We start from the raw sequence: 72,089 nt of genomic DNA, 5'->3' as shown, positions 1-72,089 counted from the left end.
AAGACGCACATTAATGGCAAATCCTATGCGCCGAAGATGTCATAATTGACAGAATTTTTGTCGATTGAACGTCCCTAGGTAGAAACGGCTAGTTAATGATTAAGGGCCGTCGTAAATTTATATAAAAAGGTGGAAGAATCCCCACTCTTCATTACGCCTGTAATCTCCCAAACTCGAACTTCCTTCTCTCTAAAAACTTCAAAACCTTCAAAAATGGCTTCCGGCAAAAACAAATCCCCTAAAACTCAAACCACAGACAAATCCACTGACCACGATGGTCCTTCAACGGAAATCGAAAGGACAATGATCAAGGTACACTCAAAGGTCAATAATCTGGAGGTTTTAAAGTGCCAATGGTTTTCTCCAAGTTTCATCTCATCTGAGAAACCATTCTGTGAATGGATCAAGAAGAACAAATGGAAAGGTCTCTTCTCTCTTTCAGGAACATCTTACCCCAGGTTAGTACGGGAATTCTACTCGAATCTACGTGTTGATGCAGACGACTCTGATTATTTGGAGACCACTGTGAAAGGTCAGAAAATCGTCATAACCCCTGCTTATCTAGCCACACTGCTAGAATTACCAGATGAAGGAATTCAATTTAGAACGACAAAATAAAAAATACCAAAAGCCACATCTGATAAGCTAAAGGGGTTCTGTAAACCCAAAGATCATAAGGGGGAAATACCCAGCACCTGCATGGGTAAAGAACAAAAGATGGTCCACTTCATGCTGACCAACTTTATCTTCCCCAAACTCAGCTCAGCTTCATCCGCATCAAATTTCGAACAGTGCTTCATCTGGCACATGTTGACCTACACTCCATTCAATCTTCCCGTCTTTCTAGTTGGTGCGTTTCAACGAAGTGGTAAGAAACTCCGCTTGGGATCTCTAATCACAAAGATTCTTGAAGACAAGCAGATTCAAATGAAAAGTGAAACAAGTAGCTTGGGGAGTGAAATTACTGTAGTTCTGCTCGATGGACTGTTGTACAATCAACCTTTGAAGGGATATGAAGGAGCTGGAGATGTTGAGGAAGATGAAGAAGATGAGCAACAAGAAATTGAGCCTGAAGCTGAGCCTGCAAAAGAGGTTGAAGCTCATGCTGAGTCACCAGAGACAGCTCAGCCTGAGAAGAGAAAGAAGAGGAAGGCTGTAGAAACCTGCTCCATGGACATTCATGATGTCCCAAAGAAAGTAAGGCTTTCATCAAGATAGAAAGCTAAAGCTGACAAGGCTAAGGAGCATGCTGAGAAAAGAAAGAGGCAAGAAGAGCCTGAGGATGAGAACGAAGAAACTCCAGAAACCCCTTTAAAGAAAAAGAAAAAGGGTAACTCTTTAAAGATAGTAGAAGCTGTCCCACTAGCCTCTACTCAACCTAAAGGTCATGGAACTGGCCAAGAAAAGGAAGCTGAGCAACATGTTGAGCACCAACAAGTTAATACTGAGGAGGAAGAATACCCCAATGATGATGCTGAGCAGAAAAAGAAAGAAAGTAATGTTGTTGAGGGACCTGTTGAGCAACCTGTAGAAGAGGAGACAATTGCTACTGAGTCCAGTGAAGGTCTTCGAACTGACCATTCACCGCCAAAAACTGAGACCCGGCGAAGATTAAAGAAGAAAGTGCAAAAGCAAATTGATCTCATAGACGACTTTCCCATTGACGAGCCTGAAACTGACCTCTCTACAATCCAGTTCCAGTACTTCTCAAATGAAACTGAGTCTCCACTAGAAGATCTAGTGGAAAAGCAAGCCTCTGTTACTCAGGATGAGGAACAAGCCAAAAACCCTGCAAATCCAACTCAAGCTACTCAAGGTGACACACTTCCTGTTTCCACTTCACCTCTTCAAGCTGAGAAGAGTAACTTATCGAATCAAGTTCCACCCTCAACACAACATGTTGATGATTCAGCTCATCCAATCAATCAAAGTCCAGGTACCAATCAAGGTACTCAATCTGGCAGAGAACCAACTCCTCCACCACCATCAAATTCTGAACCAGCCTCTGAGTCCAATGCTGCTAAGTTTGCATACTTGAATGCTACTGAGTCTGGCCGACGGGTCATTGCTTCTGCTCAGTCCTTGCTTTAAGATTTCCATCCTACTCAAGCTGATGGTCCCCAATCTACTCCAGTTGAGTCCTCTCACCTGACAGGTATTACTCAGCTTCTGAATGAACTTCGAGGACTAAAAGATCTGGTTACTGTTATCACTGCAGTTCAGACTCAGCAACCAAACCAAGAGCAAATAGCAAAACTGACTGAATTAGTACTTACAATGGCCACTCATATGAATTCGCTTGAAGGAAAAATTCACCAACTGTCAGAGATCAATCCAGGGTATGTCACTTCCACTGAGCTTCAAAGCTACTTTGTTAAGCTAGCAGCGGAACTGACCATCTCGAGAGCCCCTGCCAATCCTGAATCTGTTACATCTACTGAATTGCAAGACTGTTTTTCAAAATTGAATACTGAGCTGACAAAATTAAGTCCACCCGGCCATACTGAGTTTGTCACCTCTACCGAACTCCAACAGTGCTTCACCAAGCTTCATACTGAGCTGACAAGTACACGTGACTTAGTATCCTCCTCTTCCCAGTGTACTATTGACCAATTAAGTGAGGCAGTCAGACTACTGAACCTTGATAGAGCCCAGATGGATGTTGATCTAGTCTCCAACATAGAACTCGTGAGCTTTTCACAAGCTATCATGAAGGCAATGCGTATTAACAATGCCCAGCGCATGTTTTATGATTCTGCTCTTCTAAAGCTGTTCCATCAATCTTATGCTCAGATCACAAGCTCAATCACCTGCCTAAGCAAAGCCCATGAATGCCTTCTCAGCATGATCAGCAGCTCCCTTCGGGTTCCTAGGCACGTCCAGGACGATAGCATCCCCGTCATTGACAGTTTGGGTGAAAGCACCAAAAGGCTTCATCGCTACTCTAACTATCTCTCCTCTGCCGCCAGAAATAAGACCTTCCTTTACCAACCCGATGATGGCAAAACGGGGGAGACAAGTAGAGGAGGAACTCAGCCTGCAGGAAATGCCTCTAGAAGCAATGAGAAAGGCAAAGGAATTGCCCTAGCTGAATCCTCAGCTCAGAAAAAGAAGAAGTAGAACTCGTTTAGTCATGTCTAGAAATTATCCTGTCTTGAAATGTTGTTTGAGTAAATCCTTTTTGTTGTTTGTCTCTGTTGTTTAACTCAATATTACAAGTATTAGTTTTCTTTCTGATCTGACTAATCTAGTTTGAACAGAACAAATTAAAAAGGTTAAACACACTAACACCAAAAATAAACTGAGAGACAACATCCTTCCAAAACTGAGTCAGTACACTCAAATGTCTTAAGTCTAAATTAGATCTTGGAAGGCTTAGAATAAAGTTAAAACAAAATGTATGCAACCCTTACGGGGGAGTAGTTTCAACATGAAAAATAATTCGATCATGGGGTAACTTATAACTGAGTTCCGTAATTATGTATTTTGACAACATCAAAATGGGGGAGTTTGTTGAAACACCTTTCCATAAGATTTTGATTTGACAAAATCATCCATGATTAAGAGACAATTAAATTTAGATGCTTTTGATTTAATTGTACTAATATGTTTGTTAAATATTGAGTGCACAAAAATATAAAGTAAAGACAGGACAAAAGTTAGCACAAGCAAAGCTGAGTAGAACGGAACTCAGCATGACAGAATGGAAGCTGAGTGGAGTAAAAATCAGAAGCAAAATGAAGCTGACTAACGATTGAAGAATTCTTCAGAAGTGATTAAACAGAATGGAGCTGACCTTGGAGGTACTCAGCATGAACCATGAACATTCGAAGAGAGCAAACGAAGCTGAGTAACAGTCAGGACAGCATGAAGGATCCGTTCACTAAAAGACGAAGTCTGCCAATCTTCTGCACCAATAATTGGAACCTCGAAGACACCTAAAAGACCAATTCCAAGAGTCATGGGACGATGGATTATTGAAAAAGACAACTGACGCAAATAGACAAACCAGACGCTAGAAGACAAACCTGACACCTGAAGAAAAACAGAGAAAAGGAATGGCGGTGCAGTCTGAAGCTATCCAGAAATTGTTCCCCAAAAGAGCCATTTTGACATTAACGGTTAAGACATTTCAAACGATCAAATCTACAGATTTCCTTCTATAAAAGGACAATCGAAAAACTGAAAAAAAAAGCAAGCATCGAAAGAAAAATACAAGAGAGAAAGTTTCAAAAGCACTCAAATACAAAAAGAATCTTACACCGACTTTTCTATTCTATGTGTAAATGCTAGATTGATTTGCAATCATCTAAAGTGTTCTTTAGTTCAAAAAGAACAAGTCTGTGATCAATAGGAATATTGAGAGTGAAAAGTTGAGTGCTTGGTTGTAAGCATTTCAGTGGTAGAGAAATCTAGGTGCTGGGTTGTAGCACTTAGTAGGAGTTGAGTAGACGAATAGAGGAAGGTACTCTTGCATATTCAACTGCCTTGTAATTGGTTTGTGCTCTACCTTTAAAGAGCTCAGTATTGGATTCAAAAAGCCCAGAGGACTCTAGGGACTGGACGTAGGCAGAGAGGCCGAACCAGGATAAGTGATACTGAGTAATTTCTAAACTCTCTCTTATAACTGCATGTGTTGTTTGATTTATTTACTCAGCATATAAATTGCCTAAGCTGACCCTGAGTAAGTAAGTGGTGCTGGGTTAGAAGCTGACCTCCAAGAGTGTCAATTCCTAACTCCCAAGGAAACAACTTTAGTCAACATCTGACTAAAGCTGTCCTGTGATATATCTCACCAAGCTGACCAAAGGCCGAGTTAATAAACTCTCAAAATAAACATCCAGTCAGCTCAATTTAAAAACGCAAAAAGTTATATTAGTTCTTAACCCCCCCCCCCCTTAGAACTAATTACCAGGGACCAACAGTTAACACTGAGTTGGTTGAAGAACAAGCTTAGCCAACAGCAACGGAACATGCTGACCTAGGGGTAAATTCACCTTCTGACTCTCTTGATTCTATTCAAGCTGACCCCTCTCCTCCAAAGGTTAATAAATTAAGGAGACTCAAGAAAAAGGCTCATAGATCTCCAGTTATTGACCTTTTAGGTGATTCTCCTCTCCGGGATCCCATCACCGATCTCTCGGACATGCAGTTCCAATTCTTCTCCAATCCTACCGAGCCTTCTCCAAAGGAACTTCAGAAAAAGCAAGCCTCTGTTACTCATCCTGAGGAACAAGCCAAGACTCCAAAAAATCCAATCCCTGTGTCGAGCAAGAGCTCGAAGTCCAAGCTACTCAAAGAGAAAAGCATGCAAAGGAAAATCCTGCTCAAACTGAGTTGACTCCTCCTGCACCAACTCAAACCAACATTGAGCAGGTCAATATCTCTGCTGATCCACCTCCTTCCACTCCAATATCGCAGAATGTTGAGAAGTCAGTTCCTGCAGCTGACCTAAATAAAAGCCCAGCTGTTAACCAAGCTGGCCCCTCTGGTTCCACTTGAATTCTGACAACTGAGCACATTCCTGAAGCAACATATGTCTATCTTCATGCTACTGAGTCCGGGCGTCGCATTATTGACTCCGCTCAAACTATTCTTCAGGACTTGAACACTTCTCATGCCGATGATGCTGGGTCTGCAAATATTGAGTCACCACAAATCTCGTCTGTCACTCGGCTCCTAAATGAGATCAAGGGTCTCAAAGATCTAATAAGTGTCATGACAACGGTCCAAACACAGCAACCCAAGCAAGAATCCATCGTCAAGCTGGCCGAACTGCAGTTAATGATGGTGAATCACATGGATTCCCTTCAAGGCCAAATTAATGCTCTTTCTGCAGTCAACACGGGCTATGCTACCTCTGCTGAGTTGAATCAACATTTTACCAAGTTGAACTCTGAGCTGACCGGCACTCGCGAGCTAATCTCCTCAACTTCTCAATGTTCGGTCGAACAAATTAGCGAAGTTGTCCGTCTACTCAACTTGAGTAAAGAGGAAATGGAAACTGATCAACTCAAGACAAATGAACTGTTGCAATACTCCCAAGCCACCTACAAACATGTGCGCCACACGAATGCTCAACGTCAGTTTTATGATTCGTCTTTGCTTAAGATGTACCATCAAGCTTATGCTATGCTGACTGACACTATCACATGGGTAGGAAAATCACAAGAATACATATTGAGTATGCTCAGTGCCTCTATCAGAATTCTCGGTGCTACTTTGGACGATGGAGTTCTAGTGTTTGATGGTCTAAGGGAAAGCACGAAAAGGCTCAATGCCTATTCAGTCAGATTAACTTGTGCTGCTCTCAACGACACTTTCGTTCCTCCTCCGGCAGATGCTGGCAAAACGGGGGAGAAAGAACAAGCTGATAGAACTTAGCACACAGCAGAAGCATCTGGTAGTCAGCAGCAACACAAGGGAAAAGGCAAAGTCAATCATGCCCAAGTCAATAGGAAGAAATAGTCTGGCTAGATTTGCTAGGGTTTATTCTTGACTTGTATTTTTATGCGTATTTTGTCTTGCTGACTATCTATAGAAATTATGCATCTCTTATTCCAAATTGATTAATCTTATGCGATGCTTACTTACGTATTGTGCCTTGTGCTAATTTGTCTAAATAGAACAAACAAATAAAAGAAAAAGGAATATACTCAGTACACACTAAGACTTGATACATCTGCTCTGACAATGTTTTCCCATAACTCTGATATCAAACTAACCATGTATCAAAACTGAGTCAAAACATATTCCACATATTGACCTCTTCTGAAAGCTGATCTAGGCTCATCTGAATTAGATCTTGGAAGGTCTAGAACTAAACTAAGTCAGCATAAGCATGCCTTAACTTTGCTCAATTAAATCTTAGAAGGTTTAGAGTTAAGTCAAGTCAATAGATGCAACCCTTACAGGGGAGTAATTTCAGAAGCATAGAAAGAATTTCAATCATGGGGAATCTCAATGCTGAGTTCCATCAATTAAATATTTTGCCAACATCAAAATGGGGGAGTTTGTTGAAACACCATTCCACATGATTTTGATTTGACAAAATTATTTAAGTTAATCCATGATTAAGGGACAATTAAATTTAAGTGCTTTGATTTAATTGTACTAATGTGTTTGTTCAATGATGAGTATAAATATAAATACAAATAGGAATAAAAAGTAAGACAGGACGAAGTCAGCATAAGATCACAGCACAAGCTGAGTAGTGTGAAACTCAACGTGAGAGAAGATAAGTCATCTTCAGAACAGAAGCTTAAAGATCAAGAAGCTGAGTGGAACGAAACTCAGTATCAAAAGTAGAAAAGTCTTCTTGAGAACTATGTCTTGCAGAACGAAGCTGACCATGGAAGCTGAGTAAAAGAGAACTCAGTATATGTATTAGCAAACAATCACAAACAAAGACAAGCTGAGCGATCTTCAGGACAGCATGAATGATCTGTTTGCTAAAAGACAAGTTCCGACAACTGTCTGCACCAATAATAGAAACCTTGGAATTATGCAAAAGCCAATTCCAAGGTGCATGGGTCAACTGTTCTGTTGCTAAAAGACAAATTGGCACAAAAGGACGAAACCTGCAAGAAGAAGACAAACCTGACGCCTACGGAATTTAGATGGCAGGATTGGCCTGCAAAACTGAAGCTGACCAGAACTTGTCTAAAAAAGGAGCCGTTTGGATCAATGGACAAATCCAAAGATTCAAATCATTTCTGCTTCAGACCTCAACTATATAAGGACATGATCATTCTTGAATCATAAGCCGATCACAACAAGAACAAAAGAGCATATATACAAAGCACAAAAAAGCCAAAAAAGATCTTACACCAAATTTCTATTCTTGTGTAAAAGCTAGATTGATTTTCTGTAATCATCTAAAGTGTTCTTCATTCGAAAAGAACAATTTGTATCAATTGTAAAATTGAGAGTGTTGTGCTGAGTACTCGGTGTTGAGTGCTTAGTGGTAGAGAAATCTAGGTGTTTGGTTATAGCACTTAGTAGGAGTTGAGTAGACGAATAGAGGAAGGTACTCTTGCATATTCAACTGCCTTGTAACCGGTTTGTGCTCTACCTTTAAAGAGCTCAGTATTGGATTTAGAAAGCCCGGAGGGATTCTGGGGACTGGACGTAGGCGGAGAGGCCGAACTAGGATAAGTCGTGCTGAGTAATCTCTAACTCTCTCTCAATATATATATCTATATGTGTTGCTTGCTATATTTACTCAGCATATAAATTGTTTAAACTAACATTGAGTAAATAAGAGTGCTGAGTTGGAAGCTGACCACAAAAGTGTCAATTCCCAACTCATACGTAAAATAGCTCTAGTCAACATCTGACTAAAGTTGTCTTACACTATAATCGGTTGTGCTGACCAAAGCTGAGTTAACTAAACTCAAGAAAATATATTAAGTCAGCTTAATTAAAACGAAAAAGTTATATTAGTTCCTAACCCCCCCCCCCCCTTGGAACTAATCACACGGGACTAACAGTATACTCGTACAATTAGTAGCACCGACAGGACCACACCTCATAAAGGACATATCTACCACCCTCAGATCCGAAAGAGCAAGGGGGTGAAAGAATTAGCATCCATTCGGTGAGAACTATTGGTGGAGTCACTGGAAGAACTTGAAGCTGAACCAGTAGGCTTGGAAGCCTGAACTTTCCTGGTGACTCGTCTAAACAGTTCAGACATTAGAGAGGTTTTTGAGCTTTTCTTGAGAATTTTTTTGAAATGGGAAGTTATAAGGGGAGAATGAACCATTCAGTTCCTTTAAAGGGTAATTGCGCTTGGGTACGAAAGCCGATCATCCTCCCACTTAAAACTCATACAGGATGATCGTCCTTCGACAAAGACGACCACCGTTCAATAAGGATGATCAGCCTTCGCAAGCAGGAGAAACGATTCAAAAGCGGTTTTCCAATCCCAAAAGTCATTAATTCGTATATTTAATCCCCAAAACGTTTCTAAAATGTCATTAAGGGCATTAGAGATGAATGTGTGATTTAAATGACATTTATGTTGTATGTATTTTCATTTAATGCTTTTGTAAAAAGTCGATTTCACCCCGAAAGGGGAAGTTTTGTTTTGTTTTGATCCTCATGTTGATCAAGGGGAAAAATCTAACATCAAGGATGTTTACTCGAAACAAGTAATCCAATATTTGATTTTCAATCGGAGGTGTAAAATTTTCTTTCAAATTGATCGATTGAAGAATCAATATGCATTCCGAAAGGCACTATAAGTCCTCATTTGCAAAGAAAGGATAATTTCCTACATTTTTTCTTGATTGAAAGGGGAAAAAAATTGTTCCAAAATTATACAATCAAGGAATGAACGCATAATCCAAGATACATCTAGGTGTTGTTTCAAAGAGGAGCAATCACAAGAATAAGAAATGGTGGATTTCTTCTGAGTTCGACAGCTAACCATAGTGTTAACTCGTCATCTGGGTAGCATGAAGATGGACTCATTGTGCATGTGATAAGAAAGGAATTATCAAAGTGGACCAATACAATCATAGCACATCCTTTTTGCAGCATTATTGATGGTACCCCCCGCATCATGTGGAATTATTGATTTTTTTGCTCCAGCCTCAGTGGTGTCTACCAAGTTATCACGTAAGTAGGTAAGATAGCATAGATGATGGAGACCGTGTATATATGAAAGGACGTATGGCAAGCGGTTACTCCACACATACCAAAATTTAAAAACGTGTATTACTTTTTTTATTGGCAAGATAACATAGAGACATTCCTCCCTCATTTGCTCTATAATGAGTGATATTTCGGCCGAAGATGGGGTAAGTATAGTCGCCTTCATCAATGGTGGATGATAAGGAAGGTATGGAGGATGGAAATCCCGCATATACATAAATCGTATTATAGCAATCTTTCTCTTCTCGATCGACGGATAACCACAGTGTTAGCCCGGTGGCAGGATAACATGAAGATGGGCCTCCAACGTATATGACAAAAGATAAGATGTATGGAAAGCGGGTACTCCATATGTACTAAAATAAAAAAAAATGGAAGTTTCTTTTTCCTTGATCAGCAGGTGACCACTATGTCAGCTCACCAACAGGATAGCATGAAGACGGGCCTTCCACACTCAAGTGACAAGGGATAATATTTCGGTCGAAGATGGGGTAAGTGTGGATGACTTTATCAATGGTAGGTGGTAAGAAAGGTACTACAGACGATAATTCCACACATACAAAAACCACAAAATTAGTTCACTTCTTCCGATCGATGGATAACCACAGTTTAGCTCGATGGTTGGATAGCATGAATACGGGCTCCCTGCATGTGTGGCAAGAAGCGAGATAGAAATTAAAGTTGAGTATGCACGGACGACACACCAATGACCGGCCTCATGCCAAATAGGTAAGTCCTTTACCACTCACTGTGTTATTCAATGCTTAACCAATTCTGACCGTCTAGGGCTAAAGGCTTGGGACGTTACAAAATTGGTTAAGTGAGTGGCAGCCGCTGAGCATAGATTTTTTCAACCTCAATGATGTGTCAATTGTTAACCTTGAGTTGCAGCTTGATTCGGGAAAGGCACCCACCTCTAAGCCACAAAAGAAGTTTCAATTATCGAACAGGAACAAAACGACCAAGAAAATAGATTTTGACTAGGTGAAGGCTGATCAGCCTTCGTTAGGGACAATCATCCTTTATAATGAGGCGATCCGATTTCTCAGGAATGTGGTTGTATTGAATATCCAATGCATGGGAAAACAAGGCCACATCATCATAGGGAGGCCGATTGGCCTTATCTAGAAATCCATGAAAGGTCGATCGACCTTGGATCCTAGGAAATCGGGGATATTGTAGGGCTAATGTAGATTGTCACAATCAAATTTCAATGGGTACAATTGGTTGATCCACATTCCAAACTTTTGAGCCTATTCTATCATTGACCTAACCTTTCAAGTTTTTCGATCTATCATTTTCTCTCATGTGCCCTGCATTTTACCTAAACCATCTCTCACAAGTGTATTTGATTTAGCAAGCTCTCTCTTAATTTCTTGTTTCTTTCCTTTTTCTTCAAATGTGGTAGTACTTCAGGTGGTCCTGATTGATAGGGCCAGTTAGCTCGTTTCCACCCATGTCCATGATGTGTGATGCCCCTCTTGATAGTATCCTCTTGATCACATAAGGTCCCACCCAATTTGGCTTGAAATTTCTTCTAACTTCCACGTTGGTCGACTTCGACTGTTTGAGCATTATACCTCCCACTTTTAACGCATGTTTTTGAGGTCGCACCTTCTTATTGTAAGCTCTTGCCATCCTATTCTAATACATCTGCGAGTGGTCAGGATGATAGCGGGTAGGGTACCCGCGGGTAATGTCAATCTCAAACTCTTATCCTTTTATTTTTTAATTACCAATACCCATCTCATTACCATAAGGGGTATACTTTTTGCATCCCATACCTATCCCATTTAATTCGCGGGTACCCTTACCTGTTAAGAATCAATAAATAAAATAAAAAATATTACAAATTTAACAAAGTATAAATTTAATAAATTATCTATCTAAAAATTGAACAAATTGAACCTTAATTAATAAAAATAAAGTATCTTAGTGGTATCACTCAATAGTTGAAAAACAAAAGGTTAGGGGTTCAAATATCACGTCCTACATCTAAAAAACAATGATATTTATTAATATATAAAAAAAGTTATGACGGGCAACGAGTACCCTGGGGGGTTTTGATCTCATACCCTTTTATACAGGGTACGGGTAGTCCCATTAGGGTCGGATACCCGTGGGTACAGTACCCGTTGTCATCCCTAGGTCCAATGCCTTCAGCCTCTTCTCATCGATCAATGCTTTGTACCCACTTGTCTTCATCGGTCTTGGCCTCCATGATTACCCTCAATGACTGCGCTTCGATCTCGACTAGCAAGACGGCTTCTGCTCGTATACTAGTGAAAATGGGGTTTCTTTCGTAGGTATCCCAATGATCGACCTTCATTTGCAGAGAATAAGGTAAAAGAAAAAGCATAGATGTCATCACATGGGCAGAAGTAAAATAGTTCAAAAGAGGGGCGTCAAATGGCCCAATTTAACATAAATTAAAATGGCCCCGAAAGACCACAACTATAAATTATCCTGAAGGACCATAATGTACTACGCCCCATAGAGCTCAAAGTAAAAGAAAAAAAAACAGATAAATGGTAGCCAACAAACGGCTACATGTGGTGAAGCTCTTAGCCTAGTGGTTGAGAGCTTACCTATGCCTTGGGAGGTCATGGGTTCGAATCACATCCGGGTCTGGTGGGGATTTTTCTTTCTTCTTTAATGTAAGCGCATTGCGCAAAAAATTTAAAAAAAAAAACAAAAGGGTCAGGGGGATTCATCATCTTCCTCACATGTGCTCTCCTCGGTGTCCCAGTTCTCTTCATCGTCAGTATTCATACTAATGGTACGCATACTTCTAGAAGCATTGGACTACTGTGAAAGTTGGCGAGTCAGCTCGGCATTCCTTCGTCTCTCTTCCCTCACAACAGCCTGCAAAACAAAATAACAAAAGAAAGAGAGATGATAAGCATAGCATTCATACATGCATACATATCATTCATTCTATATCATACATAAACAAGAGCTCACTGAGAAGTCATGATTATCGAGGCGCCATTGGTGCTTCATAGCATTGATGACTTGGTTCATGTAAGCACCTTGGGAAGCAGGGATCTGCGATAGAAAAAGGCGAATAAACGGAAAAACGTAAAGAACAAAGATCCAAGAAGGTAAAGAGTCAATACTCATGTGAGTGGTCCCAAGAGGAATAAAGTCCACATAGTAGGTCAAGTCCGCCACGAAATACCGAGTGTAAAGTGCCCCCATAGTGTTCATGAGGGAGATTGCCACTAAAAGGTGGTAATAAGTGAGCCTAGGGTACCACCCTCTAGAGCACCAGCCATGCCTAAATAAGGACTCCCAGAACCGCTAGACAAACAATGGCCTCGACCAGATCGACATGTGACTAGTCATGTCTTCCTCTTCCCATAAGGACAAACAATATATATATATATATATATATATATATATATATATATATATATATATATATATATATATATATATAATGCAGGTACCACTCACCGCATCAGTTTTGATAGAAGGTCCGACAGTAGAAGGCTTCTAACTAGAGGCGTGATCCTCAGTCGAAAAGGGAGAAGGCTCCTATGAAAAGTAGGATAAACACCCTCAGTCGACAACACGGGTCCTATAATAGGAACCTTGATCCAATTCCGTACCCTCTCTCCCAAATACCAGACCCGGGAGTAATGACACACCAGTTGTATATTCGGGATTTGGCAGCAATCATCGCTCGGGACCACCCCTCTTCCTTGCCCCACGGGTCGACACCGATCTGATACAAAACAAATAAGAAAAGAGATGACACTGTCACGTAAGCATAAAACTGCACATATATATAGAATAACGAATGTGGGTATGTGCAATTACATCATCCCAGGTCCGCTGGCAAATGCCTCCGTCCAGCTCGTAGTGTGAGGATACGCCAAACTAGACCAGTTGTTGTACCACAACTTCAGACTAGGGAATTCCTTCACCGGATCCAACAAATCGGGAGGAGGAAGGTGACGATGCTCGAACCCCTAGATATGTGAAAATGAGGAACCAATCAATAAAATATCAAAGCAAAAAGGAACAAAAACATACATGACAAAAGAGAGAAGTGGCTGAGATAAGCACACGTACCTTGACGACGATGTTGAGTCCCTTCAACAACTTGTTTTGCTTCCAGACGCATAGGTCCAAGTCGTGCATGAGATGAGCAAGGCCAGTAGACCCTCAATCGTAGGAAGGGACCTTGTCCAAATCTGCTAACACATGAAGCAAAGTCAAGCATGCCTCACTACCCCCATGGCAAAGACCATCGCAGAAAAAGTGATCAGTATCACGGTCCGAGCACACTGCTCCACCTGCTTTGGATTGGAAGGGTCGATCACCTGCTCCGCCAACCACTCCTTCAAAACCTCCAGCTGTCTATGATCAGATGGGAATGGGCACCCAATCTGCTCGATGATCAATTTAGACTTCTATAGTACTGAGTGAGCCCCAAATCCAAAGGCAAAGCATCCCCTTCAAAATATAGGCTTGTGATGGCAGCAAAGTCAACAGTGGTGATCGTCATCTCCCACACACTCGTGGAGCACTTGATGGATACCACCCACACTTTCCATCTGAGTGTGGGGGAGATGGCGCTTACAACTGTCGACTTTGTTGCCATCACGGGCCTATCTTTCGGAGGCGATGCTCTGCCTTAAGATTTGGGGTTCACTCATGGTACTCTGGAGTCTAGATTGATCGCCAAGCTAATCGGGTACCCATTCACATCTGATCGGATACAACTAAAGGCTCTGATGGAGTGGTGGGAGGAGCAGGTGATTGACCCTATCGATCCAAAACAGGTGGAGTAGTGTGCTCGAACCGTAATACGAATCGCTTCTGCGACGGTCTTTTCCATGGGAGGTGATGAGGCATGCTTGACTTTGCTTCAGGTGATTGGCCTTGCTCATCTAATGCACGGCTTGGATATATGCGTCCGAAAGCAAAACAAGCTCTTGAAGGAGCTCAACATCGTTGTCTAGATACATGTGCTTATCTCATCCACCTTTTGTCTTTTGTCTTGTATATTTTTGTTCCTTTCTGCTTTGCTATTATATTGATTGGTTAATCATTTTCACAAATATGGGCCTTCAAGCACCGTCTCCTTCCTCCTCCTGATTTGTTGGATCGGGTGAAGGAGTTCCCGTATCTAAAGTGGTGGTATAATGACTAGTCTAATATGGCATATCCTCGCACTACAGGCTGAAGGGGGGCACTTGCTTTGTAATCTCATCCATAAATCGACGTTGCTCATGATCCAAAGATCTTAAACAGGCATCGATCTTCTAATCTAATACTGGCGTGATATGGAGAGGCTCCAGTATATTGCTACTAGCATCAGCGAGGCCATGATTATGGGTGGCCAAAGTACTTAGAATATCATGATTTGGTTGAAGAACCAGCTGAACTACAAAACTATTTAAATGAGACATTTACACGAAGTAGGTTCCACGCCCATCGCACCAAATGATGTCTCTCAATCTACAAAATGCAACGATCAGGTTAAACTTGAAGCACCTAAATGGAGTGAACAAACGATCAGAGAAGGATCGAAGTCTGATGTCCTTTCTTCGATGCTTAAGTCATTAAATTACTTAGAGAAAGCAAAATAGACTTGAAAGCAAAGTGTTTATGTATGTACTTACGTACCTTGTGGTATCTCAAGAATGACTATTTATAAATAACCGGAATATCCCTATCATTGAATAGTCTTTCCACGTGTAAATGTTTGATTAGCTTATACTATGTGTGTCTTTCCCTTTTATGTATTTTACGATGTTATATAGAGGATTAGGAGCATATCTCTAGATTTGTTATTGGTCCACGTGTACATATAGTTATGCTTTATGCCTAAAGCTCTTTATTGGTACACGTGTCCAGACCTTAATTCTATATGAAATCACTTATAATCATTAATAAGACACCTTACATGAGATAAAGGGAAGAGTCACCAAGGATAACATTAACAATGAGTTGGCAATCTTATCAAGCCGAAGGAACTTTAACAAGTAAAGAGCATCCTTGAACACAAAAACTTCACCAGTAAAAGCATCCCAACAACCTGAATAAGAGGAAGAAAAAGACCCGTAAAAAACCATCTGATTTCTGAAGCACACAACCAACTCCATAAAACTATCAAACACAAAGAAAGTCGCATTGAAATTGCACTTGGTTCAATCCTTAGGGGGAGGAGACCAAACCACTAGCAATGGGGGAAGAGCTGTTACCGAGAAAGAAGAAGGAATAACTAGTAAAACCTGACATGCTTCTGATCTGAGATAGCAGAACAAGTCAATCTAAATATAATATAGGGAGAAAGGGCGAGTTCTCCCAAACCTTCATATTGCGATCTCATTACATCAGCTAGAAGAACGTGTAAGGTCATATTTTCTCGCTCTTGAAAGCATCTTGTTACCCTAACCCAATATCCTCTTACAAGTCTCTTCTTTAAAAGGGAAACCCAAGATAATTGCCGCCAATGATACAAGAAACTCAGAACAGATTCTAACTTGAAGCGGGCAGGCATTTCTACTAAAAGAGGGCAAATTAAGCAAATTTCTAGAAATTAATAGCTTAACCGGATGCAGCTTCATAATGAAAAAAAGCACTCCCTAATCCAGTAGACTTCAGCAGAATTAAACCTTAAGTGAAATATACAAATCGCATTATACAACCACCCATTTTAATACCGTTCGAGATGCTCTAGTTTAAGCAAGAAGTTCTATTAGATCTAGATCTATTAGAATCGTTAATGAAAATGGTGAACTGTGCAGCTATTTTTTACACCAATCATTTCTCAAGTCGAAATGAACTAATCAAATATTGTTTTCTGATTTCTCTATCAGAATGGGCAAAATGAACTAATTTGCCCCGGGTATGATCAAAATAAGAACAAGAAGGGTCAAAGTAGTATAAAAAATCTGATTTCCATTATAAAAAGATCAAATCAAAGTGAAAATTTTGCAAACAGATAATAAGATTCCAATGTGAACCAACAGCCAACTTTCTCACTTCCATGCCGTCAAAGAGGCTTGTTCAAGAATGATAAATCTTCTGGAACAGCTAAACCTGCAAAAACATTAAAACATCAAAAACCACATCAGAGACACAAGACGGAGATATGGAAATCCTAGAAAATGAGTTCTGAAAACCGTCCACCATAATAAATAACAGGGGGAAAACGGCAATCGCGTCGCACCAGATCACCGTCTCTGTCAACCTCCGTGATAGCAAAGAGCAGACATTATATTGGACTGGACATGCCAGCATTGGCTTAAACCAACCGTCCCCTCGATCCATGGTGGGTAAGGAATAAACCAGAAAATGAAAAAAAGAAAAAATTAAAAAGAGGAAGCCATACATGGAAATTCACAATAACTTAAGTATATGTATACATATATATACATAAAGCTAATTTGACAAGTTACAATATACAAAAAGAAATGGGCAGGAGGAAATGGAATAAAGGACATAACTTAATAAGGTTGTTTGCAGGGTCCCCCTATAATTTTGTCAATAATATATTAAGTTCCATCTTGTGCGATGCTACAAGTACAGAAGGGAAACTAAAGGGAGTACAAAAATAGACATTTTAGTTTCGTCCATTTGCATAGACGTTTCCGTAGTTCAAAAGTTCCTCAATACGTGTCTGAAGTTTCAAGCATTAGCAAAGACAAAAATATCACTGAAATCACCAGTAGACAAGGGGAATTTTAGTCATTTTGTCATTATAAGACATTCCGTGATTTAAAAATTTGTAAGTACGGGTATGAAGTTTGTCACGTAGAGAAATTTAGATGATTTTAGTGGAATTAAGTTGATCTTTGCAAATGAAGGAAACCTCCGCGTTTGCAAGATTTTAAAGCACGGAAACATGTTTGCAAATGTTGGAAACCACAAGAACTACCTATACTTTACCCTAAACTAAATGAAAAAGAAGCATATACACAAGTTCCCAAACAAAATTGGCCATAAGCATTCATATATATGACAAAGGAATTGATTGATCCAATGAAAGAAATAATGACAAAAGTTGAAAGCCGAGTTTATGCAACTTACACTTAAATGACCGAATATCTTCCGGGTTGAGCTCCACCGGGAAGTGATAAAGCCTGGTTTGTAATGTCTTCCAAAACACGTTTAAGTTCCGTTTTAGCTTTCTTAACAGATGTTTCACTGGGTCCCTCAATGAACAAAAACAGCTTCCGATCCCCTGGTCCGGGAATTTTGCCTGGCGGGAAGTATTGCCCCCTGGTAGTAATGGCAGCACCAGTCCATTCAGAAATAGGACCTAATGTTTCCTTGTGCGTGACCTTCCACCGAGCATTCTGGGGGAAATCGTTAATCTCTAGTTCTGCTTCATAGTGTTCCGGCATTGCATCGGCTTGAATCTTTGCAAGGTTCTGCTGCAAGTTCATGGCAGCTTTAATTGCCTTAGCTGTGTTATCATTATTGACAAGAGGCACGCCAGGCAAAGGCACAACTACGGTTGGACCCGGAATTGGTAGGCCCATGACACCGTGCAGAGAAGTAGTAGGATTTATTTGAGTAGCTGGGTTCTGTGTAGGCATTGCAGGTGTAGTGTTTTTGGAAGCATTAGCAATAGCAGCCAACTGCTGAGCAAAAGCAGCCTGCCGAGAAATATCACCACCGGCCTTACGAACTCCATCATCTTCATCTTCTGAATCAGACTTATCCTCCTCAAAGCCGTATTCTTTTGCTTGTGCTTTCTTAGCTGCTATCCTCTTTTCATCTTCCTCTTCATTGAATTTAAAACCACTTCCACCATAACCAGTTCCATGGGCTTGCTCAAGCCCCTGATTTACTTTTGCCATAAAACCATCTGCAAGTGCTTTCAGGTCTCCCGGAACAACTTGCTCAGAGAGTTCCAATGCCTTTACAAGATCAGGTGCATATCTTGCATCGTCCTCGGAAATAAATGTGATGGCACAGCCTTTCCGACCTGCTCGACCAGTTCGTCCAACCCGGTGAACATAATCCTCATAGTGGTTCGGAACATCAAAATTGATTACCAATTCTAGTTCCTTCACATCTAAACCTCTGGCAGCAATACTTGTCGCGATCAACAAATTGCAGACATTGCTCTTGAAATCTGAAATGGTAGATTCTCGATCTGTCTGATCCTTTGCCCCATGAAGTGAAAGGCAGGGGTACCCATGCTTAAGCATATCCCTAAACAAAGCATCACATTTATCCTGTGATTGGACAAATATCAAAATCTTTCCTTTCTCATACCATTCGCCAAGTAGTTCCAACAGCCTCAAGAACCTTTGATTTTCTGGTCTGACCTCAACTAACTGAGTTATGTCCTTGTTCACCACACTCCTCCCACCAACCTGGATTTCCACAGGTTTATTCAACACTTTACGAGCCAAAATCTCAACCTGGCGAGGGAAAGTAGCAGAAAAGAGTACAGTTTGCCTATCTGGGCGGATATTTTGAACAATTCTAGTAATCTGAGGCTCAAAGCCCATGTCAAACATTCGATCAGCTTCATCCATAACCAAATAAGTGACTCTACGAAGGTTTGTAATTTTTCCTCCACTCGTGCAAAGTATGTCAATCATTCTACCAGGAGTACAGACAACAATCTCAGTACCCCGCTTTAATTCACTGATCTGTTGAGCAACACCTGAACCTCCATAAACTGGAACACATCTAATTCCCAGTGTCTTGGAAAACTTCCTTATATCACTATGGATCTGTTGAACAAGCTCCCTCGTAGGTGCCATTATAAGCCCAATTGGCCCATCTCCAGCTTCCACTGGTGGTTGGTCCTTGATGTGCCGCAGCATTGGCAGCACAAATGCAAGGGTTTTTCCAGAGCCAGTTTTTGCAACGCCTATACAGTCCCTGCCACTCATAATTATTGGCAAGGCCTGGGCTTGGATTGGCATTGGCTTCTCATAACTGAGCTTCTTTATTGTCTCTAACAATTTACTAGTTAGCCCAGTTTGGTGCCATGTTTTAATTGGTTTCGGGACATCCTTCCCATGCAGTTTCAATTCTAATTCTTTCCTATACACACCAACCTCTTCAGAAGTCATCCTCATGATCTCCTTCACTTCAATATAGAAGTTCTTTCGGAATGGTTTGTAATCGATTTTTGAGTGATCCACAACAGATAATTTTTCAGCTTTAGTCTTCTTCACCCTCTTCATGAACTCATCATCGTCTTCATCATCTACAGTATCATCATCTTTCTCATGGTCCCCATAGTCTGAATCTGAACCTTCACCCGGAATTATTCTCCCCAAGGATTTCTTAGAGCCTTTTTTCGGCTGCTCTCCCTTATGTACTTCCTTTTTCTCCTCCTCCTTCAAGTCCGTATTCATATCATCATCTGTTTCAGTAATTACTGCACTGTTTAACTTCTCAACTTCAGGTAAGACCATTGCATTCATGAAAGCATCCAAGGGATCAATTTCATCTTCCTCGGCGATACCATCACCCCCATTTTCTGAAGCAGCTGTCCCGTTTTTAGAATCTATTACCATTGTCTCTTCAACTTCTTTATCAGGGTTTGCATTTTCCTCCAAGTCCATGTCTGCCCCACCCTCTCCTGAGCCAGATCCTTCTTCATCATCAGATTCTTCTCCTTCTAAGGTCCATGTTTTACCTGTTTTTTGTTCATCGGTATCTGCAGCTTCCCCATGATTTTCTCTCTCAGTTTCTTCCTTTTTCCTCTTCAGTTCTTGCCACTCTTGAACTCTTCTTCTCCTTTTTTCCATTTCCTCCTCCAATCTTTTCTGTTCCTCCTCCAGTTCCTCCTCTCGGGTTATAGTCTCTTTCTTATCCGAGTCATCCTCAACAGGCTTTCTCCTTGGGCTTCCCTCACTTTCATCCTTGTGTTTGTTTGACCTGCTAGTACTCTGTTCTCGTGCTCTACGCCTGTCTCCATCATCTCTCCTTTGTCGCTTCCTCTCATGGTCCTTAGCATCATCTTCACCACCATCATCACTGCTAATTTCTCGACGTTTCTCCTTTTCCCTTATCCTCCTCTCCCTCTCCTTTTCCTTTTCCTTCTCCCTTTCTCTTCTCTCCTTATCTCTTTCTTCTCTGTCGCGCTCCCTTCTCTCCCTCTCCTTCTCCCTCTCCCTCTCTCTTTCCTTCTCACGTTCTTCTTTTTCTCGTTCCTTCCTTTCTCTCTCTCTTTCCCTCTCCCTCTCCTTCTCTCTCGCTCTCGCTCTCTCCCTCTTTTCTTCCCTCTCTCGATCCCTCTCGCTGTCTCTGTCTTTACCCTTATCATCTCTATCTCTCTTCCTATCCTTGACTTTTTCCCTTTCATTATCTCTGTTTCTTTTATCCTTGTCTCTGTCCCTATGCTTTTCTCGGTCCTTCTCCTTCTCCTTATCCTTATCCTTCTCTCGTTCATATTTATCATCAGAATCAACGCTCTTCTCTCTCTCCGAACGCTTGCTCCTCTTCTCTCTGTCCCGTTGCCTCTCTACATTTCTCTCCTTATCACGATCACGGTGACTTCTCTTCACATCCTCATCCTTCCTATCAGAATCCTCCTTCCTAGATTTATGTTTAACATCTCCCATCTCTTACTGCTGCGTCAATCAACAAATAAACAAAGTAGCAACTCAATTTCCCACGGAAAATACAAAAAACCTAGCCGGATGAATTAACGCAGTAATTTTCAGAAACCTAAGCAAGCAGCTATAAGCTGTCGAGTGCACACTGAAACCTGGTACAAATTTAATCAAAACACGCTTCAACGATTCGATATTACAGAACGAAACTAGAAGGCAATTAGATTAAAAGAAAGAAAAACAATCTTATTGGAATGAAATTGAAATCTTACCAGGAATCCTACAATGTATGGCACAAATGAAACGATTCACCCTTGAAGATGGTCCTGAAAAATGAAAAAAAAAGTAGTTTACAAACCCTAACGAACCTTTTAAGATGGAAAAAAATCGATCTAAAAGTTCGATTTATAAAAATTGCTACTACCAAGTAAGTACGTCTGACGTTCAATTTAAGCATTTTATACGGAGTTTAGGCCTTCTCTTTGGCCCATTGGGCTTTTCTCAAACACAATATATGGGCCTGGTCTTGAGGTTAACCCAAAGAGCAAAAAAACATCTAAAATCAATTTTTTATTTTATTTTGGGTCATTTACATGAAAATCATAAATAAAAATAATAGGGGAAAGTTCAAATAAAACCCCTGTGGTTTTACTAATTTTCAGATAAAGGACTGTGGTTTACTTTTTGTCAAAACGAGGACTGAGGTTTCGCACTTTTAATAATGCTATTAAAACTATCTTTAACGACCTGAAAATGAAAATTTTCAAGAATTAAAGTTGTTTAATGTCATATTTTCTATGGAACTACATTTTCGATTTTAGAAAATCATCTTTTTTGGAACTTTCTCTCTCTAAACATTAACTTTCTCTCTCTTTACCAAACATCATCTAAATAATCTTGAAATAAAAAAGTTAAAGAATTAAAGTTACTTAGAATATTAGTAGTTCTTAAAATATGTCATTTTTGAAGTTGTTAAGGGTGATTTTAATAGTATCAATCGAAAAATTCCTTATTTTGCTAAAGTTGAAAACCTCAGTCCTCGTTTTGACAAAAAGTAAACCACAGTCCTTTATCTGAAAATTAGTGAAACCACATGGGTTTTATTTGAACTTTACCCAAAATAATATTATTGTTTTATCAATTTTATTAGTTTAATTCTTAATATATCAAAAGTATTCATATTTATTTTAGAAATGTCATATTAATTTTTTAAAAAGGTTAATTGGTGAAATAGGCAGGGCAAGCTATATTACGTTAACTGTCAAATTTTTTAGGCATGATATAATGAAAATAAATTATTGTCAAAACTGTAGTTAAATTTTTAAATTTGAATTTCTGTGTAAATATCCCTTTTATTTTATATTTATCTAACTCATATTTTTGTGTTTTTTTATCACTCAATTTTTTTACTATCTCCGTTTCATATTACATGTCTTTCTAGAGATTTTTTTTTATTTCATATTACATGTCATTTTATATGATCAGTACACGTTAAGTCATCTTTTTTTTTTGCTATAAAACGTGGGTTTACGAAAATTAATTAGAATAATAGACTTATTATAGAATAAATAAATATTTGAATCAATAAATAAGGGGTAACAGTGTCTCTTTTCTTTGAAAAAATGTCTTTTTCCTAATACCCTTAATTTCTATACAACTCTCTAAAAAGACATGTAATATGAAATGAAAAACATATCAAAAATACCTAACTTTTATTTTTACTTTTATTAAATTCAGTTACCATTTAATATTTTACTTAATTTTAATTATTATTTTTCCAAACTTTTTCAACGTTACCCATTTTATGTTGTTTGCCTTCCTCATGTTGTTTTTTTTTTTTTTTTTTTTACTTTCTTTTTGTAAATTTGATGCTAATTGCGAACAGTTTTTTCTGAATTAGTGGAGTAGGAGAAGTTATTTCAATTCCAAATTCGAACAGTTATTCTTCTTTATCTACCATCTTCCCAGTTTTTCATTGTTGTCTTATTTAATATTCTGAATTTTCATAGCAGGAACGAGAGTTAGCTTGCATGTAACTCCCTCACTAGGATCAAATGGCATCTCACACAACATCAGCTACACACATACTTACAAGTCTCAATCATTTTCATTATAAAACTATATCCTTTAGTTTCCATTTTACTCTTAAGTTAATCTCATTCTATGTCACCTTCAATCATACATAAACATTTTCTCACTAAATATATCTTATCATTTACATAGTATACATAGGAAAAAGAGTTTACAGTTTACAATATATTTTTAAGTCATTATCCTACATAGAGGATTTACAAAACAAAATACAACAAAATACTCCAAAATGCATAGACGAAAATGGATTGTCACTGCCGGTGCGACCTTGAATAAAAAGAAGACCTATCCTGTAAAAATCCATTCGCAAGGGATGGGCTGCCTACTCAATAAACATATTACGCATATGTGTATATAAAAGTAATGTAAAGAACACAGATCAAAATATATCATCATTATCAAGTTAGCATATTCAGTAGAAAGTTAGTCACTTGTTTCACTTATTTTAGTAATTATGGGTCCTGCTATACTTAGATAATATATGTAAAATGGTCATTGGGTCCAATATGTATCCCTGCTCACTAAATTCAAGATACAATCATATGTGTTACGAATGAGTTGAACTCAACTCACATAGTACGCTACAGATATAACTCAACACATGTGCTTCTGGCTCACTAAATTTAGATATCACTCTCAGCCAAGACCATTTCACATATCCATCTAAGTAAGATTATATTATTTTCTTAACCAACCAATACTCAGTTCAAGTGTGAGCATAAGGCTCAATATGCCACATTTCAGCTCATAACATCGCAACTTACTCAGTCATATAATCTATCACAATATGTAACAAACACTTAAAACATCATTCACATCATATTCAAACACATCTCACACTCAACAAGTCACAAGCCACAATACATTCATACACATATATAAGCAATATGATTACCGCCGCTCTCGGCTTTATCTATTCTACACGATCGGGTGTGTTCAATTGCACCTTGTTCTCCTAATGTCACATGACATTTATATTTAGTCTTAATGCAAACTTAATGAAAATGTAAACTAGTGCATGCTACATGATATTTACAAGACACTAACTCCACAATGTTCATGCAATCTAATTCTTTTGTCTTAAATCCTTACATGACGTACTTGTAGACATTCTACCTTAACTTTCTCTATACTAATCCAAATGGCTCGTTTATTAAACATAATAAAATTAGACATATATGGGTATAACATATCCAAAATTCACATTAATAGCACTTATACATAATGTATGGCATGCAAAATGATTATATCCTATTTCTAGCCATGAAACAAACTACCCAGCTTTACATCTACCATAATGCACTCAACTCAACTCATAATCAATACAATGGCTTGCCAAATCCTTTTACATAAATACACTTCAAGTAGTTAAGAACATGTTGTATGAATAAATTTTCCTAAATTATGACCCTAAGGTCCTCAAAATATCATATCAACATGGCTGCCTCACATGACAATCAATTTCAAGACAGTCATGCTCTATCAAGGTTAGCTTCATTTATATATTGAATTAAAGTCTCGTATTTTAAGAGGGTTTTTTTAACATATATATGAAATAAGTTTATTCTTTATGTCATTCCAAATTCAAATAATATCAAGATGAAAAACAGTCACAAGATGACTGAAAACGGTAATCTATATTTCTGTTTAGAGCACTTGATGCATACCTTTGAATTAGACAGCCTAAACCCAATTTAAACAACACCAAAACTCAACAAAATCAATAATAACTCATCCACAACAAATTCTATCATCATAATTAGATATTTCAAAATCCTAAACCCATAGAAAAAGATGTTAAAACATCCTACTAACCTTCAATTGGTGTCTTTTACCTGCTATGCTTCCTAACTTCACTTGTTTGATTTGAAAATGGTAGAAAATGGAAGAGTTTTCTTTGGATAGGTTTAGGGTATTAAATGAGAAGATTTTTTGTATCTCTCTTCGAAAATATAGGCTAAAATGATAAGAATTGAGTATTGTACATCCTTTTAAAGTAAAGAAGTGTAATTTGTCTTAAACATGGGTGACACCTCATGCTTAGTGAGGTGCTTGCTCACAAAACTTCAATTCCAGCCCTAATTAAGTCTATTAATCAATTAATGTCATATTTATTCATTCATTTAGGTCTTAACTCAATTGACTCTCACTAACCAATTGTTACATCTTAAGGACGCACTAATCGCCTACTAATCACATATTAATCACATTATGCATATGAAACTTCTAATGAAATTGAGATGAATCTGAAATGTATGTATATTAATCATGAACATATATGAACATATATAAATATGTGATGTAGTATATGTTAGGATTTTAGGGATGTTACCTTGCGAGTTTCATTTTTTTTAACTGCCAAACAATTTTCATGAATCTATGAAGGTGAAGTAGTAATTTTATTTTTAAATTCGATTATTTCTTCATGCTTTTCTTCGATGTTCTGTTTTTTATTTTATTGTATATGCAAACTAGTTCATGTTAATCGTGAATAATGAAAAGTTGTTTACATTTCAAATTCAAAAAGTTACTCTTCTGTTTCTTTCATTTTCCTAAATTTTCATCATTGTCTCATTTTTCAATGGCATAATCAGTAATTGTAGAATTTGCTGTTTATTTTCATGTTTTCTTAACTGCAAGCCTGTTTTTCTGAATCTACGATGGTGAAGTATTTGTTTCAATTTCAAAATTGATAACTTCCCCATGTTTATGTATGATTTACCAATTTTGATTTTGCTAGCTTATTTTTCATTCTGAATTTTTATGGAAAAATCAGCAGAAAAGTTTAGATGTCTTATTGTTAGATTATTTTCAAGTTGGCAAAAAACATTATTAAGTCCCTGATCTTTCATTTTTTGGTTCATTAAGTCATTGATATTTTATTTGGATACATTAAGCCACTGATCATTTATTTTTGGTCTCATTAAGCCCTTTAGGATCAAATTAGTAAGTTATGAACATCTAATTCTGTTAAAAATACGTTATTAACTTCATCTGTATTTGAAATTATTAAAAAAAATATTTTTTACAGTTTGAATTAAGGTTTTTACAGTTTTCCTACAGTCGCATTACACATCCAAAACTGCTTTCAAACTGTGAAAAAATACAAATTTTGAATGCAAGTATAATGAATAACAGTTTATTAACCGAATTTTACGTTCGAAATTACTTTTTTTGGTCATCAATGGCTTAATGAGACCAAAAATAAATGATCAGGGGCTTAAAGTATCTAAATAAAAGATCAAGGGCTTAATGAACCAAAAAATGAAAAATCAGGGATCTAATGATGTTTTTTTTGCCTTTGATTTCAAGTTTTGTTTTCAAGTCTGTCTTGCATTTGGGTGCAAACTATACTTTAGGTATGTTTTGATTTTTCATATTCAAGATATTAGTTGTATTCAATATTTTTGGCTTTAATAATTTCATGGTATTTGTTTCTTCATTCATAATACTGCAGTGCAATTTAATTATCAATTTCCATTTACATTAATTTTATGAATGTTGAATATGTGACTTAAGCTATATTTCTTTTCAATCAGTAAATTGCTTAACTAATGATAGGTATCTATTCATATTTTGTTTTTAGAACAAAAATGTTATACTAGATAATTCACATGAGTTATGCTTTATGTAACACATTCATTAGTTGACGGAGTTCACCATAGATTTAGTGCCTTTTTTATTTTGATCGTTATACTTCTTATTCTAGAGTTGAGCAGATAATGTTGACAATGCCACTTTTGATTAGGGAAATCTGACTCGTAGCAATAACATTTATATTGTAGTTTGACACAAGAAAAAAAACTACAAACCACAAGCAGAGAATTTATTTATAGTTCATATAAGGAAAATGGGGTAAATTTCATACGTGATGTACAACGTTTACCCCATTTCACATTTTGGTGTACCACCTTCATTTTGTTTCACTAATATGTACGACCTTATAGGTGACCTCACACTATGGTATACAGCCGGTAAAAATGACCGGTCAACGCGCCACATCAGCAGTTTGACCGGTCAAAAATTCAAAAATTGGACCCACCTATTATAAAATTACTTTTATACCCTTCTTCCTCCTTTCCTCTTTCATTGTTTCCAATTCTAATTTTCTCTCTCTAAAATCAGCCTCACTCCTCTCACTATATTTCCCTTTCTCACTCTAACTTCTCTCTCCACCATACAGATCGATGGTTTCAAATGTCAAAGGCTTTAAATTAATCATAGGATTCAACAATGTGAGAATTTTGTATTGGAAGATTAATATTGAATAAAAAGGATAAACTCTGGAAGTTATTTGATTTAAAGGACGTGTTATCCAAAATTTGGGGGCTTAAGAATTCATGGCTAATATCTCTGGAAAAGCGAATACTAAGACTTGGCTGTAGAGCAAAGGAATTAAAAACCTAAATTCATGTATATTTCCTATTGCAGAATTGGATTTCTACCTTTGATCTGAATGCTCAGAAATTAGGTTTGAGTTCGATTATTATGTCTTTTGTCTTGAGAGTATTGGGATATAACTTAATGCATTGGGGGAATTATGGGAGTTGATCGAACTTTATTTCAATTTTGTTTTAGGTATTGGCCTGACTTTCTCTACTTAGCGAAGCCGGTGATTAATTCAGCTTCCATTGCTGTTTCTTTTTGAAACTCCTCAAACTTGCATTTTGTTACTTCTAATGTTACAGACATGACGTCATTTTGCATTTTTTTCTAGATCTTAAGTTCCTACGCCTACGAATTACTTACACGAACATGTTTCTAACTGTTAATTCACTAAGATAGAGAGAGGAGTGAGAGAGAGAGAGAAAGATATAGTGAGAGTAGTGAGACTGGTTTTAGAGAGAGAAATATAGGGTTGGATAAGGAAATGGGATAGGAGGAGGGAGGAAGAAGGGCATACAAGTAATTTCATATTATATAGGTTAATTTTTGAGTTTTTGACCGGTCAAACTGCTGATGTGGCGCGTTGACCGGTCATTTTTACCGGCTATATACCATAATGTGAGGTCACCTATAAGGTCGTACATATTAGTGAGACAAAATGAAGGTGGTACACCAAAGTGTGAAATGTGGTAAACGTTGTACACCACGTATGAAATTTACTCAAGGAAAATGACAGCAACAAATACATATTAGGGATGTTGCAGATTAAATGTCTTTATTTTCTAACAAATTTGAGAAACTAGAAGTTCGTTTCTAAAATGTCCTAGATACTATAAGTCTGTATCTAAAACAAATTTCAAACAAACACGCATAGCGATGTGTAAAATAAATTTTTTAATAATTATATCCTTTTCACGTAGATATGGACAAACACAACAAATTTCCTCTAAAAAATTCACCTACGGCAAAAAAAAAAGGCAGGCTGAAATATAAATGAATTTCAAGCGCATTCTCAAAAATATAAAAAAACAATTGGTGCTCCAATCTCTAAAATACCTGATACCAAGGATATGGAAAATGACACATCACCAAATAAGTGGAATATGATGGAACGAAAGCAATGGTTTCCAAAGAAAAAAGAAGATTTGAGGGCTAGTACTTCCAATCTCTAACAAATAATGGTCATTTTTTCATTTTAAATGCGTTATACGATACTCCATCCGGTTCATAATAATTGTCACATTTGACCAAATCACACATATTAAGGAAATGATTGATTTGCATTAAATTTATAGTAGATAGACTAAAATACCCTTTATCTCTCTTTATTAATATTCGTCATTTTCCATAATATTCATTACATTACACCGCTCATTATACCTTGAAAAAATAAATGACAAAAAGAGTAATTAATGCTAAACTCATTAATAGGGGTAAAATAGGAAAAATTTACATGGAAAAGCTAAAGTGATAAATAATATGAAACAAGAAAAATTTTCTCTCTCTGATAATTATTATGAACCGGAGGGAGTATATAATTTACTTTTTGTTTAATACATGATTATTTGATTAAGCCAGAGCATTTCTATTTATGTTGTTGTGTCTTAACCACAACAACAATAAGCTATTCATAAAATTAAACAAGCATTAACTACCAATTAGTTAGCTATGTTTGTTGATACTTGTTTTAGTTATTTCCTAGACATAGAAAATTTAGTGGTTAAACCTCAAGTTTTGTATGTTTTATTTTTACAAGAGATTTATCAGTATAATGATTAAGAGATGTGGTTTAATATTTGTGGGAATAGGTTAAGATTTGGAATAGAAGAATTTGCAATAGTGACTGGCTTAAAATGTGCGGGATATATTGAAAATTTTCAAGCAACCACTGAATCCCACGGGTTAAAGAATAAGTATTTTAATGGCTTAGACAAGGTCACAAAGCTTTTTGTGTGTGAGTGTTTAAAAGCAAACGGAGGGTATTGTGATGAGGATGCTGTGAAAATTGCATTCTTGTTTTTTTGCACCATTTTTTGTTATCTCTCACGTAATAAAAAGTAAAAAATGGAATGATTATCCATGGGTAAAGGTAGCCTTTGATTACACATTTAAGTCTATAAAAGAGAAAAATACACGAGTAGGTCTAATAGGAGTTGTTATGTTAATCTTGGTTTACCAACAAAGTGCAACGTTGTAGGTTGTCTAATAGTACTCATGTTTAGTTTTACGAATGTTATGATACCGGGGATAGTAAGTTTGCAAAACAAATTGGTAGAATAATCTCATGTATTCTAAACTGGAGTACTATCAGAAAATCAAACATGAAGGAGTTACATAGAGATATTTTCAGTCTACCATCTCATTTGGTGATTTTTAGTGTGTTTTATTTATTAACTTATTGTTATATTTCCTTTTTAATATCTTTTATTAATTATTTGTACAATTCATTTTTTAAATTAAATTCATTCTATACAGTTAAAACTCAAAAACATGCCAGCTAGTGTTTTGGAAAAGGAAATGCCCCATCTTGATGGCCTGTTCAGTAAAGGGAAAGAGATAGAATTGTCTCATGATTGTGATTATCACAAACACAAGGATGTTTGTTCATCAAGAAAAATGTCCAATAGTGATACTAGTCGAAGTTATTCAAGTAGTGAAGGAGAACACTCACATTCTAACTGAGGATGCAAGTACTACAAAATTCAAGATGTTGAATGAGCGTGTAACCGAAATTATATCAGTTATGAAAGAGCCTGGGATTCAGGTAGCTTCTGTGCAAGCATTCTTCCACCATGATATGGCAGAAATCAAGACTGAGTTATATAACATTTGAAACACTACAAGAAATTCGGTCTTGTATGACGCACACAAATTGTCATGAAAACATAGTTTATCATCACAATATATAATAGGTGACAAAAATTTATCGTCATATCGATCGTCACGGTAGGAGCGTGGTATTATGTATATGTGATGAAATTTCTTTTTGTCATAAATGATTTGCTTTTATATGACGAAAAAAAACAGGAGTCACTATACACTTTTATTTTAGTGACGCTTATTTTGTCACTGTTATTACAAATAATTTGTCATGTAAGACTTCATTTTGTCATAAATATAAACATTTAAATGACGTTATTCAAATTCCGTCATCTAAAAATATAGTTAAGGTGACGATATTAATATAAGATTGAAATTATAGAGTTAAAATGACATTATAAATGTCATCCTTTTTGTCACTTGAAATTAAAATTTTGTCATAAACCTAAATATTAAAATGACAAAATTCAAATTTTGTCATCGAAATATATAGTTAAGGTGACGATATCTTTATTAAACTACAATTATAGAATTTTAATGACATTATATCTATCAAATTTATTGTCACTTTAACATTGATTTGTCACTGAAGAATATTAAATAGAGACAACAAACTCATCATGGAAACTTATTTTATTCTAACAAAATACTAATTGTCATTTATTTAATATATATTGTGACAATACAATGTCTCATTAAAAATTAATGTGGTTACAAATTTGTTCAAATAGCCTTTGCTATGGACGCTTTCCACCATTGGCTCTATATTGTTTGGAAAAGTGCATGTCTCTAATGCTATATGTGTGTCCGTTGTCAGAAATTACTTCAGCACAATGTCATGCTAGCCATGCTCCAGTTGAGACCTCTTTTTTGCTAAATACATCCATGCTAATATGAATCACCATCCTGCATGGTAAAATATTTTATGCTTCATACACAAATTATAAAACTTCACAAAAAAACTATTAAAGTAGATAACAAAAAAAATATATATAATCATTTTTATGATGAGAATATAATAAACACGATGCATATTGTGAAAACATAAGAATGAACATAGAAGAAATGGATTTTAGGCTCATCAAGTCCTACAACCCCAATTAAATTGAGAACTTACAGATAAGGGAATGATGATTGACCTTGCTTAGGTCCTCATCATCTAACCTTATAGATTCAAATATTAAACTCGTAAGCACATGCTTGATTCAAACCATCTATAGATACCTAAGCATTCTTCACCTTCATGTCAATATGATTGACCTATAGTTTCAAAAATACCAATTGTAAGTAGGACACATTAATATCTCATGTCCTTCTAAAACTCTTTTCTTTAACAATTCAAAACCAAAACAAAGTATGTGTAACAGTTAAGATGCTTTCTTTGGAGCATAATGATAAATCCATCCCATTTATATCAAACACTTATTCATTCTTGCTTACCTCTACCAGAAAGCTAATGACATGTACACAACATCATTTACAAAGATGCTAATTAACAAATCCATTCAAATACTTATTCGTTGTACATAGTTAAATCAAAGTGAAGTATCGAAATCTTGGACGCAATCAGAGTCCTACAACAAAAGTTCATACCCATTCAATCCATTTCCAAATATAAAAAAAAAATCAAAACCAACAAAAAGATATATAAACATAGACAATCTATAAACATAGACAATCTATGAGCTAGAGGGGAGCACGAACAAAAAGAGGAGGAACCAAAGAATCAGAACAAGTCATCACTCAAATGGTATTGAACAAAGAAATACCTGAGTTCCAATGGGTTTAATTTGTATACTAGTGTTCACTAGATCCAGAACCTTCAGACCTTGTCTCTATATAGCAACTTGCTCATTCAATTTTACTTCCTCGACCCATTCCATTATCAAAATTTGACAAAAAAACATCAGGAACAAGGCTATCATCTTTGTTAGTATACAAGTTTTTAAATCTCCTAGCATTCTGCCCCTCCTGCAACATCCTTATCAGCCACAAGTTGTCCAGAATACTTCACATGTTCTTTGTAAACTTGGCCTAAGCTGCCAGCTGCAATCCAAGATAGGGATATATATGAATAAATAGTGTTGAGTGGTAGCATATCTCTTTCTCAATGCATAGAAATGTTTCTGTATTAGGGAATGTATGTAACACATCATGTTTAATTGTAAAGTGAACATGATAATGATTTAAAAAGCTTACTGTGATTAAAATTAAAATCAACAGAAAACTTGGGTAGGAAGTTTCAATGCTTCACTTCCAGTCCAAATCAATCATATAATTTGAATTTTATGCTCTGGTTCCTAGGGCAGCAACTAGGTAAAGGGCCCAAACCCGTACGAAACAGTACACCCAACACCCAGTTGGACCATAACTAAGAGACGGGCTTGCTGTTGTTCTGCAAATGGAAATGTTCGCGTCGAGATGCATCTATTTGGATGGAAAGAGGAACTCCATGTTTTGAATCCATTGCCTACTTTTCACTCCCTGGCTTGCTTCCAGTTGCTACTTGTTTTCCCCAAAGGAGTGGGCAGTGATTTTTCTAACTACTTTCCCAAGTGTCGGCATATCCCTGAGACTATTGATGAAAAGCAGCCTATTTTTACACCATATTCTGATTCCCTCAGACCAGGAGTGAAAGCTGCAGAGTGTTTGGCATCACAACAACAGATGAACTAAAAGTTTCACTCTCATTACCTTAAGCAATTAAATTGAGAACCCAGTCCAGGTTACCTCACCCATTAGGAAAGAAAAAACACCAAACGCATAAACATAGAATGCACCACTTAGTAAGTGCGGGTGAATCTGAACTGTGGAAACTAAACTCTTAACCCTGAAGAATTTGCATCTTCAATTATAAAAAATTCAGATATAAATGTAAAATTTTACTATAGCATCTTAAAATTTTACTCTACACGAACATGGCGAGGAGATAAAGTGGAAAACAATAACGAAATAAATAGATGAATAAACAAACGGAGAGCAACCTTGATAGGCATGGACCCATAATTACCGGAAAGAAGCTCGGAGTTGTTCACGGAGGCAATGGCAGTACAAGCCATGGTGTCCTTCGCTCAATCCCCTCCTAGCGCCGGCTTCCACAAAAGCTCCCTTAAACACGACCTTGAATCAAACTTCTGGCTATCGACGACGACGACAACAACAACAACAACAAAGCCTTAGTCCCGAAATGATTCGGGGTCGGCTAACATGAACCATCATATAAGTCGTGTCAGCGACACAGATTCGCTCCCTCCACTCCGTCCTATCCACTACCATATTTTCCTCAATTCCCAATAAACTCATATCACTCTCGATCACCCTCCTCCAAGTTTGCTTAGGTCTTCCCCTACCCCTCACCACTACATCCCTTTGCCACTCTTCGGTTCTCCTAACCGGCGCATCAAGCGCTCTACGTCTCACATGGCCAAACCACCTTAGTCGGTTTTCTCTCATTTTATTCTCAATAGATGTAACCCCTACTTTTGTCCTAATTATTTCATTACGCACCCGGTCCTTTCTCGTGTGACCACACATCCATCTCAACATACGCATCTCCGCCACCGACATCTTATGGATGTGGCAGTGTTTCACTGCCCAACACTCCGTACCATATAACAATGCTGGTCTAATTGCCGTCCGGTAGAATTTTCCCTTCAATCTATTAGGCATGCCGGGATCACAAAGGAAACCCGTAGCACTCTTCCACTTCGACCAACCAGCTTTAATCCTATGGGCAACATCTCCATCTACTTCTCCATCCGTTTGGATAATAGATCCTAAATACCGGAAGCAATCCGAGGCCTGAACAACTCTCCCATCTAGGGTGATTGTCCCTGCCTCCCTACTCCTACGGCCGCTAAACTTACACTCCAAATATTCTGTCTTACTTCGACTCAACTTAAAGCCTCTAGATTCTAGAGTTTGCCTCCATAGTTCCAACTTCATCTCCACTCCTTCTTTCGTCTCATCAACCAACACAATATCATCTGCAAACAGCATGCACCATGGTATACCATCTTGAAGTGAACTTGTTAGTTCATCCATAACGATGGCAAAAAGAAATGGGCTTAGTGCGGAACCTTGATGCACTCCAATCGTAATAGGAAACTCTTCAGTTTTCCCAACACTAGTACGTACACTCGTGCATACTCCCTCATACATGTCCTTTATGATGTCAATATATTTCCGCGAAATGCCTTTCCTTATCAAGGCCCACCAAAGTACTTCCCTTGGTACCTTATCATATGCTTTCTCCAAGTCAATGAAAACCATATGCAAGTCTTTCTTCTTATTTCGATAGTGCTCCATTAATTCTCTCATTAGATGGATGGCTTCCATAGTTGATCTTCCCGGCATAAAGCCAAACTGGTTTTCCGAGATCTTCACCGTCCTCCTTAGCCTTTGTTCAATCACTCGCTCCCAAAGTTTCATAGTGTGACTCATTAATTTGATTCCCCGATAGTTGGCACAATCTTGGACATCGCCTTTGTTCTTATACAAAGGGATTAAGGTACTTTTCCTCCATTCTGATGGCATCTTATTGTTTCTCCAAATTTTGTTGAAGAACGTCGTCAACCATTCGATTCCTCTTTCTCCCAAACATCTCCAAATCTCAATAGGGATGCCATCAGGTCCTACTGCTTTCTTCAACTTCATCTTACTTAATGCCATTTTGACTTCACCCTTTTGAATTCTCCGCAGGCATTCATGATTTATCATATCGTGATGGATACTTATATCTCCAACATCTTGTTGGCGATCTCCATTAAATAAGTCATCAAAATAGGACCTCCATCGTTCCTTGATATCCTTATCTCCAACTAGGACTTTCTGGTCCACATCCTTCACACATTTAACTTTTCCGAGATCTCGCGTCTTCCTATCTCTCATCCGAGCAATTCTATATATGTCTCTTTCCCCTTCTTTCGTATCCAATCTTGTATACAGATCCCGATTCACCTTTGCTCTAGCATCTCGTATGACCTTCTTTACTTCCCTTTTAGCCTCTTCTGGCTATCGACAAAATCAAAAATAGAGAGGGGGAGTGTAATGCAATTGAGAATAGAGAAGAGAAAGGGAACATAGTGGTCGATGGACCAGTTGGTGGAGATGGTGGAAGCAACGTTCAAATCGCTCTCGTCCTGAGAGGTGGGCAATAGAGAGAGAGAGGAGATTTCATAGAAACGTGAATAACCCTAATAAAAAAAGAATAAATTGGGTGTTTTTTTTTTTTTGCAACAAAAAGGGAGATATTAAATGTAAACCGTAATATTCTTACCAAAAAAAAAAATGTAAACCGTAATATAATATATATTAAAAATAAAATATGAATCCTAAAAAAGAAAAACAAGTAATTAAATTCAACTATTAAATTATTTTAATATAATAATGATAAAAATAAAAATCTTATTATATTTTTATGGGTTAAGGTATAAAAATACCCCTAATGTTTTGGGTCAGGAGCAATTTTATCCCTAACGTCTAAAATGGTGCAATTTTACCCCTAACGTTGGAAGCCAAAAGCAATTTTATCTCTAACGTTGATAAATTGGGTCAATTTATCAAACCGTCTTCTCGGTCCTGAATCTTGTTATCTACATTTTACACGTGTCATTTATCAATAACAAATCACAAACATATGTTGGGATGCCAAAAAATATAAAATAAAAAATATACTGTCTTTTGTATGAATTAGACAGAAATCTTCAAAAAATCCATCGAATTTATAAATATTAATCTCCAATTCTATTATTAAATTAAAAAACATAAAATTCTTTTTTTCGAACAAATTGATATGCAATGCAAAATAAGGAACAAAAATATCTGTGTTTTATAATAGTGTCTAAATTGACGCAAATTAAGACACTATTAGGGGTAAAATTGCTCTTGGCTACAAACGTTAGGGGTAAAATAGCACTATTTTAGATGTTAGAGATAAAATTACTCTTGACCCAAAATGTTAGGGGTATTTTTATACCTTAACCCTACAAATTTCTACATAAACTCTGTTACAGGAGTTATCCCACTATAATTTTTTGAAGGAATATTTTTTTTTGATAAATAAAGGAATATTTTTTATTTTAATGATCCACTATAAAATAGCAGGATTATTTTTTATATATAATTTGATAACAAAGATAATTAATCATATAAGAAAAATACTACACATGATATTAAAAAAAATTATAATTAAACATAATTGCCATAAACCTAAATATTTTGTCCACAAAAAATATTATTATATATGAAAAATATAAGTAACGTGATAATAATAATCAAAATATATGACGAGTAAGATTATTATATTCTATGACGATATAAAAATATCATCAATTAACATTATTTTATGACGATTTATCATATTGTCATCCAAATATTATAATAGATCAATGTATAAATATGGTTACAATAAAATAATAATAAATGACAATATTAAAAATCGTCATTAATGTATTATCTTGATGAAAAAATAAATCGTCATATATTAAATTCTTTTTTCAAAAAAATATATTCTTTTCACAATTTTAAATTATTAAAAAATTTATGTTAATATTACGGCGATGATAATTCATAAATCGTCACAATAATACCAAAAAACATGACGATATTTAAATAATATCACAAAAAATTATAATATATGATGAAATCTCATTTGTCACCATTTATTCAATTTATGTTATGATGAATGTAAAGTGTCATAAAAAATATTTCTTATTATGACGATAATTTTGTCACCAATTATCATTATTTCGTCAAGAAAAAAGTTTCTCTCCCAATTTATTCTACTTAAGTTTTCCTCTAGAAGTATAAGTTACGATTTTTCACTTATCGTCACCAAATGTATCAAATGGTGACAAATTTTTAAATAAATAGGGACGCCTTTCAAAGTTGTCATGAAAAATTTATAAATAATGACAAAAGTTAAAATTTGTCATGGTTAAGTGATTATAGGTGACAAAATTATATTCGTAGAAAAAATAATCGTCATAAAAGACCAAATTTCTTGTAGTGAAAAGACTATGCTCTGATGGATATGAGTAAGTTATGAAATAATTGACTTAAATTTCTAAGATATGAGTATGTTTTTGATAAGTCCAAAATATACGTATATTAGTATGCATTTTCACGGTTATATTCATGCATTTGTTTTACTTTTATAAATATTTTGAAAAGATTTCACGTGTTTGTTTATGATTTGAGCAGAGACGGGTTAAAAACGGATGAAATATCACTTTGAAGGAATTTTAGCACAAATGAGCAAAAGACAGGCAAAACAGAACAAAACAAAAAAGTTCAGAAATTTTGCAAAGTCTCGTCTCCGACCTATATGTCATGGACACGACAGAAGAAAATTATGCAAAGTCACGTTCATGAACCAAATGTCACGAACGTGACAGAGGTTTTTCAACAGAAATAAATAAAGCTTGTCACTAACATGACAGACACCAGTTTCAGCAATAATTGCACTTGTTCATCCCATAAACATCTATTCTTTTCAGAATCAACACTATTCTCCATCATGTGTTGTCATGATTCATCACACCATTATGGAAGAGTACCATATCAAAAGACATGATCCTTCCTCATCTATAAAAATGAATATTCTTCTCCATTCAAAACACACAAGATAATCAGAAACAAAAATATTTCCAGAATCAAATACTGAGTTTTGAGATATTGAAGTTACTTAGAATATTTACTCCAAGCATCGAAGGAAGTGAGATCGAGAGATAAACTTCCTCGAGATACAAGAAGAAGACACATTAAAGAAGACAACTCGAGGCCTGACAAACCTTGTAGAGACAGTAAAAGGAGTCATAGACTTCGTTTATGAATGGTGTCCTGACGCTAAGAGTTTCTGAGGCCATGGCCCTCAGATGTGGAATTCTCTAGGTAATCTCCATTGGTTTGAATAATGTATAGTTTGAGGTAGATGCAAAAGTGGTGGTTGATGGTGTGACTTCCTCAAACCGTTATCCGACTGAATTTGGAGTTATTATCAATGAGTGCATAGAGTTAATTTGTTATCATCCATATCTTAAATGTAACACCCTGATCCAATATCATGTAGATATTGTCCGCTCTGGCCCAATTCCAACACATTGGGCCTCACGGCTTTAAAACGCGTCTGCATGTATTGGATTCACATCTTACTAATAAGCCCCAATCACTCCCTCTCCATTTCCGATGTGGGATTCAGTTCATTCCTGCCCCCATCGCCATCCTTTAGAGCCGCTCCTTGCTCAGGCTTTCTACCCCGGCGCCACCCTCTCAGGACCGGATCGTTACAGGCCCACCAGCTTCCGCCTGGTTCGTCCCTGAACCACACATCGTACGTGGAGATTCGGCTCTGATACCAATTGTAACACCCTGGTCCAATATCATGTAGATATTGTCCGCTTTGGCCCAATTCCAACACATTGGGCCTCACGGCTTTAAAACGCATCTACATGGTATTGGACCAGGGTGTTACATTAAAGTAACGTTTATTCTCAGGTTAGCAAATGAATTCGTTCATATAATGGATAGGCATGCTCAGTGACGGATCCAGGATTTGAAGGGGGAGGGGAGGGGGGGCAAAACTCTATATAATTTTTTTTTAGACAAAATGTCTTAAAAAAACTTCTAATGCTAAGTAGATCGACGATTACGAGGTGACAATTGACATCTACTATCTGTCATAGCTTGAAAACGATTTGCTGCCTCTACCTATACTGCTCCTTTTTAGGGTTAGGGTGCAAAAATACCCCTAACGTTTTGGGTCAGGAGCAATTTCACCCATAACGTCTAAAATGGTGCAATTTTACTGCTAATGTTTGTAGCCAAGAGCAATTTTACCCCTAACGTTGATAAATTGGATCAATTTCAGACAATATTATAAAATACAATCATTTTTTTCTTTATTTTGCACCAATTTCATATCAATTTGTTCTAAAAAAAAGGATATAATGTTTTTTGTAATTTAATAATAAAATTGGAGATTAATAATTATAAATTCGGTGAATTTTTTGAATTTTTTTTGTCTAATTCGTACAAAAGACAGTATATTTTTTATTTATTTTTTCACATCCCAACATATGTTTGTGATTTGTTACTGATAAAATAACGCATGTGTTGTAGATGGCAAGATTCATGACCGAGAAGACAGTTTGATGGATTATTTCTCAAATTGACCCAATTTATCAACGTTATGGGTAAAACTGCTATTGGCTTCCAACATTAGGGATAAAATTGCACCATTTTAGACGTTAGGGGTAAAATGGCTCATGACCCAAAATGTTAGGGGTATTTTTGCACATTAACCCTTCTTTTTGGACTTTTTTTTTTTTTTTTTTTTTTATGGAGGGGGTAAATGTCCCTTTTGACCCCTACATCCGCCCTGGACATGCTTCTTCCAGTACTAATTTTGTTTTTCTTAAAAAGAAAACAAAGAACAAAATCAATTTTAGGTTTAGCTAAAACAAAGAAACACGCAAATTAAAACTTTATGATATGAAGCTTCAAAAAAAAAAAAAACTTTATGATATGGTAAAATTATGTCAATAGTAGAAGAGTAACCGTCCTAGCCTCAAGTGGAAAAGGGCAATTCAGTAATTTACAAAAAGGCATAAAACGGTAAATATAAGAAAAAGGTCCAGATGTTGAGTCAAAACATCAATTGGGAACTGAAAAAGGAGAGGCAGAGTCCGCCGTGAGTTTGCTCTGCCATTTTCTTTATTTTGTCACCATCGTCTCAGAATTCCTCTGGATTTACTCTTTCCTCCGCCGCCGCCGGTTCCGAAAGATATTTTCTTTTTTCTCGAAAGAAAATAAAATAAACATTTTGGTAATCAACCTGTACCTGCCATGAACATTGCTTTCTTTGTTTGCTGGATAAGACTTAGTAGATTTTGCAGCTCTCTTTATATACCTCCCTGACCTTTTCCGTTACCTGCATTGTCCAAGCTCGGCTCGATTCGAAACCCTAACCTCAAGCTGTTGGACTCTTTTCGTTTTCTTCGACACCTATTTTCACACTGTCTCCCGAATTTCTTCTTTCCAGGTATGTTTTTACGGAATTTCCCAATTTTTTGTTCCTTTAATTAATGGTTAGAGTTATATTTAGCTGTTAGAGTTTCCTTTTTGTGTTGTTTATTGATTTTTTTTTGAATTTGTGTTAACTTTTCTAGCTTTGTATGAAGGATTAGAGAAAAGAAGCCAATAACTTAAGAGAATCATTGTTCTAGATTAGGGTTTTTGTTTCTCAGGGGATTTGTATTTTTGGGGCAATATTTTTCCTTTGTATTTGGTACTATTGTTATTATTTGGCTGTTTGCTACAGATACTGCCGCCTTATGAATTGTTCATTGCAAGTGATATTATTAAAATATATATGTGTTGGTTTGGTGTTGCATAGTGCTTATACAACAGAATGGAAGATACTGAAATGCCGAGCCAAGATATAGTGGATGGCTCCGATGTAAATCGTGTGGATACAAATGGTAAACATGGAGTATCTACTGATGAGCCTGAGAATAGGAATTCCACTGAAAATGGCAAAACATCTGCTGAGGCTGAGGCTGAGGCTGAGGCTGAGACTCACACATTAGCTAGTGATGTTCATATGAGTGACAATGAAGTTCCGCATGATAACAAATGTATTACTACTGATACTAATGAAAATGATGCTGGTGATCATAAAGATCTGGAAAAGAAAAATGATAGTGATGGTACCCTTGCCCTAGTTCTTAGCCAGTCAGAAACTGTTACTCCACTTCCTCTGAGAAAGTATTCCAATTCTAAAGGAAAGCATGATAGTGCTTCAAAGTCTAAGAGTGTATGGACGGATGTTGAGGTAATTTTGAGGATGCATATAAAAGCCTTAAGTTCCCACTCTTAGAATAGATGCAAAAGAATTGTTCCTGCAAAAATTGTAATTTTTTTATTTGCAGATGGGGGAAGCTGATGAAGGAGGGAGCCTTGAGGAGCGAGCAGAATTCATGAGGGAACTGGAAACTTTCCACAGGGAAAATTCCCTAGAATTCAAGTCACCTAAGTTTTATGGAGAGCCATTAAACTGCCTGAAGTAAGTTCTCATGTGATAGTTTTTGTGGACCTGTGTGTAGTAGCAGGTGGGAGCTAATTTTTTTTTTTTGTTTGCTTTTCTTATATCGATTAGGTTATGGAGGGCTGTTATCAAACTAGGTGGCTATGATGTGGTATGCCCATATCCCTTCTCAGTTATTATTTTTGTTGTCTTATTTGGTCTTTCTGTTGCTTTTCATCGTTATCATCTTGAATGGATTGTAATTGTATTAGTAATTATATGGTATCTCAAAATAACTCTACTGCGAGGTTTTAATCTGCCATATAAAAAGTGGATTAGTGAAACCCTCTGTTTTGCATTTACATATTATACGCAGATGCTTTCAAAAAATTTGATTTTGAGGTGATTTTAAGGTTTGCCATTTTTTTTTAATTCGTACTTAATCTTTTATGCTGCTTTGGACACAGAATGAGTCAAAATTGATATTCCAAGATGAGCCATAGTTTCTCTAATAGTTAAACTGTTGTATAACGTCTCCACATATTCACTTCTTTAGGACTGTGTTAGGAAGGTCATGGGATATGATATTTGAAGTATGTGTCACCATGAGATGTATTAGGATACATGCAAAGTCCTGGTCTAGTGTTGTACATGGTACTCCAATTTTTATTGCCCATCAAAAATTTTCGACTTAATACATTTGTTACCCAAACTTCAACTGCCCCCTGAACTTTCAAAAGTCCCAAATGACCCCCATATGCTTGTCCAATTGCATTCAATAACCCCCTATTCTTGCCAATTGCATTCAGTAACCCCCTATTCTTGTCAAATTGCATTCAATAACCCCAAAACTTCAACTGACCGGTGAACTTTCAGAAGTTCAATTTGGCTTTTTTTTTGACAAGTGGCTGAGCATGTCTCCCATTTTCTGCATCCAACAAATTCTATTGAGAAATAGGGGGTTATTGAATGCAATTGGACAATAATAGAGGGTCATTTGGAACTTTTGAAAGTTCAGGGGGCAGTTGAAGTTTTGGGCCAAATACAGTGGCAACATTTGTATTAGGCCAAATTTTTCTGTTGAGTTGGATGGGTCTGAATATCCTTGAAGTTGATGAGAATGATAATAATATTAATGTGGATGCTCCATTCTAGATTGCAATAAGGACATTGTTTGCTCACCAATTTCAACAAAATTTCTTATTATTTAGAATTTTATCATACGTAAAGAGGTCTTTGTCATATTTTGGTATAAATCATGAAAAAATACTAAAAATCACATTTACTACTATGGATTCCACTAATCATACTTCTCAGTTTATATGCCTTCACATTCATTTATGTATATGACTCTCCATCTAAGTCTTAGACTTCTTTCCAGTTACTCACTGTGGACATGCAGCGGCCCAGACACCTAAATATATGTCCCTAATGATCATCAAATCGAAGTTTAAGCAGTATAATAATTATAATTGTCAATTAGATTGTATGGATTTCTTAACCTGAGATCTTACCACTTAGGGGTGTTGGATAAAAAATCTAAAAAGTTAATGTCGAGCGTTTTCTATGGAGATAACCTTTATGCCCTTAAATACCTTTGTACTTTTATGGTCACTGCATTGTTTTCAGTACATACTTAGACAACTTTATGAGTTAAAAGTTTCAACTCTTGGTTTCTCAGCACTTTTTTCAGTTTTGCCAAACCATATTTTGGTTTCTATTTTGTTAATAATAGTTGCCAAATGATAGAAGATAAGGATACGGGAAGAAAGCTGCATATTCTTAGTTCTCTAGTGGGCCTATCGCAATTGTTCCTCGGTTTAATTTTTTAACCATACTAAGCTTTGGTAGTGCTTAGTTCTATCTTTTCGAAAAAATATTTCCACCAGCTTTCTTTTCCTTTTTGGAATATGTTAATCAATAATTATGTGAATATTGGACCTGATCCCTTCATTTTTTGACCACCGAATAACTTGGTCTCTATTAGACTAAGGCCTCACTTGCAATGAATGAAAGTGAAATATGGAATTCATTTGTGAATGAATTTCTTCTATGTTTGGTTTTCTTAATTAAAATATGGAATGCGAATAGGGATATTTTTGTGTTTTTAAAAGGTCATCTTTTAAGTTCCCTAGAATTCACTTGCAGATTACACATATTTGGTGGAATTTGATCAAAGCATCTCCAATTCTGTGCTAAAATTTAATTTTGATTTCTTCATTCCAACTTCCAAGCATGAGAATTCTAAATGAATTCCATAAAAAAATTTCATTCCAAGCAGGACATCATAATAAAAAAAATAAGCATTTAAAACTGGACAGGATTAATAAATTGTTCTAAATTTAAATGTTACCTGTCCAGCTGCCTATTAAGGAGTGATAATGGTTCTGAAATGATATGTTTATTGAGCTTCTTTATTATTTTTATTAAAATTTCACTTTGATATACATTTGCTGAGTTTGTTCTTGTTTTAATATGCTTAAGTGCAGTACTGATATTTTTCCTCCATACTACAGTTTTGTGGATTTGGAGATATTTTTACTATTAGTGTGTAATCAGAGATTTTATTCACCGATATCTGTAGGTCACAGCATCCAAGTTGTGGCGGCAAGTAGGAGAGTCATTTCATCCCCCCAAGTAAGAAGTCGAAGAATAACTATTTACACAGACTTGCATAAAATATATTGGATCCAAATTGAGTTGCAACTCTGCAACATTTGGTTTTTAGACTGCAGATAACGAAACCTTATCTTTTTATTTTATTATTATCTTTCACGGCTAGAAAAGTGCTGGTTACCATAACACATTCTCTCTCTCCGTGACAGGACATGTACAACAGTTTCTTGGACATTCCGCATTTTCTATGAGAAGGTAATACTATCTTAGTTTGAGCATGCTATATCTTTTAGATTTCCAATGAAATAATTGTCAAACTCTATCATGTTTGACCTTAATAATAATTTGATAAATATTGGATGGTAATATGATGGATACATTTTGTTAATTAGCATCAAAGATGCTAATTGGAAATCTATTATAGAGGCTCCAATTACCAATAAGCCTCTCATAGTGATAATTAGTCTTTGAAAGAAAAAACACAAATTTAGTATCTGCATTAACAGTAAAATTTATTATGATGACATCACTATGTTAACCGACCCCGAATCATTTCGGGACTAAGGCTTTGTTGTTGTTGTTTGACATCACTATGAGAAACCCCTTGGTAATTGGAGCCTCTGTAATAGATTTCTAATTAGCAATGCCATCATAGTAAATTTTAATGTTAATAAAGATACTAAATTTGTGTTTTTTCTTTCAAAGGCTAATTAAATAATGATAATGATGTAATTTCTGTTAATTTTGTTTCTCAGCTTGGTTTGAGTCCCATATACGTTCAAGTCATGTTCCTTTTTGTGATTTTCTTGTGTCCTCCCATCCTCATCTATTCTATTATTGCAGGCACTTTTGGAGTATGAAAAACATAAGAGACAAAATGGCGAGCTCCAACTCCCTGGTTCACCCGTGCACCACCAGCCTGCTAGTGTTGAAAAGGAGGTACTGTTTCCTTCTTATAGTTGCTTCATGGAACTTGCAAAATATTTAGCTATGAGGTAATAGAAAGTCTGTATTTTCCCTTCATGAAGAGTATGTAGCACACAGAAGTGTTGAGAACTCAAGGACGTGTGATCTCCTTATTCACTTATTGGCCCTGTTTGGCAAATAGCTGATAGCTGATTACCTTTTTGGTTAGCTGGTTTGATTAACTGATTTGATTAGCTGATTGTGTAAACTTGTTTGGGGGTAAATTTCATCAATGGTGTACAACCTTTACCCTATTTCACACTTTGGTGTACGACCTTCATTTTGTCTCATTAATATGTATAACTTTATAACTGACCTCCCACTTTGGTGTACAGCAGGTAAAAATGACCGGTCAACGCCTGGTCAACGCTCCACCTTAGCCCCACCACATGTAAAATGACTTAAATACCCTTGTCCCTAAAAGAAATTAAAAAAAAAAAGTAAAAATACTCTCTCTCTTTTATTCAACTCTCTTCCTATGACTCCTCTCTCACTCTAACTTTCAGCCGCACCTTTATTTGACTTATCATGGATCAGTGCATAATCACTAAAATAAGTAGATGAGATTTTATCCCATGGCTCAAATTACCATCAATTTGACTAATTATCCTAGCCATCCCTCACTCCATCTTCTTCCTTTTCCTCTCTCAAAACCAAAACCTAATATACCATGGCAGATTTCTCTCTTTGTGACGGTGAAGCCCACCTCCGGCGGTCTCTCTCTTTTCTTTACCTCAAACGCGAACTCAGCCTCCTCCTTCCGTCACCTGATGATTTCTTTTCGCTCGTCCACCTCTTTTTTGGTTTTTTTACTTTTTCTTCATCTTCCCTTGAAGGAAGGCGGCCATTCCGACTTCACTGGTCGGAGGTCAGTTTGACATCATCCTTCAAACGTGCAGTCGGAACCGAGAGGTAAAAGAAATTCGTTTGATCGCCCTTAAACAAACTGTCCCTTCCGATTCCAAGTCGCTCATCGCTTTCTCTTATCCACTTTATGTCGTGCAGAAACAGGTGGATTTGGATTTCCGATTCGAAAAACTCCATATATATTCAAGGCTGAGAACTTTTAACTATGACAATAAGGGATTTGAATCATAAGCATTTGAATCCTCTAATTTTTTTTGAGGAATTTGAATCCTCCATTTGAATCTGCTGTTATTCCTGTGAAGTTTACCATAAATTTAAAATGCATAATGAAAATGGCAAAGATGTGAATAAATCAGTTTATGTAATAATAGATTAATAGAAAAAAATTTCAATTTTAAAATTTCAAAGTTTGATTTCTTATTAAGGAAGAACAGTAATTTACAGAAGTATTAGAGAGAGAAAAGAAAGATAGAGAGAGAGAGTTGAATGAAGGAGGGAGTGTATTTTTATATTTTTTAGGGATAAGGGTATTTAAGTCATTTTACATGTGGTGGGACTGAGGTGGCGCGTTGACCAGGCATTGACCGGTCATTTTTACCGGCTATACACCAAAGTGGGAGGTCACCTATAAGGTTATACATATTAATGAGACAAAATGAAGGTTGTACATCAAAGTGTGAAATAGGGTAAAGGTTGTACACCATTAATGAAATTTACCCACTTGTTTGGTAAAACTTAGCTGATTGTTAATAGCTGTTTGTGTAAAATGACAAATAAGGACATGATAAAGTCTTTATTTGGGGTTAGAGGGTAGTAAATAGGGTAAAAATGTCCTTCAAAAGAGATAGAGCAATAAGCTAATTGAAAAAGCTCATAAAATGAGCTTTTTCAAAATTAGCTTTTTGGACCCAATGAGCTCTTTCAAACCTCTCTCCACCAAACCCCACACTATTAGAGGTTTGACTAGTCAAAACCTCTAAAGTGGCTCAAACCTTTAATTTTGCCCCAAAAAGCTCTTTACCAAACAGGGCCACAGTAAATGAAGGAAGCAAAGTTTTGCTTTGCATAGAGGATATAATTAACCTAGAATGCTAGTAAGCAGGCTGTAACAGACCAAACTTATTTGGAGAAGTATTAAGTGCTTAGCTTCAAGTTTGTTTGTTTCCAGAAATGAATGGTGCGGTAGCTTGGTCCATTTCAGGTCTCAAATTTCTACTTCCAGACATAATGTGTGCTAACTCAAAACTGTTAGGCATCTATTAACAGACTTGTAATCTCCCGAATATAGAAACAATAGAATTTGACATATGGTGTAGGCATCTATTAACAGACTTGTAATCTCCCGAATATAGAAACAATAGAATTTGACATATGGTGTGTTTTCCCCTTTTGCATATAGGATACGTACAATTCATTAGCTCTTTCCTTGATCGTGTATAATGAATTGCACGTATCCTATATGCAAAAGGGGAAAACACACCATATGTGAACTTCTATTTATTTCTATATTCGGGAGATTACAAGTCTGTTAATAGATGCCTAACAGTGAGTATGTCTAGAAGTAGAAACTTGATACCTGAAATGGATACAAACTTGAGAACCTTACCTTCCGTTTCAAATAATTTTACTACCTCTTTCGTTTTTCTTTTGGTTTTTGATAATTATTGTTTGATTTCCTGCCCTATCTTGTCCACTTGCTTGGATGTGCAGGCTAGTGGATACCAACAAGCATCAGGATCTGGTAGGGCAAGGAGGGATGCTGCAGCTCGTGCTATGCAGGGTTGGCATGCCCAACGACTTATTGGGTATGGCGAGGTTAGCGAGCCTATTATCAAGGTTTGTTCACTTGGTGCTGAAATTTCTTGAGCATGATTTCATTGTGGAAGTTGTATGCTGCATTCTGTGAGCTACTATAACTTCTCAAATTTCCTTGAACAGGACAGAAGCCCAAATTCTGGACCAAGGCGGGAAAAACCGCTAAAAAGCATTGGTGCGCTCTATTATCCATTATAGCTTTTTGCCGACATTTATTTCATGCGAACTTCTTAATCTGATTCTGGTTGTTGAGTCAGGTGTGCATAAACCGAAGACTAACATGGAGCTTTCCGAAAAACCTGCAAGTATCGAGACCGATAAAGAGTAAACATCTCTGATCCTTCTTTTTCGAATTGTTATTTTCTTACACTTCACGTCTTTCTTATATCATTGTAATCACATAGCCCAACAAATGTGCATCCATGTGTCATGGAAATGAATACGGAAACCGGAAAATGATATTTGTAAAAAATATAGGAAACAGAGACTGGGGGAGACATGTAAATAGTAAAAATATATGGATATATCTAGACATTTTTAAAATTATAAGAATGTAAAAGTTTTTTCTATATATATACACACAAAAGAAAACTACATACAAGTTACACTAGGACAGAGGTTTTAACTGTAGTAAGAGTAAGCCGCAGAACCTTCTTGTACTAACTGCACTTAGAGTATTACTAACTCAAAGCAAGGCCAACCCCTTAGGGCATTAGCCAGAACCAGATAACTTAGGCTTGATGGTAATTCACCAATAGAGTGAAAAAGAGATTTTTCATTTTGAAATCTTGTAGAAGATGATCTAGAAAATATTAGGGATTTAGTAACTATGTGATTAGCATTAATCTACTTCTCAAAACATATTACATCCTAGAAATGAATATCCAAATTTTAAGAAACAAGTTTACAATTTTTTAAAGTGCAGAAACGTGACCCAAAACATAACCTACAAGTTTCTGGGAGTTTCGGTTTTCAAAACGGAAATGAAAACGCTCAGCTGCCTGAATCTGATGTGTGTGTGTGTTTGTCATTGGGAGGGACATTGCGTGCTTGCGTATCTCTAATGTTCCTTGTCAAGCAAGCCTAAATATCCTTTTGTTTTTATTTACTTTCCTGATAGATTGGACATAGAAATTGTTGACGTTGGACAGCCTGCTGATTGGGTGAAGATCAATGTGCGGGAATCTGTAAGTAGACTCTTAATCACTGATTATGTAAGATGGATTAGTTATCTTATTAATTCTGATGGAACTCAAATTCCTATCACAGAAAGATTGCTTTGAGGTGTATGCTCTAGTTCCCGGGCTTCTGCGAGAGGAGGTAAGCACTTTTGAGGTTTTTATTCCGTTTCTTTCTTTTGATAGATACTAAGGCTGAGCACAGATCCTAGAGATAATAAATTTGACCAAATTTGACTAGTTCGATAAAAAAAAGTCAGCAGTTTCGTTCTATTTTGGATTCTTTTCATCGATATTCGATCTAATATAATATTTTTAAGATACGTGTCCAGTCCTAATAGACACTCAAATGATGCGGCTGAAGATCCGGAAGAAGAATTATTTTTGCTTTATTGTCACTGCAAGGCTTATCTGAAACATATGAGTCGTTAATATTAAAACAAGGCCTAGTTTGATGCTTTCTTTGTTTTAGATGTTTTCTATGGGTTTTAATTTTCATTCTTAGTTTGTACCGTATAATGTCTCAATGAAGGCTCGGCTATAGATTAATGAATCAAAGTCTCTAATTAGCATATGAACTAAGGATTCTACTACTAACCTTATCAACCTTGCTTTTTTGTTGATTCAGGTGCGAGTTCAATCAGATCCTGCTGGACGCCTGGTTATAACGGGTGACCCGGAGCAGCTTGACAATCCTTGGGGTATAACACCCTTTAAAAAGGTACTATCTTTGATGTAGTTTTTATAGTTCTTCATGAATGCCAGGTTTGTGGGGGCAAAGGCTTGTTTTCCTTGAATAACAGGATTAAGTCTTAATCGCTTTCTGTGTTAAACCCGTTCCTGCAAAAACTCTTTCAAATACCTTTGTTTGAATATGGTGGTCAGGTCATCGGCTTACCTTCAAGAATTGATCCACTCGAGACATCTGCGGTTGTTAGTCTTCATGGCAGACTCTATGTTCGTGTTCCTTTAGAGCGACGAGGCCCAGCTTAATTTTCTCCTCTTGTGAGCCGGAGCAAACAACGGTAGCGGTCAATTTTGGAAATCAATGGAAGAGATGGAACTTTTGGATCATTACGGCGAAGAGGGGATAATTATTGTTAGGATATTTGTTTATTAGGTTGTGAAAATAGGTTGAACTGCCAAACTTTTGTAGAAGTTACTCTTCTTATGATGTATTAGTTTCAGAGATTTCTTAGTCTTAAAAATTGAAGTACATAGCAGTTTATGAGCAAGTCAAGCTCTGCTTTTTGCTTTGGTTTCTATATGCTCAGCTCGGGTTAAAAGCAATCCGATTCGAAAGATTGCTGATTGATTCTCGGGTTATCAATGAACAGTAGCAGCTGCAAGTGGTGGAGGTAGCGGGGTGCACGGTGTCACAGGGTCATGTCTGAGCTAGGCCAAAATACCCCGTGCGGCCCCCAAGTCTCGGCATGCCAATTCCTATCGAAAGGGTCTATTCCCTTTAAGCGTCCCGTCAATGCGTCTGTCGGCGTTCCGTTTTGGTGAGACTCTTTGCGATTAAACCTCGTCATAAAAGGGATAGGTACTATATGCCAACTCCAGAGCCTATAGTGTCCATAGAGTTTCACCTTGTGAAGATATTCACCTCCCTTCACGAAGGTCGAATGTCCGACTCTCCTAGATCTTAGTGGACTAGGTGGATCGTTTAAGCCAGTGCTGACTACCCACTTAGTATGTGGGGGAGATCCAACACCAGAGTAGTCCATGTCCCCTATAGTGTTGCTTATACTAATTCGGCCTCTACTATCAACGTATGTTGATATGTTCCCTTCGCCACTCCATGTCGAAATCTTTTCGTAGTTTTGCCAATACTTGGGGGTGAGTTTGCCTATGGTTTAATTCCCAACACGGGGCATGTTGCACTACCGACCACTGGAAGGGGTTTGTCAAGGTGGCTCTGTGCCCGGAAAAAGTGTCTGGGGGTGCTACGATTCCACACCTGGATCCTCTTTTCCGTCTCTGCCACCGAGGTGCATCCATCTGATAATAAGTTATAGCAGCCATTTTCTGTTTGGGGGACTTTCTTTCCTGCCTCCCCCAATGCATTTTGTGACGTGTCGTTTTTATAACACAAACGACACGAGTTGCATCCGGTGCTTAATATGATTTCCCCTCTGTTGGAGATTGTAAGTAGCACCCATTCCTGCAAATCCAAGTTGATGACCTTAAACATTACTGGGTTTAGAGATCTCTCTATCCTCCACTCTATTTTAATAATTGTTGGCTCACTTTGCGAATATATTTCAGCCTAGCTGCTTTAGGTCTGTTAGTGTATAATTATAAATAGAAGTGTCGAAACCTATTATTAATATATTATAATCGTGTCACGTGACAACATATGATTATATAGGATATATAAATGCAATAAAAATGATGATAGTATCATATTATAATCGTGTTATGTGATAACATATGATTATATATGATATATAAATGCAATAAAAATGATGATAGTATCGAATAAGTTATGCTAGGGGTGGTTTTTGTAAATCATCTAAAAAGAGATGGTGTTTTTAACTGTGATTAAATTGTAATTAAGATCTTTGTTTGTTTGTCAGAAAATATTATGAAGAAATTTTTTCTAATTTTTTGGTGTTCGTTCGTTTAGGAAAATAAATCAACGAAAAATTTTAGGTACGTTATTGGACGATTTTATGAAAAAATTGTGGAAAATGTTTTACCATTTAAAAAAAAAAGTAAAACACCCTTAGCTTTTGTAATCCTACTTCATTTCTTTTAGCTTTTAAAAAATTCACCACCTTTTCCCATTTTTTGGTGTTGTAATTAAACATTGAAAAATATTTTATTTTCCAATACAAAATTTTTCTATACCTATATTTTATTTTCCAATACAAAAAATTTCTTTACCTAATATTTTTTTTTTTTGACAAACAAACGAGTTCTAAGTTCTAAAAGTAGGATAAAAAAAGGTTTAATACAAAAATTGATTGACTCTAAATTTATAATAACAGGATTCACATGGAATTTGAATGATCAGATGAATTTGATCATTCACATTTAGATATAGATTTATTAAATTTAAATTTTAAGATGTTTTGAATATCCATCATAAGATCCTAACAAGCTTATATCTAACAGTGAATGATCAAATCCATTTGGTCATTCAGAATCCCATGTAAACACTACCTAAATTTATAGTGTCTCGTTAGTTTTCTGAACTTGCTTGAAGTCACTTATTGATAACTTGAATTTATTTAAAGTGACATACTGGTCCACTGAACTTGCTTATAATGTCTCTTTAACGAGTTCTTATATTAAGCATCCGGTCTTCCATGTCACTTGGAGAACCTCCAATTTATATTTGGATACATGTATTATGATCCCACTGAATAAATGAAATAGTGAGACCTCTTATAATATGTGTAAGTCCGTATTACATATGTCAAAATATGTATATAAGGTCCCCTGTTTGACATAGAGAACCGAGTGCTTCTAATAATTCCCCTCTTCAACTTGTTTAAAGTGATACACATTAAGAGATAAGTATTTCAATTTGTCTAATCCTCTCTTGCTCTACCACATCACATGTGTACTCACAGAGTTAATCATGTCACTGTAAATAAGTTTACAGACTAACGAAACAGTCTATAAATTTAGGAGCGCTAATCAATTTTTTGGGGGGCTAAATTCAGGGATCTTGATGTAAAAAGCCTAAAAATTATTGCTAGTGATTAAGGAAAGTGGGAAATGACATTAAGGCACCACTAATACCCATTACAAGTTACAACTCATCAAGTCAATGTACAGAAACAAATATTCTTAAAATAAAACAAGAATCAAAGACAACTAAAAAGAAACTACTTTTGTTGGCCATTTAATCTTCCATTAATTAAATTAATTAACTTTTCCTAATTATCTTATGGGTTAATTACAAAAAAAGTACCTTGTGGTTGGGCCGATTTGCGATGTGGTAATTGTGGTATTTTTTTTTTGCAAACACAACCCTATGGCTGTAAAATTTTACATGTTTTTTTTTATTTTATCAAATTTGGCCGATAACGACCTCAAAATGAAAATTTTCAAGAATTAAACTTGTTTGGTATCATATTTACTATGAAACTATATTCTTAATTTTTTAAAATCATCATTTTTGGAGTTTTCTCTCTCTAAACATTATCTTTCTCTCTCATCAAAAGCAACACCTAAATGACCTCAAACCTAAAAAGTTGAAGAATTAAAGTTGTTTAAAATATTATTTAACTTTTGAAAATTTTCATTTCAAAGTCGTTATCGATCAATTTCTGACAAAGTGAACTCAAATGTAAAATTTTGCAAACCACAGGCTTGCGTTTGCAAAAAAAAAAAATACCACAGGTACCACATCGTAAATCGGCTAAACCACATGATACTTTTTTGTAATTAACCCATTATCTTATTACAAACTGAATAAATAGTCAGTTCAATTCTGAATCTTCTTCCTTAATCATGATTATTAGTGGGCATAGAAGGAATCACCACTATTACTGGAAAGTTTGGAGAGTCAAAACAAGGTTTAGAAGATGGTTTTCCTTTACCAAATCCAAGTTTTCACCCATTAAATTCCTCATTAAATCTTTCTCAAATCTTCTCATTAAAATTAAAATCTCACCCAAGAACTGCAGAGGAAACAACCCAAGAAAGTATATTTGTTCTTCTAGTCATTCCTCTTATTCTGATGCAATCAATGATTGCTTGGAATTTATCAAAATGTCTCGTGTCGAGTGTTCAAGAAAAAGATCGTCTGGACCGCTTAAGTTTCGTCTAGATTCGTGGAATCAAGAATATGTTTCGATTTTCCCCGTCTAAATTCTCTGACCGGAGGCCGCTCTTGGTGAATTTGTGTTGGTTGTTTTTGGTTATTTTTATGATATTTAAGATGTTAAGAACATTGTTCCATAGTTTTCGATGAATTATATTATCTTTTTTATATGTTTTAGTTATTTCAATGATATTGTTGTTTTTACGTTACTTCGAAATATACATTTAGAATATTTTACATTATTGGTTTTAGATAGTATAATATTATATATTTAATTGTATTTATATAAAAATTTGGTTATTAGCAAACAAAAAGATATATAAAAATATAAATATGATTAATTCTCGATTAAATTCTCAAAGATCATATCTATCCGACTAACGTTCAGCATTTTTTACGACTTTGCTCATGTTAATCACAAATCTCTTCTTCCCCACTAGTTTTTTTTTTCATATTTGAAGTTATTAATTAAGGTTTGAAATTTTTTTTTTTTTTTTTGACAAAAATGATTGATAAGAAATTGCAAGTACAACATGAAAAGTAAGGAATAAAACCTTACACAAGGCAATGCCTAATACAAAATCCATATAGGTAAGAAAATGACTACAAAGAGCAAAACAAACCATTACAGGTACTAATAACACAAATAGATACATATACTTCTTGAAACTCCAAATTCGCAGAAAAGCATCTGGAATCCAATCTTCATCTACTCCAAGTTGATCAATTTTTTTTTTTTGAAATAATGCTAAGGTTTATTAACTTAAATCAGATAAATGAATATTGCTAAGAAATGGTGGTGGACATGCCCACTCACCTCGAACAGACACAGAATTGATCGCTTTTGCTAGAGCATGGGCAGCCGAATTCGCTGAACGCTTAATAAAAGAGATCGAGCACAACTCTAAATCTTGTAATAAATGAATACAATCAGAAATAATGATCACTACTTAGTTCTTTGAGTATAGTTTCAAAAGGTTTAGGAAAATGTTTTACTCTCTATTTTTCTGTTGACTAACCTAGAATTTTCCACTGACTTAATTTTTTAAGCAAATAAACACCGGAAAATATTTTTATGCGCAATATTTTCCAGTTTTTTGAGGCCTACTTATAAAATATTTCGATATTAGGTTTAACATTATGTGGAAAACAAACCAAAACTCATAATGGTACAACAAATAACACAACAACACGAAACTCATTTTCTATCAACTTATCGCCACTGATGCACATCGTTAGTTCTTTTAATTAGATCTAACCTTCAACAGACATCTATGTAATGATAACTTCAGATTCAGTTAGATATGAATAAGTACACGCACGTCCTAGACATGAATTGTCAGCATTATTATTTATTGATGTGTCATTTTCTCTTTCTTTTAAATTTCACCGAGTGCTACGTCATTAATACGTGGACGTCAATCAGGAGTGGAGCTAAGGAGGATCATAGAGTGTCCACTGACCCTCCAGCTCGCTTTGCCCCTTTAGCTGCCATGGATAGAAGCACCTCTAACCATGACATCCTATGAAAAATATGGAGCTCCAATAAAAAAAAAATAAGGTTTAACCTTTTACTTTGTTATGTCATTAATACATAGATGTCCTTCAAATCATTTTATTTTATTTTTACCGTTTCTTGCTAAAAATGATGCGTTTTAATTTATAAATGAAACAAACTCCAAAATACCGACAAACGCCACTCATATCCCATTAATTGGCATCGATATAATGATGACCTCACACTCACTTTGACATGAATAACATATGAGGTCCTACTTATAAAATATTTCGATATTAGGTTTAACATTATGTGGACACAACAAACGATACAACAAACTGAAACTCTTTTTTTATCAACTTCTCGCCACCGATGTACGACGTAGTTCTCTTAAGTAGATCTAACCATCAATTGACATTTATGTATTGCTGACCTCGCACTCAGTTAAATATGAATAAATATATGTGCTACAACATGAATTGTCAGCATTATTGTTTATTTATGTGTCATTTTCTCTTTCTTCTAAATTTCATTGAGTGCCACATAATAAATATGTGGACGTCAATCAAGGGTGGAGTTAAGGAGGATCAAAGAGGGTCTCCGACTTGCTCTGCCCCTTTAGCCACCATGAATGTGAGTCCCTCCAACCATGGCAGTCTAGAAAGAATATGAAGCTCCAACAAAAAAATAAATGTTGTTTTTTACTTTGTTGTGTCATCAATACATAGATGCCTCTCAAATCATTTTAACTTTTTTTTTAATTTTTTATTGCTAAAAACAATACGTTTTAGTTTATAAATGAATCAACTTCAAGATACTCACAAACGCTACTCCTTCCTCTATCAATTGGCATCTATGTAATGATGACCTCACACTCACTTAGAGATGAATAACAGATGAGGTCCTACTTATAAAATATTTGGATATTAGGTTTAACGTTATGTGGACACAACAAACCAAAACTCATAGATAACACAACAAACCGAAACTTATTTTTTTTATCAACTTCTCTCCACCAATGCACAACGTAGTTCTCTTGATTAGATCTAACCAACAAGTGATATCTATGTATTGCTGACCTCACAGTCAGTTAGAGATGAATAAGTATACATGCTAGACATGAATTGTCGATATTATTGTTTATTGATGTGTCATTTTCTCTTTCTTATAAATTTCACCGAGTGCCACATCATCAATACATAGACATCAATCAGGGGAGGCACTAAAGAGGATCAGGGAGGGTCCACTGAACCTCTGGCTCGCTTCGCCCGTTTAGCTGCCATGAATGGGAGCCCCTCCAACCATGGCAGCATAAGAAGAATATGGAGCTCCAGTAGCTGAATAGATGTTTAACTTCTTTACTTTGTTATGTTATCAATACATATATGCCTCTCAAATCATTTTAACTTTTTATTGCTAAAACGACGTGTTCTAGTTTATAAAGGAAATGAACTCCAAGATACTGACAAACACCACTCCTTTCCCATCAATTGGCATCTATGTAATGACGATCTCACACTAATTTAGAGATGAATAACATATGATGACCTACTTATAAAATATTTCAATATTTGGTTTAACGTTATGTGGACACAAGAAACCGAAGCTCGTTTTCTATCAACTTCTCGCCACCAATGCACAACATTAGTTCTCTTAATTAGATCTAACCATCAATTGCCATCTATGTATTGATGACCTCACACTCAGTTAGAGATGAATAAGTACACGTGTTAGTATTACTGTTTATTGATGTGCCATTTTCTCTTTCTTCTCAGTTTCACCGAGTGTCACATCATCAATACGTGGATGTCAATTGATGGCCATGTTTGATTAAAGGAGCTAATGTGACGCAAAGGTAGCAAAGAATTTATGGGAGACATAATTTGTGGTGTCGTTAATTAGGCTTGAAATTGCTACATGTATATAATATTAAGTTTAATATTAGATGATTTTGTACATTAGGCTTGATATGCTCTTCCCAAAACACTAGAATTAAGGCGTTATTTCATAAAACAACAATAAAAATAACGCTTGATGTTTATTAAAATAATAAAATTTCAACTGTCTCATACAGTAACAAATCTAGAATTCATTAGCAGAAGTCATGTTTCAATGCTTATGAATGCTTGTTTGAAAATTTTGGGCGTTTTTACCTAAAAAATTAAAACTTTATATACAGATACAATGAAGTTTTCCAACAACTAGTGGGTGCTTCAATGCTTATGGATGTTTACTTGTAAATTTTTTTGGTGTTTTGCCTTAAAAAAAGTTAAAACTCCATACACAAGCTCAATGGAGTTTTCAACGATCAGTGGGTGTTCAAAAGTCAAACCCACTCTCACGACCCTCTAGATCCGTCCCCGGTCATATATAATGTTAAAGTAAAAAAATTTACAAATTTAAAAATCCATAAACAGTGCCAGATATTTGAAGAATCTTTGCGTTTCAGATTTCATAGAATTTTTTACTCTTATATTAAAAAAATTACTCCAATTGCCATTATTCATTATACGCAATTATCGATTATAATAATTTAATGGGTTAATTACATATAGATGTCTTATGGTTTCACCGATTTGCAGATGGGTACATGTGGTATTTTTTTTACAAACGCAACCATGTTGCGTTGTTACTAAAATTAAGGCAACTGCCCTAACACTCTTAAATGAGAGGGAAAGAGAAGAAGAATAAGAGAGAGAAAAGTCAAAAAGAAAAAATTTAAAAAATTCGTTTTCCAAAAATACCCCTTTGCCACGTCAATACTTAACAGATTCCATCCCGTTACTTTGATTTTAGTAACGACTCAAACCACATGGTTGCGTTTGTAAAAAAAAAATACCACATATATCCATCTGTAAATCGGCAAAACCATAAGACATCTATATGTAATTAACCCTAATTTAATATAATAATTATAACAGAGAATATCCAAATTTCAAATTCTAATTAATAATACAATAATTTATTTAATTAATATTAATATCCTATTATAATATAGTAATTATGTTAAACAGAAACCCTTTTTCAGTAGCGTTTCAGCATTTCATATCCGTTTTTCTATTTTTTTTTCATTTTCATTTCCGTTTCTTAACTATAGATTTTTAAAAATAATGTTTTCCGATATATTTTACTGTTTCGTTTTAATTTCCTGCAATTCTAATCCCAAATTTAAAATTCTAGAGAGTGTACAATTTGCAAGTCCCATGAAAGTTTGAAACCTTGAGTAAGTGTCCCCTTTCTCAAGTTCCAATGATATACTAGTACATATTCCTAAAAAAAAAACCCTATTTAAAAATTCATAAAAAATGCTCATATGTTACGCGAAAACTCTTTTTCAGTAGCGTTTCAGTATTTTCATGTCGGTTTCTATTTCCGCTTTCATATCTCGTTTCCTGATTATAATTTTTTAGAAATAACGTTTTCTGATACCATTTCTTTTTCCATTTTCATTTCCATACAACATAGATATCAAACACCAGAATTACCGAAATCCATCCTAGAAAACAACTCTCCGTCTCGAAAAAAGATCTGAAAACACAGCAAGTAAAACCCGAAATTTAAAATTCTAGCTCCGCCACTATCCAAAAAGATTACAATTTGCAAGTCCCATGAAAGTTTGAAACATTCAGAAACTGTCCCCTTTCTCAAGTTCCAAAGGCATTATATAATAAAATATATATATATATATATATATATATATACTCTTTTTCTTTCTCCATGCCTGAAAAACCGAAAATAAATGCAGGTTTTTCCATTAATTTCTGCAAACCAGAAACATGAATTTCTAGTGTTTTCACACGATTTTTCTCAATTGTAACTGACAAGAGAAGTTTCTTCCAGTGATCGATATAACTTTTTTTTTTATCAGATAATGGATTCATTGTTTGTTCTAGAAGGTTAGGGTTTTCTTTTTCTTTCTTCTTTTTTGCTGTAAAAGGTTCAATAAGCTTTTTAAGGTTCCTCACCATGCTTTTTTCTTAGACCAGAAAGAAAGCATAAAATTCTAAGATTGATGGAGGAGAAAACATGGCCACATGCAAACATAATTGCAGTTTCTGTCTGAGGTTGTAATAATTTTTAAATATTAATTTATGGGTCTGTCTGCCTTTGTTCTAGAGGGTCTAGATTCATAGAACAATGCTCCATAAATTATTAATTGGGGGAATATTTTAACCAAAATGCTATCTTACACGGAAACGGAAACAGAAACAGAAACCGAGGGGAATATTTTAACCAGGAGTGGCAATTTCTGATATGAAAACCCAAATGACTAGATGAATTTAATCATTCATTGTTAGATCTATGCTCATTAAAATCCTACGATGAATATTAAAGTGTAGATTTAATTTATGGGTCTGTCTGCCTTTGTTCTAGAGAGTCTAGATTCACAGAACAATGCTCCATAAATTATTAATTAGGGGAATATTTTAACCAAAATGCTATCTTACACGGAAACGGAAATAGAAACGGAAACAAAATATGGAAACAAACAAAAATCAAGGGGAATATTTAAATAGGAGGGACAATTTTTGATATGAAAACACAATTTACATAAACAAGCCCGATTAACATTATACGATTGACACGAAATCTAACATCGTACAATTGACATGAAATTAATTTTTCTAGCATTTATATTATATATAATTATATGAAACATATATATGGGATAATACGATATCGATATGAAATTTACATCTCTAATTTTAACAAAAAACGTTATTACCTATTTAATTATCTATCTTATACGGAAATGGAAACAGAAATGAAAGTGAATATTTTAACAATATATATGATATAACACGATATCGACAAGAAATGACAGCTCTAATTTGAACAAAAAAAACGTTATTACCTATTTAATTATCTATCTTATATGGAAATGGAATCAGAAATGGAAGTGAATATTTTAATAAAAGGATTATCACCTATTATACATGGAAACGGAAACGGAGACGGAAGAGGATGTTTTAACAAAAAGTTATTAGTTAATCGCTTATCTTATATGGAAACAAAAGCAAATTGAGGGGAATATTTTAACAAAAAAAGTTAGGGGAATATTTTAACAAAAAAAAGTTATCGCCTTACACGGAAACAGAAGTTGGACGCTAATAGACAATGTTTATAAAAAAGATAGAAAATAGAGACGTTGAAAAATATGTAAATAATAATTATACGAATATTTGGACAAAAAAGTTATCGCCTTACATGAAAACACGGAAACAGAACTTAGACGCTATAAACAAATATTTATAAGAAAATATAGAAAATTGAAAAAACTTTGAAAAATATATAAATAATAAGCATACGAATATTTCAAAAAAGTTATCGCCTTACACGGAAACAGAAACAATAATTGGACACTAATAGATGAATATTTATGAAAAATATAGAAAATAGAAATGTTGAAAAATATGTAAATAATAAGAATATAAATATTTGAACAAAAAAGTTATCGCCACCTTACACGAAAAACGAAACAAAAATTGGATGTTCATACACAAATATTTATAAAAGAATATAGAAAATAAAATCGTTGAAAAATATGCAAATAATAAGAATAGGAATATTTTAACAAAAAAGTTATCACCACCTTACACGAAAACCGAAATAAGAAATAAAAATTGGACGCTCATACACAAATATTTTTAAAAAAATATATAGAAAATAGAAACGTTGAAAAGTATGCAAATAATAAGCATACAAATATTTTAATAAAAAAAGTTATCGTCGCCTTACATTGAAACAGAAACAGAAATTGGATGCTAATAGATAAATATTTATAGAAAATATAAAAACCGGACACGTGAAAAAATGCGTAAATAATAAAATATAAATATATATATTTATGATTTTTTAAACTTATAAAAATATATATTTTAGTTTTTACATATTTATATCCTTTAAAACAAATTACATACATGTAATGAAGTAATATCATTAGAAAATATTAAAGATTACATATAATATGCAATTAATATTGATCTAATTTTTGGAAACACATTACATTTTAAGAAATTAGTATCTAAATTCTAAAAAATGAGTTTCTAATTACATTTTAAAATTACGAAAATGTGGCCCGAAACGTTTCGTACTACGTTTTGAAAATGTAAATCACTTCAAGTATCCATAAATAAACAATTTTTTTTTGTACAAAATTGTTCTTTTCTTCAATGTATTAATTCAAATTGAAAGTATTTCAAGCATAACATAACAATAAATAAACACAAAATTAATATAAACCCTAAGTAGGTAAGAGTTTTTCATGGTAAATTGACTATATTATAGCATTATAATTAATAATTATGATAATAATTAAGCTTTAAATTACAACTAGCAATTATTAAATCAAGCAAGTTAATTAGAGAAAAACTGAAAATATTAGGGGAACCAAAATGTTATTTTTTTATACATTAAACTCAACCTGCAAATTTGTTGCTACAATCCATGTTTCCAAAAGTTTCTTTCATTTTTGCCCTTGAATTAATGAGAAGAAAAACCCCTAGTTCATCTTTCATCGTATTTATCGAAACTAAAAATGATCACGGATCAATTCGGTTTTGAAAACGACAAATCCAAGGAGAGCGAGAGGGTTTGAATACTCTAATATTCTCAAATCGCCAAAAAATTGACGGAAAAACGCGAAAAACTCCATGAAAATTACCTGCAGAGCTTTAATTTCAAGAAGTACCCCAAACACTCTCTGTCAATGAATTCTGGATTCTGGATGCTGCGCTGCTCGGGCGTCTAAAACGGAGGCCGAGCAGCATTTCCTCCCCACCCAAACAAATCACCTCCAAAGGGGTAATTCCCCACACCTCCTCCACCTAAGTTAAAAAGTCCGGCTCCGCCTCCGCCGCCACTTCCGCTCGCTCCTCCACCGTCCCCGAGCTGTCCAGGCCCGCCTCCGCTTCCAGTGACGCCCGACGTCTGAGAAGCGGTGGACTGAACTTGAACTGTCCCTTCCTCCTCATCCAAAGGCAAACGTTCAAACACAGCATTAGAAAAAGATGCAGCCATTAACACCACCGGACCGGAAGCCACCAACGGCCCCACCACACAACCACCAACAACCTGTCCCTGTCCACCGGACAAAAATATCGACAACCCACCAGCTCCAGGCGGAGCAGGCGGCGGAAGCACCGTACCACTAAGTGAAAGAATCTCAAACCTACCATGTAAAGTCACAACACTCCCCGCCGGAGAACCCGGTTGTTTAAGTGTAACATTAGCAACAGTTCCGTTGCCGGAAAGTACACAAACTCCTCTCCCTCTTTTCCGAGCATAATCAGAAACACTCTCCATTATATCACTTCCGGTAGAAACCTCAAGAACATGTGATCGGAGAGCATTTGGACTGTCTCGGGTCACAATTATCGGGGGTTTCGGCTTGTTCTTGGAGCCAGATGGACGGCCTCTTGGACGGCGATTTGAGCCGGAACCGGAACTGGTGGCTGCGGCATCGTTTTGATCTCTGGATTGAGGTGAATTATCTCTAGAATCTGAGGATTGAAGATGTAAATCGGGTCTGAGGAGTTGATGATAACCTGCCATACCTACATCTACTGATCTTTTCCACCAATTGTTTGCCAGTTTAAATTCGATCTGATTTTTGTTTGATTTTATGATGGATTGAGCTAAGAACAGATAAAGATCGAAACTTTAGGTAAAACCCAAGTGGAAGAATGAATCTGAGGTTTCAATTAAAAGCTTTATTTTTATGGGGGAAGCCATTGAAACAAAGAAAGCTATACATAGAAACAAGAAGAGATTAATGGAGAAGATGAAGGTGAAGAAGATGAAGATGAGAAAGTTTTGAGAGAATTGAAAGTAAGAAAGGAATAATGAAAATATTTTAATAGAAAAATGGAGCTTTCAATAAAGATATATGATATTTTTATAAAAAAATAAAAAAATAAAGATATAATAATTTTATATAAATAAATGAATTTATTAATATTTTTAAGTGAAAATAAAATAAAAGGATTAACAAGTGGAAAACATGACGTAATATCCATTTATCGAATAAATTTTATTGACTGTATTACTCAAAAGATGATACGTTAATAATATTGCTGACGCGTGTTCATTTTAATGGTCTAAGATAAGTTTAATTTAGAATTATCGTAAAAAAATTAAAATTAGGGTTAATTTATAAAGGTAAAATTAAATTTTTTGACCTTCACATTTGAATTTAATAAATTCATTCTAATGTATTTATTGATATGACACATTAATTAAATACTATATAGGACCATTTTTTTTTATAATGAATTATATATAATAGACTTGACCTAATGAAAAATGAGATATATATCTCAAGAAGAATGAGACAGATCATACCACTAGTCAAACTTACAGTTCATGTATTAATAAAGGCGGACTCAGCCTATTATGTCATTTTAGGCAAGATTTTTATATCGATGTTTTGTTTTACTATAAACGGCAATTATTTCCATTTCTAGTAAGAAAAGTAAAAAGCTATTTTGCTTCTCTAGACATTCAAATTGTGTCCAATACCGCTTCATTGGAAAATAGTTGGAGTAAAAACAGTTCTACAATGATCACATTTTATCAGTAAGGTCTAATCGACCGAGATCATGATATAATTTTTTTTGTATATGGGACATATGTAATTTTTATGCATGATGTGATGGAAACGTAATCTCATGTGTGCCACGTGACACATCTTAAGTGACCAATGTTATGGCCACCAAAACATTGATATACAATTTTAAAAAGAAAAAAAAAAGGAATTTTTTTTACTTCTATAAGTATATGAGAAAACAGATGAAGACCTATTTATAAAATCTTTCGATATTAGATTTAACGTTAAGTGGACACAACAAACCAAAACTCATAAATAACACAAACGTCACAACAAATTGAAACTCATTTTCTATCGACCTTTCATCACTAATGCATCTTTTAATTAGATTTAACCATTAATTGGCATCTATGATGATGAGCTCACACTCAGTTAGAGATGAATAAGTACATGTGCTAGACATGAATTGTTAGTATTATGAGGATCCTCTAAGGATGATTTTGGTCTCCATTTTAGCGATATCTCCAGCTTCTCGTCATATCATTTAACCCACAAACACTCTTGGACATCCTCATTTAGAGTCTCAACTATTGTTCGAGCTTCTTTATCTTTTATGAGCTCTTCCGGATTCAAACCGGGCCCATTTTCTACAACAGTGTCGAGTGGATCTTAATAGAGATTTTCCTTAAATACCTCATCAACAACCATATCAGTAACATCAATGATGTTATAATAAAATTAAGAAATAGGTATTTCATAGAATCAGAAACATTGAATATTACTTCCTTGTCTTGTAGACATGAAATGAGCTTACATTTCTTAACATCGATTAGGGTCCTACTTGCTGCTAGGAAGGGGCGACCGAGAATGATTGGAACTCTCGCATATTCTTCTATATCAAGTATAATGAAGTCGACTGGAAAGATGAATTTATCAACTTTAACATGTCTTCTATTACACCTTTTGGAAATGCCAAAGGCTGATCAACGAGTTGTAGTGATACATTCTTTGATTTTGGTTCGCCCAATCCTAACTTTTGAAAGATGCTTAAAGGCATAAGGTTAATACTTGCATCGAGATCGCACAATGCTCTTTCAAAAGTCAGACTTCTGATTGAACATGGGATAGAGAAACTTCCCATATCTTTTAAGTTCTAGGTAATTTTATCTAAAGGATGGCCGGATATCCTTCTGTTAGTTTAATAGTCTCGTTTTCTCCTAGTTTCCTTTTTTTACAGAATATCTTTCAAAAAAATTGCATATGACGGCATGTTTTCCAAGGCTTTCGTGAATGGAATGTTAATGTGCAATTTTTTAAAGATATTTAAAAGTTTGGAAATTGTTTTTCTTTCTTCTCCTTGTTCAATCTTTGTGGAAAATGATTTTTTGCTTTATGTAGCCGAACAAAGTGATCAGCAAAAAGTTTGGAAGGAAATTCAGAGATACTTACCTCGGGTAGTGTCATGCTTTTTGTCACTGAAATTGGTTGGCTGAGTTGTTGCTTTACCGTTTCAGAGGGTGATGGCTTTTACATGTTCCCGATGATTAGTTTTGATATCACTTGGTAGGGACCCTATAAGACGCTCAGATGAGGATTTAGCAACCTAGTTTATATTCATCTTTAGCACCCCTAGTGAATGTATCTTGATGTCTTTGCCATTACTATAATACATTTAACCTATTTTCAATTCTTCATAGTGTTTTTGTTATGACTTCTAATGGATCTTTTTCTTTCTTTTCTTATGGATTAAACCCGGGTGGAGGCTAGGATGATTTGGAGCATTGGATTAATAACGTTTTGATTATAGCTCCATAAAGAAGTTAGATGATTTCTCCACCTATTATTATAAGCATTTGAATAAGGATTATTTTTTCGGTTGGAGTTACCTACAAAATTTGATGTTGTTTCTCACATGAATTGATTTCCGAGTTGATTATGTAAGTTTGTGAAGGTGTGTGAAAGTGTGAGAAATCTCTAATTGTAATTGTTTCCTACTACAAAAAAATTTCAATTTATGAAGGTGGGCGAAAGTGTGACTAAAAACTTATGAAATTCTATGAAAGTATGTGATTGTGAGTGAAATTGTAACTTAAGGGAAAATCTAATGAAATTTCTATTAAAATGCCAAGAAAATAGATAAAACTAAATCAAAATACGTTTAAGAAATACGCTGAAAATAGTACTTAATTGTGACATGTAAACAAATTCATCAGAATGAATTTATTACTTTCAAATATGAAGTTCAATGACTTTAGATGTGCTATGGGACATACACGTGGCTTCCATGTTTCCCACACATCATTCATAAAAATTAGATATGTCTTATATGCAAAAATTATATTATGATTTCGGTCGATTAGATCTTACCAATAAAGACGTGACAATTTTAAAACTTTTTTTTTACTCGAATCATTTTCCAATGAAATGGTCTTGAAAAGAAATTTGAATGTCTAAAGAAACAAATTAGCTTATTGCTTCTTCTTATTATAAATGAAAATAATTACAACTTATATAGAAAAACAGAACACCAATATAAAAAAAAGGAAACTAGGAGAAAACGAGACTATTAAACTAACAGAAGGATATTCGGCCATCCTCTAGATAAAATTACCTAGAACTTAAAAGATATGGGAAGTTTCTCTATCCCGTGTTCAATCAGAAGTCTGACTTTTGAAAGAGCATTGTGCGACCTCGATGCAAGTATTAACCTTATGCCTTTAAGCATCTTTCAAAAGTTAGGATTGGGCGAACCAAAATCAAAGAATGTATCACTACAACTCGTTGATCAGCCTTTGGCATTTCCAAAAGGTGTAATAGAAGACATATTAAAGTTGATAAATTCATCTTTTCAGTCGACTTCATTATACTTGATATAGAAGAATATGCGAGAGTTCCAATCATTCTCGGTCGCCCCTTCCTAGCAGCAAGTAGGACCCTAATCGATGTTAAGAAATGTAAGCTCATTTCATGTCTACAAGACAAGGAAGTAATATTCAATGTTTCTGATTCTATGAAATACCCTATTTCTTAATATTATTATAACATCATTGATGTTACTGATATGGTTGTTGCTGAGGTATTTAAGGAAAATCTCTATCAAGGTCCACTCGACACTGTTGTAGAAAATGGGCCCGGTTTGAATCCGGAAGAGCTCATAAAAGATAAAGAAGCTCGAACAATAGTTGAGACTCTAAATGAGGATGTCCAAGAGTGTTTGTGGGTTAAATGATATGACGAGAAGCTGGAGATATCGCTAAAATGGAGACCAAAATCATCCTTAGAGGATCCTCATATTCTCGATCTAAAACCACTTCCAAATCATTTGAAATATGAGTTTTTGGGTGAAAACTCAAACTTACCAGCTATCATTTCTTCTTCTTTGACAGTTCATATGAAAGCTCGACTGGTGGACATATTGAAAGAACATAAAAGGGCATTCGGGTGGACATTAATTGGCTGATATAAAGGGGATTGCTTCTTTATGCACATACAAAATCTTCATGGATGAAGAAATCAAGCTTGTTATTCAACCTTAAAGATGATTGAATCCGAGTATGAAAGAGGCAGTTAAGAACAAGTGATTAAATTACTTGATGCAGGTATAAAGTAGTACCAAATAAGGGGGGGGGGGGGGGGGGGTTAAAAGTCCAACCTAATGAAAAAGATGAACTAATACATGTGCTAAAAATAACCGGGTGGCGAATGTGCATAGACTATAGAAAGCTAAATGATGCCACCCGAAAAGACAACTTCCCACTGCCTTTTATCAACCAAATGCTTGAAAGATTAACCAGGCGAGCTTATATGTGTAATTTAGATGATTTTTTTTAGGATACATGCATATAGTTGTTGATCCTAATGATTAGGAAAAGACCACTTTTATGTATCCCTATGGCACATTTGCCTATAGACGCGTACATGTGCTAGACATGAATTATCATTATTATTGTTTATTGATGTGTCACTTTCTCTTACTTTTCGATTTCATCGAGTTTCACATCATCAATATATGGACGTCAATTGATGGTCAGGTTTGATTAAAGGAGGCAATATGATGCAAAGGTAGCAAAGGATTTAGGGGAGACGAGATTTGATTTGTTGTTAGGCTTGAAATTGCTATATCCATATAATATTAAGTCTAATATTAGGTGGTTTTGTACATTAGGCTTGATTTTATTTTCTCAAAACACTAAAATTAATACATTTCCGTATGTTTATTAGAATAATAAAATTTCAACTATCACAAAAAAAAAAGTTCATGTCATATACCGTAAGGAATATAGAATTCACTAACAGATGTGTTCCAATGCTTATATATGCTTGCTTAAATTTTCTCGGGTGTCATTACTTAAACAAAACATCATACATGGGTATAATGAAGTTTTCTAACGACCAGTGAATGCTCATTCAAAAAGTTCCATACACAAGTTCAATGAAGTTTTTCGATTCCCAATTGGTGCTCAAAAGTGAAACCATCTCCCGACCCTTAGATCTGTTTCGATTCCCAATTAGTGCTCAAAAGCTCCACTTGTCTAATTTTTATGCATGATGTGTGAGAAACATGGCCACATATTGTCACACGACACATAACATTAAGTTATATTTTTTTTTGAAATAAAATTACATTTTTGTGTGACACGTAACATTAAGTTAGTATTTAGGTAATTATCTTTTGTTTCACATCAAGATTAAGATGAGTTTTTATAAATAAATTCGTCAAAATGACTTTATTAAGATCAAATATGAAATTTAATAATGAACATCATTTTCGCAAACTTTTATGAAATACATTGAAAATTTTAGCGACTTTAGATGCAATTTACCCCTTTATTCTTATTATTAAGTGAATTTGATTATTATTATTATTATTATTTGTTAGAATATATATATTCCATTGTCTATATTAGTGTAATATAGACAGAGGTTATACCATGTCTATAATAGTGTAATATAGACAGGGGTATTAGAGTCTTTAGACATAGAAAGTAAACTTCAGTATTAATTGTAATTGTTTGTCTATAAATATTGTAATCCTCTCGATTTCATATATACAAAAATATCTTTCTCTTCATCTCTTTTCAATTTCAGTTAGGTTAATATGGTATCAGAGCTGGGTGGTGGATTCCAAATTCCGGCGACTGAAAATTGAGATGATCGGAGAATGAGAAGAAAGAAACAACAGTACAGATCGTACGCTGATATAGTGAATTCAAGTTTTGAAGAAGTTGAATCAGAATCAAGCGATTCTGAATCAAGAAATTCTGATCGTGATTCTGAATCAAGCAATTCCGATCGCAACTCAGATCAAGATTTCAATCACGATTCAAATCGTAATATTCCTAATTCAGAATCAACGATGAATACATCTAGTAATTCATCAAACAACCAGAGCAGTGACAATCCTGGTTTGATGATCGTTAATATAATTCTTGATGGAAAGAATTATAATCTGTGGAAGAGAGCATTGTTGCTTGCCATTAGTGCAAAACGCAAGACAAATTTCATCATGAAGAACGATGAACCAGCAGATCGAACCTCAGATGCACATTTGAAGTGGAAAGAAACAGATGATCTGGTCTTCTCCTGGATCTTGAATTCTCTCACCAAAGAATTGGCTGCAGTCTTCATTCATGCAAAATCTGCTCAAGGATTGTGGAAGGAGATAGAGCAAAGGTATGGAGAAAGTAATGGTCCTCTTATTTTTCAACTTCGCAAGGAGATTTGCAGTTCGACTCAAGGAGGTATGTCTTTAGTAGATTTTTTAATAAGATGAAAATGATGTGGGATGAATATGCAATATTGAAGCCTATTGAAAATTGCACTTGTGGAGAGTCAAGGAAACTTGCTCAAACACAGATTGAGGATGAACAATTGATGCAATTTTTATCTGGATTAAATACTGAGTTTGATCATGTTAGAGATCAAATCTTGATCATGGAACCATTACCTCCTGTTAATAAGGCATTTTCAATTCTTTCACGAATTGAGAAACAAAGAAGTGGAAGCACAAATAACAATATTGTGGAGTTTGTTAATATGTCTGCTGGTGGTAGAAAACAAGGATATAACACTGGTTATAATAGTGGAAAAAACGACTATCAGGCTAAGAACAAATCGGATAAGGTTTGTACTTATTGCAGAAAAGAAGGACATGAGCGTCAAGATTGTTTCAAGATTAAAGGATATCCAGATTGGTTCAAAGGAAAGAGGATAACCGGACCAGCCAAACACCAAGCAAATATGACACAAGAACCATCTTCTGAACTCGAAACTCCTTTATCTAACTGTGATTTTGATGATAGTGAGGCATGCAGGAAAGATTCGATGCAGGAAATGTTGCAAAAATTGGAGGTAATGCAAAGGGAGGTTCAGAGAGCCATCAAAGGAAAACAATCAGACCAGGAATTTTCTGCATTCGCTGGTTTTGCTGGTGCTTGTGCAGGTAATAATTCAGTTCGAAATTCTGAAATATATGCTGAATGGATAATAGATTCAGGTGCTACTACACATATGACCTCAAATTTAGGCATAATGACTAATGTTACCAAGTTGACAAACACAAAAAGGATTTTCCTACCAACAGGAGAAGTACATTTAGTCAGTTTCAGGAGAGAGGTGTTATTTCAAAAGAATTTGCAATTGCATAATGTTCTATATGTTCCCAATTTTAAGCAAAATTTGATGTCAGTTAGTAGATTGTTGAAAGATCAACACATTACAGTGAAATTTTGGGCTGAATATTGTGTTTTGCAGGACCTGAAATGTGAGGAAATCATCGCAGTGGGCAGAATAAAGAATGGTTTATACTACTTGAATGCTGAATCCTTTAATAAAGATGTAATAATGAATTTTTCTAGTCCGAATAGTATGCTTAGCAATAAGTTTACAGTTTTATCTGCTAAAAAAGATTGTTCTGATGTGTTCTTGTGGCATAGAAGACTTGGCCATATGGCTTCAGATAAATTGTCACATGTTTTTCAGTTTCCTAACTCTCAGCAATTTAGTCAGTGTGATGTTTGTTTAAGAGCTAAACAAGTCAGACGACCTTTTTGTAATAGCTCTATTAAATCAATAAAAGTTTTTGATTTGCTACATTTAGATTGTTGGGGACCTTACAAGAAGACTTCTTTGAGTGGAGATCGATACATGTTGACAATTGTTGATGACTTTAGCAGAGTAACCTGGACTATTCTATTCAAACATAAGGATCAAGTAGCCATCTTGTTAGAAAATTTCTTAATCTTGGTCAAAACACAATTTCAAATGGAGGTGAAATGTATAAGAACGGATAATGGGACAGAATTTATTGGAACTAACACTCAATCAATTCTTCAGAAATATGGAATAGAACATCAGAAAACTTGCGTTTACACTCCACAGCAAAATGGAGTTGTGGAGCGCAGACACAGGAGTTTGACAAATGTTGCAAGGGCATTATTGAAGGAAAGTTCACTGCCTATCAGGTTCTGGGGGGAAGCAATGCTTCATGCCACAGTGCTGTTAAATGTGTTTCCTACTAAAGTGTTGAAATGGAAGACCCCGTATGAAGTGCTATATAATAAGGTACCAAATTACACAGATTTGAGAATTTTTGGATGTGCAGGGTATGTTTTAAATGTCAACCCTAAGAGGGGTAAGTTTGACGACAGATCGAATCTGAGTATATATCTGGGTTATTCAGCTGGTCAAAAGGGGTGGAAAATGTACAATACAATTACACAACAATTGTGTACCTCAAGAGATGTCAAATTTCTTGAAAATGTTTTTCCTTATGCAACTGACCAACACAATTTGCAGGAAGTTGCTAATTCTCATAATGGCAATGAGGATTTTAATAACATTTTCAGGTCAATTCCATCGGATGATGAAGAAGTTGAAGTCCTTACTGCAGATAATCATTTGACAAACACATCTCTTATTGGTAATTCAACTTCAACTTTGCCTGTAGAGACAACAGTTGATGCTCCTGCACCCTTGTTACCTTCAATTGCAGGCAACAGGCCTCATCGACAGCATACCAAACCAGGATGGATGAGAGATTTCGTGATTAATCAGATTTCTCATGAAGGAAGCAGTTCCCTTTTGTACAGTCAAGAGCATACAGCTTATATGGCAGAATTAAATAAAGAATATGAGCCAAAGAATTATAATGAAGCTAAAGGGAATCCTAAATGGGAGAAAGCAATGTATGAAGAAATTGAAGCCTTGGAAAGGAAAAAAACTTGGAAGCTAGTGCATCTACCTTTAGGAAAGACAACTATCACTTCCAGATGGATTTTCAAAGTA

General features: G+C 35.5%; 3 protein-coding genes and 2 long non-coding RNA genes across 11 annotated transcripts; 1 reads left to right on the top strand and 4 right to left on the bottom strand.

Annotated features, from left to right (window-relative positions):
* Positions 1-12,041: 12,041 nt before the first annotated feature.
* On the bottom strand, positions 12,042-14,139 carry LOC136235672 (uncharacterized). Of its 2 annotated transcripts, XR_010691872.1 has the most exons (4): positions 13,486-14,139; positions 13,120-13,390; positions 12,625-12,708; positions 12,042-12,525 (listed from the first exon to the last, which is right to left on the bottom strand). It is a non-coding gene; the product is annotated as an uncharacterized lncRNA (long non-coding RNA). The 2 variants fall into 2 exon arrangements; XR_010691871.1 differs by lacking the exon at positions 13,486-14,139 and having other exon boundaries at positions 13,120-13,466.
* Positions 14,140-16,558: 2,419 nt separating this feature from the next.
* Positions 16,559-21,623, bottom strand: LOC136235671 (DEAD-box ATP-dependent RNA helicase 42). 5 transcript variants are annotated; one of them, XM_066025516.1, is made up of 4 exons: positions 21,482-21,623; positions 21,325-21,364; positions 17,710-21,227; positions 16,559-16,719 (listed from the first exon to the last, which is right to left on the bottom strand). In XM_066025516.1, exon 3 carries the CDS (start codon positions 21,216-21,218, stop codon positions 17,712-17,714), a length of 3,507 nt encoding a protein of 1,168 aa, XP_065881588.1. In that variant the 5' UTR covers positions 21,219-21,227; positions 21,325-21,364; positions 21,482-21,623; the 3' UTR covers positions 16,559-16,719; positions 17,710-17,711. The 5 variants fall into 5 exon arrangements, 3 of the variants coding, with proteins under 3 accessions (XP_065881588.1, XP_065881587.1, XP_065881589.1); XR_010691870.1 differs by having other exon boundaries at positions 16,810-21,364; XR_010691869.1 differs by having other exon boundaries at positions 16,850-21,364.
* A 9,477-nt stretch (positions 21,624-31,100) lies between these two features.
* On the bottom strand, positions 31,101-33,652 carry LOC136200456 (uncharacterized). Its single transcript, XR_010673378.1, has 3 exons — positions 33,517-33,652; positions 32,276-32,552; positions 31,101-31,412 (listed from the first exon to the last, which is right to left on the bottom strand). It is a non-coding gene; the product is annotated as an uncharacterized lncRNA (long non-coding RNA).
* Positions 33,653-40,159: 6,507 nt separating this feature from the next.
* LOC136235727 (AT-rich interactive domain-containing protein 5-like) lies at positions 40,160-50,235 on the top strand. Of its 2 annotated transcripts, XM_066025628.1 has the most exons (15): positions 40,160-40,332; positions 40,452-40,548; positions 40,903-41,340; positions 41,438-41,571; positions 41,665-41,704; positions 44,117-44,169; positions 44,358-44,403; positions 44,992-45,087; positions 47,692-47,817; positions 47,920-47,971; positions 48,054-48,120; positions 48,917-48,983; positions 49,066-49,116; positions 49,603-49,695; positions 49,860-50,235. In XM_066025628.1, exons 3-15 carry the CDS (start codon positions 40,918-40,920, stop codon positions 49,965-49,967), a joined length of 1,356 nt encoding a protein of 451 aa, XP_065881700.1. In that variant the 5' UTR covers positions 40,160-40,332; positions 40,452-40,548; positions 40,903-40,917; the 3' UTR covers positions 49,968-50,235. The 2 variants fall into 2 exon arrangements, with proteins under 2 accessions (XP_065881700.1, XP_065881702.1); XM_066025630.1 differs by having other exon boundaries at positions 40,160-40,548; positions 47,692-47,796.
* An 11,381-nt stretch (positions 50,236-61,616) lies between these two features.
* On the bottom strand, positions 61,617-63,096 carry LOC136201308 (AT-hook motif nuclear-localized protein 27-like). Its single transcript, XM_065991951.1, has one exon. It carries the CDS (start codon positions 62,807-62,809, stop codon positions 62,003-62,005), a length of 807 nt encoding a protein of 268 aa, XP_065848023.1. The 5' UTR covers positions 62,810-63,096; the 3' UTR covers positions 61,617-62,002.
* Positions 63,097-72,089: the final 8,993 nt, after the last annotated feature.

The sequence above is a fragment of the Euphorbia lathyris genome, chromosome 7, assembly GCF_963576675.1.
Source record: "Euphorbia lathyris chromosome 7, ddEupLath1.1, whole genome shotgun sequence".
Taxonomy (NCBI): domain Eukaryota; kingdom Viridiplantae; phylum Streptophyta; class Magnoliopsida; order Malpighiales; family Euphorbiaceae; genus Euphorbia; species Euphorbia lathyris.
This window is presented reverse-complemented; position numbering and strand designations above follow the sequence as displayed.

What these genes read in the sequence shown, in the direction of transcription:
- LOC136235671 (XM_066025515.1), bottom strand. Translation starts at nt 21,218, where the DNA reads ATGGGAGATGTTAAACATAAATCTAGGAAGGAGGATTCTGATAGGAAG.
- LOC136235727 (XM_066025628.1), top strand. Translation starts at nt 40,918, where the DNA reads ATGGAAGATACTGAAATGCCGAGCCAAGATATAGTGGATGGCTCCGAT. An exon ending in AAAACCGCTAAAAAGCATTG is followed by an intron (nt 47,972 to 48,053) that starts GTGCGCTCTATT and finishes TTGTTGAGTCAG; the next exon opens with GTGTGCATAAACCGAAGACT. An exon ending in GTATAACACCCTTTAAAAAG is followed by an intron (nt 49,696 to 49,859) that starts GTACTATCTTTG and finishes TATGGTGGTCAG; the next exon opens with GTCATCGGCTTACCTTCAAG.
- LOC136201308 (XM_065991951.1), bottom strand. Translation starts at nt 62,809, where the DNA reads ATGGCAGGTTATCATCAACTCCTCAGACCCGATTTACATCTTCAATCC.